The following is a 71,124-nucleotide window of genomic DNA, read 5'->3' on the forward strand; positions in this document are numbered from 1 at the left end:
CCCCTACACTGCACCCCACTTTCAATTTTTAGGAGCATTGTCATATCACACCTCCCCCTTTCCTCTGCCCTGAGCCCCTCCTCAGGGGACACAACAGTAAATAAGAAACGTTATTTTCACTGCTTATGGAAAAAAAACCTTCATTCCACCTGTGCAAAAGGATAACGAAGGGCTGCTCCCAGCACCTTGTCTCATGCTTCCCCCAAAGGCCAAAGAGAAGCAGTTGAGTGAAAGCTAGGAGCTGAGAAACTGCCACTACTGTTGGCCGCACTCCAAGGAAACCAGGTGGCCAATCTGCCATTACTGCGCACATCATTAGGTGCCCCACGGCACACATCAGCATCACTATGGTTTGTTGTAAACCATGCTCGCACTGCTATGGCATCTGCATGGGAAATCAGTGCAGAAAAAGGTGGGAACAGACTGCTTCGCACTGATCTCATGGGCAGGGACTAGACAAGCCTATGATGGGATGCTGACATCAACCCATAACCACCAGTTGCACAGTTTTGGTCACAGCGGGCACCCAGAGCAGAGACCAGAATACAAAGCTACACGGTGCATCGTGCTCCGAGTGGACGGCGGAGTCCCTGACGGGGGCAGGTAGTTCCGACTACATCCAAATCTTCCCCACGGCGAGCACGCGGACCTCTGGACTTTGCAGAACCGGTGACCAGAGACCGACCATCATAGAGTCGCCCTTATCTCCCAGTGTCCACATGGCCCGAGCATTAGCCGGGGATCATTCATCCAAGATCAGGTCCTGTGCTGAAACCAACAGGAGCGCGCCTTGCCCAGGCAAGCCCGAGAGCCTGGCGAGCGGGCAGCTCCCACGCGGCGGAGGGGAAGCCGGCGGGGCTGTGAGAGCAGCAGGGGCCAGGATCTCTGCGGCAGGTCTGCGCGCGCCCAATCCCAGCGCGGCGGCGCGCGCTGCCTTCCTCGATCCCTTTGGGCTGCGAGCTCCGGGCAGCCGCCACGCGCCTGCGCAATGTAAGCGCGCCCTTTCCCCGTCAAATCGGGCGGCCTCGTTCAACTTCCGGTTCGAGGAACGCACGCGCTTCCGGGTCCGGGCCATGGAGAGGTGAGCGCGGCAGCCTAGCGGGGCTCGGGACAGAGGCCGGCCTGGCCCGGCCCGGAGGGAGCCAAGGCCCGAGCCGGGACCCCCAAGTCTCCCCTCCCCCCCACCGGCTCCGCGGCCTGGCGCTCCCCTGAGGCGCTCGAGCGGCGGGAATAGGCTCTTGGGGCCCTTGCAGAGAGCCCCGCCCCCCTGCGGCTCTCTCGGGAGTGGCGGCAAATAGAGCCGGGGCCGGGCAGAGCGGTGAATGCGGGCGGGGGGGGGGATGTGACTAGGCCCGAGCGGAAAGGGCTGCTGTGCTCTTCTGCCTGCCCTCCCGCGTCACTCGGGCCGCAGGGCTTCTCCAAAAACAACCTAGCGTCCTGCAGCACCTTAGCGCCTGTCAAAACATGTGGGAGGTGTCATGAGCTATCGGGCGCACAGCTCAGTGGAGTTTAAGGGGTGGGTCTAGTTTTCAAATAGCACAGAGAAGGGAATGGGGGGGAGGAATTGACAATTAGAGTGTCCATGCTGCATGAAGCTGGTAAGAGTATTTAGTACTCATTTTAAGTAGCCTTTGTTTGGTTTTTATGTCATTAGGATGTGGAACGTGGTAAGAATCAAACTTGTAAATGAAAATAAGTTTTGTAGCTCTGCTCTTGAGCTGGCTTTTGAAATTGGTTTGAAATAATATGGTGACTTTGAGATCCATTAATGAGTGTCCAGGCAAGTTAGACTTAAACTACCTCTGACACTTCTTCACAGTAATTCTTGCTGCTGCCAGGCCAGTGGCTCCCGTCGAGCTAGAGCATGTCTTTTTGATGAGGAATAGCCAGTCTTGATTTTTAAATCTTCCATGGTGCAGATTCAACTATCTGTGGCTGTTTTGTGCACAAATCTCCTTGGTAAATTGTTCTGATGGTCACATACCACTCACTTTTTTTACCAATGGAGATATTTCTACTCTGAATTTGTCTTGTTTCAACTTCAAGTCTTTGCATCTTGTTACATGTTTTAATACAGCTAAATGCAATGTCTTATATTTAGGACCAAGGGTATAGGTCACACTAGAAAAATTGGGATTTGTGTTCTGGAAATCAGGGACTCTGAGAGGACTTAAGAATCATAAGTGATAATTAATTGAACATTTTAATGTGTTTTTAATGTATTTAAAAGGGCAAATGCAGTCCTTGTAGGGGGGATACCAAGTAGGAGCACAGAGGACATATTACCTCTGTATGGGTATGTCTAATCTACATCCCTCTGTCGAAAGAGGTATGTAATTTAGGCAAATCAAAAGTGCAAATGAAGTGGGAATTTAAATATCCTGCACTTCATTTGCATAATGGTGTCTGAGTGCTTTTTTGAAAAAGGGTTTTTTGAAAGTGAAAGCACCGTCTAGAGGCGGTTCTTTTGGGAGTGTGGGGGGAACCTTTTGAAAGAGCCTGTACTCCTCGTTCTCCCAGAGAAAAATCTAACACTGGAAGATTGGCAGGATTTGGAATTTCAGGCAAATATTCACTTTTGCCAGTCTAATTTTGACTATGGAAAAGGCTAGCATCTGATTTAAAATAACATTACGGAAAGGGTTCACGGCAGCTTAGGGCAGGTCTGCCCTACAAATTTATAATAGCACGCACTTCCTTCTAATTTTTTTCACGTATGTGTGGAATGAATTTTGTTATGTGCACTAGAATTGTTAAAATGCGTGTAATTAAGTAACTGTGTAACTGCTGAAAATTTCAGCGGTTACACACAAGGTTTGCAGACAGGCTGGAGTGGTCCCACCTTAAAAGGGGTAAGCAGTTAAACATTATGTTTAACAGTTAACCAACTGGTTAGGATTTTACATCCCTAGTCTAAAACAACTGAAGTTACCAAGTGTTCTGTCTGTAGCTTCTAATATGGAACATATTTACATAAGAAATAGATTAAACAAATCCTTTGCATAAATGTAGCATATTAAGGCTCTTGCACAACATTCTCAAAAGTATTCTGACTAATGGTTGTAGCTTCCACAGCATTATGAGAATCCAGTATTCCACAAGGCTTTTTTTTTTCAATAAAGGCTATTTCTGGATAGATATTAGTATTTGGTATTTCAGTTTTAAGTTTTTGTTGTTAGTTTCTTTTTTTAATTGGGTTTTGTATTTAGTACCATCCAGTTACTTGCTACACTTCTGATTCTTTTAGGAAACGTCATCTGAATGTGTTTAACTGTAGCAACTGTGTTCCTGTTTTGTAGGAATGAATTTGGAGAAATGTCATCCTCACCAGATATAGAGGTGACCAGGCCTGCTCGGAAACAGAGCTCTAAAAAAAGAGTTTCTAGTATCCTTTTTCTGTCAAGCTTTTTTTCTGTCCTGTTTTAAAAGGTATAAAAGTTGTGATTGCTTCATGCCACAGTTAACTTTTCTTGATTTGGGGTTCAGTAAATGAAGACTTTCCAAAAATTGAATTGTCAGTTGAAGAATATTGCAAAACTTATTCCTTTAATTTAATACACATTTGAAGTCACAAGTTACATTAATGTGTACTTTAAAAATTTGACACTGAGAGTAAAGGAGCCCAACATGTCTGCTGTTGCTGGTAGCTCTCTGACTACTACAGAATAAAACTAACAAGATGCTGACCCTTTTCACTATTCCAAAGAGCAGCAGGGAATTTGACAGGAATCATGTCAGTTCCATGCTGGTTTGCTTTTAGATTTGCCTTCATGCACTGGAATTATGTATTGAGTAGGAGGGAACCACAAAACAAATTGAGGAAATGGTTGAGGAGCAGAGAATACTTCTCCCTGTTCCCCTCCCCCAAGCAATTAGCAGACTTGTGTAATTAGAGAGCAGATATAGAAAGTTCTTTTTCTTTCAGTGAGGGATGAAATATCAGATAAAGCAGATATATTCTAGCCAAAGGCTGATGTACTAATACCTTCCTAGATCCCTTATGGTGAGTTTCCCTTCGTATGCATGCTCATCTTCACTATCCGCCTCTGTTTAGTAGGTTTAGCCTTAGTCCTCTAGCTATTAAATCTCAGGTAAATATTTCAGGCTTCTTTAACAGGAATTATCTCTTAGCCTTGGTAAATTTAGTGGACTAAGTGGACATTCCCTGTGATATCTTAAGGATTTCTTAAGATGCTGTGATGCATGGGTGGGGAACCTTTTTGGGGTTTTTCAGACCCTCAGAAAAATAGGTTGGGGGGCCACACGCGTGATAAGCAAAAACAAAAAACCCTCACATTGATATGGTCTCTGACTGAGAAGGAGAAAGCCACTCCCCATGTTCCCCTCCCACACCAGAACCTGTGGGGGCCCAGCCTAGTAAATAATGTATGCTCCAACCCGGTGGTGGAGTGGCAGGGGGACTGGAGCTTGGGGTACCCCTCTGGAAGGAGTTCCAAGTACTGCTTCCTGCATCTAGAAGAAAGGGGTTTTTCACTTGGTGGTGGCAGTCTATCTCCCAAGGCCAGGAAATCTGTGATCTTGGGAAGATTTTAAGCAGAAGCCTATAGTGGCAAGAATATTTTTAAGGTCTCTTGTGGGCCCCCACCTTCTGCACTCAGAGTGCCAGAGTGGGGAACAGTCTTGACAGATGCTATTAGCAGAGAGAGTTTATTTATATTGAAAATATAATACAATATAGTAGATCTGAGATGGAGTTTAGCGCACATTTTCTTAACCTGTCCGCCAGTTCTCACATCACTGGATGACAGTCTTGGAAATGGAATATCAAGAGGCCAGATGATTCCCCGAACTCCAGGATCATTGCTTCGCCAGTCTTGTAAGTTTTTCTTTCTTTCTTTCTTCTCCACTTCTGTGTGTCGTTAATTTCAGTTTGTGATTATACAAACACTAAACATGTTTTGTTTTCTGTATTTTTATTTCTGACTGTCCTATTTTATCTTAGACTTGGCTAGGTAGTAGTCATAGGCCATGTCTGTATTTATTGCGCTGAAGGTCAATCTTCTGGCATTTGATTTAGCAGTCTAGTAAAGACCTGTTAAATTGAACACTGAGGGTGCCCCCAGTCAGTGCCAGTACTCCTCAATTTGCAAGGAGTAAGGGAAGCCAATGGGTGCATTGGCTCCCGTTCACCTCCCGCTGTGGAGACAGTGCCAAGCTCAGCTTCAAGTCTGTTAACTCCAGCTATATTATTTACATATCTGGAGTCGTGTGCCTTAAGCTGTCCTTCCTGGTCTAATATTGCACTGGCCTTTAGGACAAAGACAGTGTGTTCTTTGTGTGTAGCCAAAGCCCAAATAATAATAAGGATAATGTTACCTGAATTTTGAGAGAGAAACAGTTCAGCTCTTTTCTTAGTTAACTGATATAAGTACATTTACAATCACAGTTACTGATTTTTGGCAACATAGCTCCATAGCCTTCAACTTTCTTTTTAGAAAAATATTATTTTGCTTTTCAGTTACTCCACAAACACGAGGTTCCACGAAGCAGCTAGATATGTCTACCATCTTTGGAACAGGAGGGAAATCGCCTCAATTTACACATACTCCTGGATTCTTTGGCACTTTGTCTATGGTATGAAGATTATTGGGCATATTGTTCTCCCTTCTTCGCTCATATGAATTTAATGAAAAGGTAGAAGTGCTTGCTGCATTTACATACATTTTGAAATAAGCAGGGTGGCTTGCTTTTAACCAAAATTACTTAAATCATCAAGTGGAAAGCCTCAAAATAGTCAATTTTAATCAACTTTTCCATTTGTATTCTCGAAATGATTGATATAAATCAAGTTTTAATGACTATAACTAAATAGAGCTTTTACGCTGGAGTTGGTACATCTCTCTGCTACCTAGGAGCAAAAATACCAATACCAATGTACATTTATTAGGCAGTTATATTGCTTAATATTTTCATTCATCTATTGTACATTTTTGAATGTTAGAAAATGGTATATTTCTTATTTATGAATATCTTTTTACTCATGATTTGTATCAAGCTGTGTTAGGATGGTAACTAGACTTTAAACAGACAACAGCATATTAAGAACAACCTTAAATGTTTTGGACACATACATTTCTCATCAAAACCTGTTTAATAAATAACACAGCTGAAAATATGAAAGGAACAGAGGGATTGACTGTAGTCAGTGAATTAGGCTGATTCTATCATGTCAGCCTGGAAAAACTTTCAGAATGTCCAACTGAAAGTGACTGAAGCATAAATTCTCACTTGCCAGTCTCTTAAAAATGAGACCGCAGTCTTCTAAATTATTTAGGCTGTTGTTCAAACCTAAAACTAGTAGTTCTCATCCCTCCTTCCTCATTTGGCTGGAAGGCAAAAAGTCAAAGATAGAAGAAAGGCAGGAGGAATGATGTGGGTGTGGAATTTGAAAAATGGATAGGAGAATAGCAAGGACTTATGTTCACATTTCAGGAGTTGATTAACATACTGCCACGAAGAGGATGATGTCTGATTTTCTGACCTCATTGGTTCAGTGAGAATATTCCTCATAGTCAGGGAAAAAAAGGCCTTAATGGCAAGTCGCTGCTACCTAGCATTTAGTGTTGATGATGGTAGCCATGGTGATGGTTATTAGAATGCTTGTGGTGACAGTTCCAGTCTTGGTCATTCTCAACCGTCTTGCTGCTGTGCTTATCTGGGTAAGTTACCACATGTTCCCCTAGAAATAATCAAAAAGAATGATTGCCATGTCTGTCAAACTTAAGTCTTTTCCTTAGTCCATGTTTCTACTAGAGCTGTCAAGTGATTAAAAAACTTAATCACAATCCTGCTGTTAAACAATAATAGAATACCATTCATTTAAATATTTTCGGATGTTTTCTACATTTTCAAATGTATTAATTTATAACCCAGAATACAAAGTATTCGGTGCTTGCTTAATATTTTTACAAATATTCTCACTGTAAAAATATTATTTTTCAATTCACCTAATACGAGAACAGTAGTGCAGTTTCTCTTTAGCATGAAAGTTGAACTTACAAATGTACAAAAAAAAGGAATTCAGTGTAAAACTTTAGAGGTTATATAGGTACACTCACTCCTACTACTAGGTCAGCCAGTTGCTCTGACAAACAAATTAGTTTACATTTGCAGGAGATGCTGCTGCCTTCTTCTTGTTTACGTTGTCACCTGAAAGAACAGGTGTTCACATGACACCATTAGCCAGCCTTGCAACGTATTTACGTGACAGACATACTAAAGATTCTGATATCCTTCATACTTTGATAACCATTCCAGAGGATTATGCAGTCTCCAGGCTGATTATGGTTCTGTTCTATAGTGATCCAAAGCAGTTTGCAACACAGTATGTTCATCTTAATCAATTCAGATGCCAAAGCAGAAAGTTGTCTTCCTTTTTTGGTGGTTCAGGTTTTGTAGTTTCTGCATCGGTGTTGCTCTTTTAAGGCTTTTGAAAGCATGTTCTACACCTCATTACTCTCAGATTTTAAGAAAACGTTCTTAAAATGAACAACATGGGCTGGGCCATCGTCCAAGGCTATTACATTGGAGACTATTACATGGCAGAATGTTGATAAAGCAGAGCAGTTCTTCCCAGTGGAGTTTAGAAACAAATTTAATCAACACTTAATTTTTTTTAACTAGCGTAGTCAGCATGCAAGTCTGTACTCTGGCATGGTGACCAAAGCATGAAGTGCCATAAGAATATTTAGCACAGTGGTCTCCAACCTTCTTAAGCACACAATCACTTTTTGAATTTAAATACAGTCCAGGGTCCACCTCAAACCCAAACACCTTTCCACCCTTTCTCCAAGGCCCTGCCCCTGCTCACTCCACCCTCCCTGCCTTCCCCATCCTTACTCACTTTTATCAGGCTGGGGGCTGAGGTGCAAAGGAGGGGGATGCGAACTCTGATCTTGGGCTAAAGGATTTGGAGTGTGGGAGGGGTTCCGAGCTGAGCCTGGGACAGGGAGTTGAGGTGCAGGAGGGGGTTCAGAGTACGGGCTCTGGAAGGGAGTTTCAGTGCAGGGGGACTCAGGGCTAAGGCAGAGGTTTGAGGTGTAGGAGGGGTTCAGGACTGGGGCCGGGGTTTGGAATGTAGGCTCCAGCTGGGCACCTCTTACCACAAGTGACTTCTGGGTGGTGGTGCAGAGGACTAAGGCAGGCTCACCCCTGCTCTGGCTATGCACCACTCCCCAAAGCAGCCAGCAAACTCCATCCCTGCCCTCCCTGCTCTGTGGAGATGGGGTACAGGGTAGGGAGAGGGGCACCCTGACATCAGCAACCCCTCTTCTTCTTCCTGTGCCCTGCACAGCAAGCAAGAGGCTCCCTGGGCTTGGGGGTCAGCTCTAAAGCAGAGGGCGGAAGCAACACCACAATACTTAGAGGAGCAGCTGAAGTGCCAGCACTTGACCTCTTCCTGGCCAAACCTGTCAGGATCACCTGTTGGAGGCTCCAAGATCTACCAGTAGATCAGGATCTACTGGTTGATGACCACTGATTTAGCATATCTGGCACACCTTGCAATGCCTGCTACCAAAGTGCCACGCAAACTCCTGTTCTCACTTTTAGGTGCTATTGTAAATAAGAAGCAGGCAGCACTATCTCCTGTAAATTGATTGTCTTAGTGATTAGCTGAACAAGAAGTAGGATAGAGTAGGCTTATAGGCTCTATTCTCAAGTTTTACATTGTTCTGTTTTTGAGAGCAATAGGCATGTTAACATGTACCCAAGTGCATGGTTAACCAATAAGCCTAGGCTCATTGAACAATCCATTAAGATCAACATACTGTATTGACTATAGTGAGAGACTCTGCCTTTCACTATCCAAGAAATTAAGGAACCACCTGATAAGTATCTTATACAAGAAACAGAAAAACATCAAGAATGACATCTCTAACTTGGAGATTCTCATCTCAAGACAAACATCCACACTGACTAACACCTTACTGATTCTTACCAACAACATACCACACTAATACCAACCCCGGAACCTTCCCTTGCAACCAACCCCGTTGCCAGCTTTGTCCACATAATCACTCTGTTGATACCATTATTGGACCTAACCAATTGAGTTAAAGATCAAGAACATATATTCCTGCTCATCCAGAAATATAATTATGCTATCATGTGCCAACAGTGTCCGTCTGCTATGTACATTGGACAAACGTCTCAGACACTTCGCCAAAGAATCAATGCCCACAAAACAGATATTAGACAGGATCACAAAGAAAAAACAGTTTCTTGCCATTTCAACCAGAAAGGGCATTGGCTCAACGACTTGATTACCTGCATCCTGCTTCAAAGACATTTTAACACCAGACTTGAAAGAGAATCCTCTGAACTGTCATTCGAGGCGTAAAGTTTCAAATTTAAGCATGGTCTAAACGAAGACGTTAACTACCTTACCCATTACAAAGATAGCTTCCCCAATTATCACCTCTAATATCATTAGCTCACAGACATTTACCTACTCTTCCCCCCCATCCCTCTTCTGTTCTGAAATTTGATTTGTCCTTTTCATGTGTTCTTTTTTTTTAATTGTATCCTTTGGTATATATGGTTGTGCCAATTTTCTTCCACTATTTGATCTGAGGAAGTGGGTCTGGCCCACGAAAGCTCATCACCTAATAAACCATCTTGTTAGTTTTTAAAGTGCTACATAGTCCTGTTTTTTGTTTCAGCTACACCACACTAACACAGCTACATTTCTATCACTATTCTAGTTTTTACACTTCCTTTTATTTTGTTGGTCTGTTCCTAAAACATACCCTTCATCTTCTTATCTCACCAGAAGCCTTGAAACTCCTAATGAACAGTTTTAATTCAGACAATCTCTGTTTTACGTCCCTTTCTAGCTCTGTTCTGTGACTTCTTTTTTCCAACAGCTATCTTAACTTGCTTGTAGTTTTAAATTATTCTGCCATTTTCCCACAACTTAGAACTTCAAACCAAGTTACAGTTTAACATAATAAGGCATAGGGAGGAGGATATGTGTATTAAGAATGAGTGTGAAATGTTACATCCTTCACATTAGATTAGAAAATCATGGTTAGTCACCCAAGGTGGATCCAAAGTTGAACCTTTTTTAAAGGTCAATCATAGTTTTTAGAGCTACTCTGCTTATCTTCCCTAAGAAGAAATAATTGAATGGAAAAGCTTGAAAACTCTTGGCAGTTTAAAATTGTTTTTTCTTTTCCCTGTGTTTAGTTGGATGACAGCAACTGGACAGCTGCACACTCACCTCAGCATACAGGAATGTTCACAAACCTGGATTTGTCCAATGTGACAGAGGATGTCACCATGAGTGCTGTTCTGTTGCGTGAGGATGATCCTGGAGAAGCTGGTGAGATGACCTTTTGTGCTTTCACAACAAAATAAAATGAAGCAATTATTATTTTTTGCAGTTCTTAGATGTATGTCCTGCTTTGGTGCTATAACGTTTTTCCAGAATATCCTTGCCTGATTTCCCCTCCTTTTCCTTCTTGCTGGCTGGAGAAGATGATACTCTGTGAACTTTCTAGTGACTGGAGTTGCCATCAGGAAACCTGTTAGTCATTACTGAGTGAAAAGAGAGTTCTGTGGAACATGGAGTCACATGTAGTCTGCCAATTCTACAGCTATAAGATGCAAAATAGTTGGGTTTTATTGAATTAGGCTCTTTTGGTGTATCTTTAAAACTTCCTTGTTCAACTATATCTGTAGCAAAATGTGATATAATTGCTGTGTGACTTCAGATCCATAACACTAAGAATCTACCTTTTATGTAGTCCACTTTTAGTTGTGGCGGTAAATTTGCATCGCAATGTGCAGGGTGCCCATAGTTCACATAATTGTCTGCATTGTTTTTTTGTTGACACCAAAGAAGATCTGCAAGTCAGATTTTATTGAAAAATAGTTTTGAAAAAGAGAAATTTAAATTAATCAGTCTTCAGGAAAATTTCTTGTGTGTTCAGTTTTTCACAAGTTATGGCATGCGATCATGACTCTTTCTTCTTTGTTTTCTAGCTACTATGAGTATGTACTCAGATTTTCTGCATTCATTTTTGAAGCACACTTCAACTACTGTTTTTGAACTTGTAGAAGAGTATGAGACTACTTGTAATAACCAGGTAAATTGTAAAGAATTTCAAGTTGTATTTCCTTTCTTAAGAGTTGTGTTGCTGAAACTAGGGATGTTTCCCCTTTCTGAACTAGTTGACCTCTCTGCTAGTCAACTTCTGAGACCCCTGTTAAGAGTTCAAAGGAGTTTTTGTTCATTTTCAACGAATGTACAAAGTCCTTCTCTTCTTAACACGAGAACCAAAAACAAAAGAAGCAGTTTCTTAGCTTACAACCCCAGGCCTTTTTAGCCATCATCAGACCCAAAAGTGCTCTATAGATCAGGGATGGGGAACTTTTTGGGGTTGAGGGCCACGGAGCCTCAGAAAAATCAGTTGGGGGCCGCACACAAGTGGAAGCTAAAAAAACCCAACCAAACCATCACTGGCATGGCTCCCGACTGAGAAGGAGAAAGGCACTGCCCACATTCCCCTCGCACACCAGAGCCTAGGAGGTCCCAAGCTAGTATATTTTGTGTGCTCCAGCCCTGTGAGAGGATGGCAGAGGGGCTGGAGCACGAGAGAGATCCCCATTGCTGGGGGGAGCCCTGAGCCTCGGGGGGGGGGGGGGGTCAGATCTAGGCAGCACCTGGGCCTTTGGTTCCCCACCCTTGCTCTAGATTTTCCCAGGGTCATAGAGTATTTGGACTAATAGGAGTGGAAGGGTCCTCAAGAAGTCTAGTCCAGTCCCCTGCACTCATGGCAAGATTATCTAGAGCAGCAGCTCAAACTGTGGGGTGGAACCCTGAAGTGTGATGTGACCCCACTTTAATAGGGTCTCCAGGGCTAGCATTAGACTTGCTGGGACCCAGGGCTGAAGCTGAGCTCCACCCCCACCCAGGGCAATAGGACTGGAGTTATATAGTAATTTTGTTGTCAGAAATGGATTTGTGGTGCAGTGAAGTTTGAGAACCATTATTTAAACCATATCTGAGAAGTGCTTGTCTGACCTGCACTTAAAAACCTCTAGTGATGGAAGTACCACAAATTTCTAGGCCAGTGTTTCTCAAATTGTGCTCTGCGGAAGCCCCAGGGCTCCGTGAGACATCTCCAGGGGCTCCGCGAGGTTGGCAAACTGGAAACATGGATAGGTACAACACATACAATCAGTGGACTGCTGGGGCTCCGCATAAATTTTTACGCATGTAAAGGGCTCCAGAGCCCAAAAAGTTTGAGACCACTGTTCTAGGCAGCGTATTCCAGTGCTTAACTGGACGTTTTTTTTTTCTTTGTCCAACATAATTGCTGCAAGTTAAGCCCTTTGCTTCCTATTTCATCCCTAAGGATTAAGGAGAATATTTTTTTCTCCCTTATCCTTGTGAACAGTTTTCAAGTAAATAAATGGTTAACATGTCCCCCCTCAGTCTTCTGAAGACTAAACAAACCCATTTTTTTTCAATTTGTCCTCATGTCATGTTTTCTGTTGCTCTTTTTCTGAACTTTTTCCAATTAGTCCACATTTTTCCTGAAGCGTGGCACCCAGAACTAGACATAACTCCAGTTGATACCTAATAAGCACAGAGTAGAGTGCTTATAATAATTATTTCTTGAGTCTTGCTTACAATACGCCTGGGTTACGTATACGCTACATGCTTCTTGTGCAAGAAGCCTTTTGTGCAAGAGTTTTTGCACAAAAAGTTCTTGTGTAAGAGCACGTCCACACCTCAAAGCACATCGCAAAAGCCACGTGCTTTTGCGCAAGAGAGTGTCCACATTGCATGGACGCTATTGTGCAAGAAAGCTCTGATGGCCTTTCACAGAATGGCCAACAGAGCACCTGTTGGGGACCAACCTGGCAGCACCCCAGCTGCTCTACCCCAGGTGTCCCCAAGTCAGCTGCTGCTGAAACTGATCAGCGGCTGATTCCAGGAAGCCCGGGGCAAAGCAGCTCTGCCTCGGGCTTCCTGTAGTCAGCCGCTGGTCAGTTTCAGCATCGGCTGAATCGGGGACACCTGGGGTACAATATGTACCAGTTCTGACTTACGTACAAATTCAACTTAAGAACAAACCTACAGAGCCTATCTTGTACGTAACCTGGGGACTGCCTGTATCCCTATAAATGTTTCTACACACACTTCACTCAAGATTGCTCTCTCACATCAGTTTGAATAAGGTTTTAACTTTACCTGTTGCCAGGTTTCACCCAATTCATAACATCTCACCACCCACTGATAGGGTGGTGAACTTTCTACCCCTACAGGCAGGACAATTCATTCCCTGCAAATGTCTTGACATTCCAGCCTGAGGACTTTTGCAGTTGGACTTCATGGCCTGTCTGGACGCTTTATAGTAATTTCTCCAACAGAGATTTAACTTTTACCTTTGCCCTTTCTGAGAATTCTCCAGATGGTGCTTTTTCCTTTTGTGAAGCCTCTAGGTCTTGTTTTCTTTTATTTGTTTTTATTTCTGCAAGCATTGTCATCATTGCTCAGTCTTAGTTCCACAGAAAGACCAGCTCACAGTTTCTCTTTGGAAAGTGGTAGAGTCTTACGCAGACACACAATCAGTATCCATGCAGCTGCAGCACTCTACTAGGAACTGCAGCAGAGAAAGCAACAGCATTTGGGCTGCTGCTCCCAGGAGCCAATTCCCCACACCGGCAGCTCCTCCCACATGTCTGTACCATCTGTAGCCCCATCCTAGTGACTGGAGCAGTCGCTAGGCTCACAAGCAGCTGTCTCTGGTTGTGCCAGTATGTTCTCAATTTGTGTGTTCTCTCTCATGCACACATCTGATCAATACAAAATGGAGCCTTCTCCCCACCCCATCCACCTGGTGCTAGTGTCTAGGCAGATTCTATTAGGTTTTGTTGTAGCTATCACCTCATAAGTGATTCACACCGCTCATAACAGAGTCTTAATATGTTTTTCCTGCAGTTGGTGAATCATGATGCTTAGAACTAACAAATTGCAATTGTTCAGGCAGTTAATAGGCTTAGACTATGTACACTCTACATTTGAGGTTGGTATAAGTTATATAGCTCAGGGGTATGAATAAGGGCCACCTTCTGAGGGATGTAAGTTACACCAGCGGTTTCCAACCTGTGGGCCGCTGACCCCTGGTGGTTCATGCCAGTACTGCATGGACCATTTAAAAATAAGGATTGGGCCCACAGTGGTGGGCCGGATCCTTATATTTCTCTTATTTTTTTTCCCCTCCGCCAGGGAGGAGGATCCGTAAAATTTTAATAGATTGAAAAGGGGTCCGTATACTCAAAAATGTTGGGAACCACTGAGTTACACAAACCTAATCGCCGCTATGGACATGCTATGTTGGTGGGAGGGCTTCTTCTGCCAATATAGCTGATGATGCTCATGGTGGCTGGAGTAACTAAGTAAAAGGGAGACCTCACCTGTTGATTTAGAGTATCTGCACTAATAATGCACCTGCAAGCTCTGTAATGTAGCTATAGCCTTAGCTTTTCTGCTTCCAACCAAAGACACACAAGATCTTAAACCAAGCACCAAGGCTGTAGGTTCCACATCCCTACATTAAAGCAATTTTCACATTATCCTGAATACTCAGGATAATGTGAAAATTGCTTTAATGTAGGAATGTGGAACCTACAGCCCACAGGCCTGTTTATTTTGATCCAGCCCCAGACTGAAAAAAGGTTCACCACCCCTGCTTCAGTGGCTTGAAACACAATAGAAAAAAATAATTTACTGTGTATAATTATTTAAATCAGGTGAATATGCTGGGGAAAATAGTTTACCGAGCAACTCCTGGACAGCAGAAGTTTTCAAAGACTGCTAGTGTTCTGTGGCTTCTCAAGCAAGAGATGGTAACCTGGAGACTACTGTCCTCACTTTACAGGTAATTTTTTTTGCCAACAAGTTGATCACTTAGATATACAAACTACTGGATTTATATTCTGCATGGAAAAATATGTACTCTAAGCAATGCTCTTTAATTATGCAGCATAAATGTGCATAAGACAAAATTGAGTTGTCATTGTGTAAGTATTTATTAAACCCCCATACTGAACAGATAAGTTAGTGGCTTTTTCATTTGATTTGTATTTATAGGGAAGATTTTACATTGGGAGAGGCACAATCTTAACTTCTTTCGTATTAACCATTAATAATATTTTGTACTTTTGTATCTAGAGATAGAATACAGTCTGTCCTAGAAGATGAAACAATGTTTGAAATTGCGGTAAGCTGTTTTTGTTTTTGGTTTGGGGTGGTTGTTTTTTCTTAAGGACAACTTGTAAACCTAGATATACTTGTCTTCAACCTAGACACCATTTAGAACATGAAAGTAAATGGAGTGTAAACAAAAATTAAACTGATTTGATTTTCATTGTCTAATAAATTTAGTTGAACTGCATAAATAATGAAAAGTGGACCAGATTAAATGTTTGTTTATTAATAAGATGGAAATAGGTTTTAAAATATGATTACATCTCTATAGCCACTCAAATAGGAAAAGTTTGTTCTAAGTAGCTATTTCTCCATTTCTTACAAGTTCCAGTGACATAGATAATGGTGTTCCTATGGGATAGTCAAGAGTTGAGAATTTTTTTCCATCTTCAAGTAATCTGAATGATCTAGGGGGCCTTGAAATGTTTAGCATCTTGTCATCTTAATTTTTCTTATAAATGCAGACTGAAGAATTTTGAAAAGTGTCCTTTATCTCGCTCTCTGCTTGTTGTTACAAAGCAATGTTTCCAGCCTATGCTAGTAGAGTATATTTAAAGAGATTAAAGACTAAGTGGAGTAACTTTTTCTTTTGTAAAATTCGTAGCTATAAATTATGTTTGTCATAAAATATCTCAAGCTAGTACTGCTTCAGTTGAGGAGATGTGTCCAATCCATATTTCCAAATGAAACTCCCATCAGAAATGGATCCTCTGCTCCATCTCATCCACCCCAAGAAATCCTCTGTATTTTAGCAAGAGCCTCTTTCATCCTAGTTTTGGTGAGGGTTTTATGTGAAGTTAGATCTCTGTGGCAAAGGCAGAACATTGTGCTGATCAGTTTTTAATTTTGTAGCTTATTTTGAGGGCACCTAGAACATTGAGTTAGTGTCCATTTTTAAAAAATTTTTGTATACATGTAAAATACATACTTGAGCAACCTAACTAGGATCCAAAGTATACCAGTATTTGCTACCATTATCTAATTTGTAACGTCACCTATGGACTGATTTGTTTATACGTAATTTTATTTTATGGTATATGAAAGTATATCCTTTTTTCTTGATATAATTCGGTATTTTTTAAATAAGCTACTGATATAAAACTTAGCAGGTCAGTGTATATTAACTTATTTCCTGTTTTTTTTCCCCCTTTAACATTCTGACATTTTTATTAAAAAATAGGTTCTAAATGCTAGTGAAAAGACAGCTGTAGGCATCTTGTTTCAGAGGGACTCACTGGTTCGACAAAGCCAGGTATGATTTATAGACCAAAAATTATGGGAATAGATAAGTTAGCGAGCTTTAAATACAGGCAGTCCCCGAGTTACGCGGATCCGACTTATGTTGGATCCGCAGTTACGAACGGGGCCCTCTCCCTGGTCTTCAGCAGACAAGGGAGAGGAAGCAAAGCGGCGGAGCACGCGGGCAGCGGACAGCTCAGACGCGTCTGGGCTGTCCGCTGCCCGCGTGTTCCGCCGCTTTGCTCTGCTTTGCTCCCCGTCCCCCTGGACAGCCCAGACGCGTGTCTGGGCTGTCTGCTGCCTGCGTGTTCCGCCGCTTTGCTCCCCGTCCCCCTGGTCTGTAGACCAGGGGGACGGGGAGCAAAGCAGAGCAAAGCCGCGTAGCCAGAGGGCAGCAGGACAGCCACGGCGCGTCTGGGCTGTCCCGCTGCCCCCGTGCTCCGCGGCTTTGCTCCAGACGCCTGTGGTACAGCAGCTGGGGCGCTGCCGGTTGGTCCTGTAGCACCGCTCTGGGCGCTACGGGACCAACCCGGCAGCACCCCAGCTGCTCTGCCCTAGGCGTCCTGATTCAGCCACTGCTGGTCAGTTTAAGCAGCGGCTGAATCAGAACGCCTGGGGCAGAGCAGCTTGGGTGCTGCTGGGTTGGTCCAGTAGCGCCGAGGAGCGGCGCTACTGGACCAACCCAGCAGCACCCCAGCTGCTCTGCCCCAGGCATCCCCAAGTCAGCTGCTGCTGAAACTGACCAGTGGCTGACTACAGGAAGCCCCTGCCCCGGGCTTCCTGGAATCAGCCGCTGATCAGTTTCAGCAGCAGCTGACTTGGGGATGCCTGGGGTTCTTAAGTTGAATCTGTATGTAAGTCAGAACTGGCATCCAGATTCAGCCGCTGTTGAAACTTATCAGTTTCAGCAGCGGCTGAATCTGGGCGCCAGTTCCGACTTACATACAGATTCAACTTAAGAACAAACCTACAGTCCCTATCTTGTACGTAACCCGGGGACTGCCTGTATTCATTATACTCTGTTAGAAACTATAACAAAAGCTATGTAGAATATTAAACTGCTTCTAGCACTGTATATTTCTCCAAAATGATTTTACTTAGTTATATAACCTCATTAGGGATTATATGCACAATTACATTTATGAAGGCAGAAATCTGTCTGTGTTTGCACTGATGGAGGCCAGATACATTCTTGAGGTTAATATGAAAAAGGCAAAAGATTAGGAATCTTGAAGCTACCTGTCTGGGGTATCCTTTACTAGCCAACATATGAAGCATGATAAGCTGCTAACCAGTGGAATTCTAACAAGAATGGCTAACAAAAGTGGATATTGGACACGCAATCGGTCGGGCTTAGTTACTTAGATGAGGAGTGGAATGATTTGGAGATGTGTATGTACAGCTCATGACTAGACTAGGATGGGGCTGGGAGATTGATGTTATATTTGTAATAGGTGTGTTTTTAAAAAAACAGCTTAAATTTATATTCCAGCTGGTGGTGGATTGGTTAGAGAGCATTGCCAAGGATGAAATTGGAGATTTCTCTGACAACATTGAGTTCTATGCAAAATCTGTATATTGGTGAGTTGTTGGATCATCATTAAGGATCATTCAGAAATTTTCTCTTGTATTCTGTATGCTGCATACTTCCTACGAGTTTTAAAAGCCATAATGGTTGATAGAACTGTTAAATTTACTCTTAGATTTTAAAAAACTGGTGACTCCATTCATTTTTTCTTTTCTTAATTCTTAGAGCTTTTTTAAAAATTAACGATTTTAAAACTTAAGGATGTTTTTGGTCAATCGTTGATTGAACCCCAAAAAAGAGAGGATTCAGTGTATTTCTTCACTCCCTGGTTTTAATTTACCCTTGCAAATAATTCACATCTCCTTATTTTTGTGAGCAACATATGTAACGGACAATAATCTTTTAGTTTACAGTGGCTAGGTTACTGACACCACTGTCTAATTTATGCAGTCACACCTGATTTTATTGCTGCCTTGTTCTTCTACATTTTGTCTATTCAGTTGTCAGAATTCTAGATTACAACTTTCTCTGCCAAGAAGTGTCAGTATAGTGTATACACTGTCTAGTGCAATCACTGTTTGAGGTCATTAGGTACTATCCTAATAGAAATCTACTATATATGTTAGAGTCGGTTGATCTGCAAGTCTGATGGTTCAGGAATGATTCCTGAATTATAAGAGCTAGGACCACCAAATTTAGTATGCATCTTCCTCTTACCATATATTAAAGCAAGGTCAGGGTTTGGTTGTGCCAAGACAATGGGATGTGCATGGAATGCAATTGTTTTTCAGATGGAAAAAAGGGTGTGAGCAGGGACAGTTATACTCATGAATGTCCACAGGGGTGCTGCAAGTGCTCCAGCCCCACAGAGTAACTGCTGGTTGGCAGCATGGCCCCTACCACCCTAGTCTACCCTGACAACTGCCAGATATTGACCTGGGCTGTTGTGGCATGCAGCCCCTGCCATCCCGGGCCAGCCCAAGGGAGAAGCTGGTGGCTAAGCCCACCTCCTGTTATGAGCCTCCCTTCCCCAGTCCCTGCCATGAGCCCCTCCTCAACTCCCAGGCCTGACTCCTGCACCTTCCCCCTCACACCACCAGCCCCCTTTCCTGAAGGACCCAAGCCAGGCTGGGTGAGTCTTAAATACATAGCAGATTAGAAGAGCATGTGTCTGTTCAAAACTTCTTCCTAAACAGTAAGAGCTAGGATCACCAAATTGGTATACAGCTTTCTCTTATTGTAATTTTAAAACAATGTAAGGGGTAGGTTGTGATGGGAAAACAGGATGTGCCTGAAATGGGATTGCTTCTCATAAAACTAAACAGAAGAGAGACAACCACCAAATCAAGTACCATCCTCAAAATTGGCATAACTGAGTGAATGTCGAAAAAGGGCTCGGGAAAGGTAGGGGCTCAAGGAAAGCATGCAAAGTGCCGCCTCTGCCCACTGGCCACAACAGCTCTGTTCTGGGCTGATGGAAAGCTGTCCCTTCCCTCCGCCCCCAGTCTGTGGCAGCTCCGTGCTGGGAATGTGGAAAGGGGTGTCTTACCCTCTTCCCCAGTTGTGTCTGTTCCATTCAGGAAGTGTGTGCCTCCCCCGTCAGCCATGGCACCCAACCCAGCACTGCCCTTGCTAGGGGACAAGGTCTTCCTTCCACACTCCCCATCCAGCCTAACCTGGGCCTGCTGCAACTGGGGGACATGCACTCCCTCCTTCCAACTGTGCTTGCTGGAGCTGCAGTGGCTATGGAGAGGCACTCCTCCTCTGCCCCAAGCTCATCTGCAGAGAGAGAGAACTGGGGTAGTTGTCTTTCCCCAGTCAGCCTGTATACTGAACCCACCCCAGAGCAATGATTTAAATGAAGCATGTACATTTTCTTTTCATTTTCCAAGAAAGAAAAATGAATTGTTAAGGACCCTAGCAACATCGATGACATGTTCTAGTCTTACCCCATATTCTTTATCAGATGCAGCAAGGGGGGGGGGGGGGGGAGCTGACTTAAAAGCCAGTTGCCCCCAGCACCATCTCTGTGGTGCTGCTTCCACCCTCCCATGCAGCTGCCTCTATCAGTTGGAACCTCCTGCAGACAGGAGCTGCTGCCATGAAGCAACCCCGTCTGCGGCCCGCCACCGTGACAGGGACTGCTTTGCCTCAGCAGCTCCTGTCCACGGGGGGGTCCATCCATCTGAGAGTCCATTTGTTCAAGAACTCCTCCTCCTTAACAATAAGAGATAGGACCACCAAATTTGGTATGCAGCTTCCTCTTACAACTTACAGCAAGGTCAGGGTTTGGTGTCAGGACAATGGGATGTGCCTGGAATTTGATTATTTTTCATCAAACAGAAAGGGGGGAGAGGTCTGGCAGGAGATATACTGCAGAATGGCCATTGGGTATCTGTATCAAGGGGCCAGAAATGGGGCCTGGAAAGCTATAACCCCATTGGGCCAGGAGGATGCAGAGGTGAAGAAAGGGACAGCTAGCTACTATGTATTTTAGAGAGGATGTGTGTCTGTGTCCCCCATAGCCATGTCCGCCAGCTGCAGCAGCCATGGAGGCACTTTTCACCTGTCCCCAAGCTGCTGTAGTGAGAGAGGGCTGGAGTTGTCCCCTCTTGCCAGGGCAGCCTGCATACTGAACCCTTCATCCTCAGCCCCACCCCAGAACAATGATTGTAATGAAGACAAACAAAACTTATATGAAAACAACTTTTAAAAATGAGTAGTCCTGTGGCACCTTAGAGACTGACTGACAATTTTTTATTTTATATATTTTGTTAGACTCTAAAGTGCCTCAGGACTACTCATTTTTAAAATTACAGACTAACGTGGCTATCCCTCTAACACTTATTTGATTTAAGGACCTGATTAGTGCCAGGTAAATTTTCTAATAACTAATGATAGGTAAGCCACCTGTAACAGGTTGGGACTCACTGCCATGGTGCCTACTGCTGGTCAATCTGGTGATTAGCTCTTCAAGTTCCAGAGCACCCTCTTCCTGCTGATTATTTGCATGCTGTTACTGTACTTTTCTTTTTCCCTGTTCTCCACCATGTTCTGCCCAGACCAGGATGTTGCTTGCTCTGAGTATTGCCCTATACATTGTCCAGGTTCTGGCATCCTCCCAGGGAACCCTGTTACCCCTAAGCCACCACTTGCCTTAATAACCCACTACCATTCATCATTTTGCCCCTTCTCTCAGGAGCAAGTGCATTCTGAACTGGCCACTTCATCATTGCTAAGTTGGGTTGGACCTGCTGCCTATTCCTGCCCTGGCTGCTTTTCTGCAGCCTAGTACCTCTTTGGACCCCTGTCACTAGGCCTTAGCCTGGGGTTTATTCAGGCCTGAGCTCCCCTGGATCACCTTTCTTTTCCCCAGCACTGCTCTATCCAAGGTACTCCCACTAGTAGTCAGCTAGGTCCCTCTCCCTCCGGAGCTGGAATGAGAGTGAATGCCTCCTGTCCAAGAGCCCTGATTGGCTGCCTCAAGCCCACTTGAGATTGGCTCCCAGCCACAGTGTGCCAGTGCAGGGCAAGCGCCCTATTGCACCATCATGCCATAGTAATTTTACAATTTAAGATGGATGAAATAGATCATGTCTGTGTTAATAAGGGGCAAGTAAAGGAACAGATCATTGTATTATTTCTCTTGCACCTTATTATTTCTTTGCTCAAGGCTTTGTCACTGTTACTGTGTCTCTAGTGCCTTGGCAACAATAATGTCATACTCATTCTCAACAATGGCATCAAGTCAGAAAATATCAAATCTCACTGGGGATTTTAAATCAGACTTGAAAAGTCAGTGATGAGTTCTGGAATCCTGAAGTGAACTTAGTGTGCTGACAGACTTTAGAATTTTAATATGCAGTCAGGTTTACAGTACTGAAATTACTCCATTATTTGGATGAATGAAACAAACCTAGGTGAGTTTGATCATGTATCCGTTAGGTGGTCTACTTCCAAGTTGTATTTGCCCAACAATATTATTGGCCTCAAGGGAAAACATAGAAATTGATAATCGAGAACCAATCTTGTGAAGAATCAGAGTATCCATTACTTAGTTCTGATGTACTATTTTGAAAATACATTTGATATCTTAAATGTCTCTTTTCAAAAGAACATTTTTCCTTGCTTTTAGGGAGAACACACTACATATTTTGAAGCAGCGACAGTTTAGCACGTACATTGGAAGTACTCGTCCACTGGTAACTGAACTAGTAAGTGAAATTTAAAATTAGGTTTGGCTTCACAGTGGGTGTCAATTGGATTTTTGGGGTAACTAGTTTTTTGGGTTTTTTTTAAGCTAAAAGTTCAGGAAAACTATCTTTTTAAAATGGGGAAAAACTCCTGTAATAGATTTTTTTTTCAGTGTTATGATGACAGCCCTGAAAACCTGGAGGAATTATGTATGCTGTCTAGGCAGCTGGCTTTTGTCCATTATGGTACTTCTTTAAGTGCCCTGAAATGTTAGTTGCTTCAAAACAAACACTATTTCTATGCAGAAGAGCAAATTATCTTGATTTGACTTGCCATTACATGTGAGAATCATAAATTAATAAAGGAAGATGGAATAGACAAAGGACAAGTGGCAGTAAAATAGCAAGTGCCTTTCTTATTCAATTTTTAAAGCCTCGTCTTAATGTGATAGTTGTCTTGGCCCCTTCACTTGAAACCTCACTTCTGAAAACCTTATAGGAATAATTTGAGAGACAAAGGAGACTACTTTGATGAACAGATGTGAGGATGATGTCACTGGAAGAGGGGAGCACAGTGGGGCATATGAAAGAGCGCCATGTCAAATTCAGTTTTGGGCTGTGGTGTAGAGACCTGAAAATAAGGCAAAAACATTTATTTGAATTGGATGTGCAGCACTATTTGTAACCTCTCTAAGGGTACACTTTTGCATAGCACTATCAATGATGAAACCCCAATCCTATGTGGAGCTCTTGCTGCTATTATACTATTATTATTTCTTGTATATTGAAAACCTAGGGAGGCCTGTCCAGAAAGAAAGAGCAATCACCTATATCTAATACAGAAGAAGAGTCAAGAAGCTTGAGTGTAGACTTTGAGAATTGTTCAGGAGGAGGTGGCTTGTGGCATTCAGGGTTTGTGTTTTGAAGATAGCAGAAAATAGGTTGGAATGGATCCATAAGAGTGAGACAGGAGGAAGTCAATGTAACCATTGTAGATGGCCTTCTAGGAGAACTCAAAAGTAAAGGGAAGAAAGGAAAAGGTCTGGTGAGGCATATTACAAAGGGTAAATGTGGTAAAAGGAGTGAGGAGGACAGGGTTTATGGGAAGGTGCAAGGATTGGAATTGATGAATGGGGATCTCTCAGGGTCAGTGACTGGGGAGGTAAAGAAGAGAGACCAGAAATGTAATGCTGGTTTTTATGCAGACTAGTTAGACTGTCAACATGGGAAAATGAATCAAATGATTTTACTATCATTCATAATTTTTGAGACCTGCATACAGAAGAAATGTCGGTGGTGCGTGGGATGGAGGACTCATCGTCTTTTTCTTGTAGGACCCAGATGCCCCCATAAGACAGAAAATGCCACTTGATGATTTGGATCGAGAAGATGATGCAAGGTTACTCAAGTACCTTTTCACTCTTATCAGAGCTGGGATGACAGATGAGGTAAGCCACAGAAACCTATAGTGTCCTTTCTTTTCCCTAGGACTTGTTCAAACACTTCTAAAACTGATTTAATTCAACCAGTACAAATTTCTGTATGAACACACTTATATCCATTTAGCTTTGATGGAATTGCAGGTGCTGATTGATGATAGCTTGCTGCTATCATGTTAGCTATACCACTATAAACAAGGGATGTTAAAAGTCAGTTAAATAGGAAACCGTGAAAATTTCAGCAGTTATGCTCTGTGGGCTCCACAGTATAAAGCTTAAATGAGCAAGCCAGCATTGGATGGGCTCCCAGGGAAGCAGCTTTCCTGCTGCAGTAAAGCTTCCTCCCCAGGAGCTGAACAGGCAAGGCCTGCCTGCTCTGCTCCCAGGGAAGAGGCTTCACTGCTGCAGTGAAGCTGCGTCCCTGGGAGTCAGCTGAGTATAACCAGCATCCTTAATGGATAAGCATCATCTTATTGGTTAAACAGTTAGTTGGTTGCACTCTAACAAATCCCTACTATAAATCAGGCTTTAACTGATGCAAGTGTCCACAAATAATGTTGCGTTTAGTGAACTAAATCAACTTAAAATCACACCTTTTAGTTAAACCATTGCAACTTTGAGTTGAGGGCAGGCATTGTGGTCCATAAATTAGACTTGGTGCTACAAGTCAGCATATGCATATGCTGCTCCATTTCCCTGCATCACTGCTGGTGAGTGGGAGGCGGGCCCTGCTGCAGGTGCTAGGTTTCCCCCCACCCTCCGCTAGTTACCCAGGCTGCCCGGAGGCTCTGGCCCCTTGTTCTCCCACACACTACATTGGAGGGGGCACATGCCCTGCACTTCCTTCACCACATGTGCATTGCCCCGGTAGCAATGTTTGGTACTCACATGGCTTAGTACTGACTGCTCAGTGCTATATGAAACAATTGGAACATCTGAAAGAGCTTGTAAATTGTGCCTTTCATGACCATTAAATTTTGTGCACCTCCTTTTTTCATATAAGCTGTACAAATTGGGGAAACAGCATAGTTCTTCTTGGGTTTCTGTTTAGTACTGAATTGCAAGGGTGCTTTTCTCTTTGCTGATGCCACCCTTTAATGATGGTTTTACATGGCTGCAGTAGACATTCAGAATGGCTTCCTTTCTTATGGCTGAGTTTGATTTGGAACTGTGAAAACAGCACCCAGATTTCCTGTTTTCTATGAGGAAAAGATGACACGGCTTCATTTCCTGTTTTCTCCTTTTCTGTTGCTTTTTATGGCTTGCCAGGGACTTCAGCAATGAAATCTCTCAGGAGAACTCATAAATAGGAATGAATAGAATTAGGAATTCGTGCTTTTGACCAGCACAAAAGAGGCTACTCTTCTACTTATTCCTTTGGCTGAATGTAGCTCTGCTTTTTCTTGATACCTTACATAATTTGTGGTTTAAATCCATTGCCCACCAATTTAAGAGGAATTACCACACTGTCACTGCAAGGTCAGCCTGCTGTGAGCATGTGCTGTGCTCTCAATTCAGAAGCACCCTTTCAGGTTCTTTCTTGGGTAGAAACTCCCCATTGTGCCAGTGGTTTTTGTTCTCAATTAAATATTTGTATTATGGTAACATCTGAAAGTCTTCATGCTGGGTGGTGATGGGGGACTGAATGCTAGGCATGGTGCCTATGCCTAATGAGGGAAAAGAAGTCCCTACTCCAAAGATCTTATAACCTTAGGAACAAAGGAATATAGTCACTTGTTAAAGATGAAAGTAGCATCCCACTGTGCCACCTAGCTATAATTTTTTATTCTCTTTCCTATTCATCGTCATTCCCAACAGTGACAAGTGACTGCAGATTCTGCATCTTGAACAGACTTGACTTAAAGCATGACCATTTAACAGTCGGCCTCATTGCTTTGGCAGTTTTGTCAATCATGGAATTGATACATCAGTTAGATAACCCATGAGATGGATAACCATCAACAGTGTGTGCTTGTTTACGGTCGTCTGAAGCCTATTTTTTCCCCTAAACCTTTTACTCCTGCTATATATTCATATAACTAGGACAGGTACCAAAATTGGCTTTGGGGAAAACAGACTTCTTGAGTAAAACTATTCATGGCAGTATATAGCCTGATGTGTATTGCCAGCACGAAGGATGGAATTTTTCAAAGCACCGGAGAGTTAGGTATCTAATTGTGATGGAATGACCCTGGAATGCAGCCTGGGATTGTGGGACAACTGTACCCATGAACTTTCAAGCCCGGGGCGCTCTCTCAGTGCCTTGCTAATGACCAGCAGCAACCCCTCCAGATGCTATTATTGCTCAGCACAACTGCATGTAGAAACCTCACACCCAGCTAGATTGCATGAATGTTCCCAGAGCCACTCATGAGTCACAAAGAGAGAGACACCAGCCAGATCCCTCCAGGACGTACCTCAGGAATAAACCATCTAATGTATTAATTGGTTCACCACTTCATCAATGGAAAGTGGATTTACACCACACTTTGTAAACCCTCAGAGCAAATTTACTAAACACTTCAGAAGAACTCACTTATAAATTTGTTTTACTGTTTATATTTGTTGATAGGCAAATAGTGATTACCAAAAGAAAAGAAAATATAAACACAGTTTAAACTTTCAACCCTATTAGACTGGCAGTAAACTAGTTCAAGCATTTTTTTTTCCTGCTCCATGGAATATTGCAGTCCATAGTACACAGATTTAACTTTTGAACCCTGGGCCAGACCCCTCAGTTGGAACCTTCAATCTTTTCAATGTCCAGGTTGCTTGCAGTATAAGTGGGTGAAGGAGAGAGACTATGGGTGATTTGGTTAGGAACTATGCAGGGGGGCACCAGCCATCTGACTGCCCCCCCACATAACTCCCCTCCCCACCCTAGTCACCTGGGGGAGGGCTGAGACATCACCACCTGAGCCCCAAACCCTATCCCTTCCCTGCCTCCTTCACACCCTTGCTCTGCTCCCATCCCACCTCTTCCCCCAGTGATGTAGCCCATGGCACTAATGGGGGTCTGGTGCCCACAAAAGGGACTTCCCCCTGTCACCCACAGTGGCAGCGGGAGGTGAAGTGATACAGCTCCATTCCCTAGATGCCAACCACATTGCTCTGTGTCCTGTTGGTGAGTGCAGGGGATGATTCCATCCCTCCCCCGAGTGACATGCTGGTCAACCAGAAGTGGAGCCATATTACTATGCTTCCTCCCATGGCCACCGGTGTTTGGGTGGACCTCTGCTCTGGGCACTAGGCCCCTGGACTGGCCAGAGGCTCTGGTCCCTTGCCCTTCTGCCTATGATGTGGCAGGAGGGGCATGTGGCCCTTCTGACTGCCCCCCATGTGTTGCCAGTGAGAGGCAAAGCGTAGACCCCTGTGTTTGGTTTTTATACCCTTAGTTCATGTGCTTGGAAAATACAAGCCTAGGCATGTCTGGAAGCATTGCTGAATCTTCAAAGTTGAGTAACTCCCCTGGCATGGCCTCATGCATGCAAGTCATTTAATTGTAGCTCCCTTGCTGACCAGTGGGTTCAAAAGCACCCAGCTAGGTGCTGTTACCTCCCTAGTCATTGTCTCTGCAGGGCTTTGCATGTCTGCAATGCTCCCAGACATGTCTGGGCTTGTATTTTCTAAGCACACGAACTAAGTTTTAACATCTCCAAAGCCCATAGCATATTTTAGCGAAAACCATACAACACAATACTTATTTCATATTCATGAATGAGTCCTATTTAGATACAAAAATGACTCTAAACAGATCCTTTAGGGAGGGTGGGAAATGGAGCTCCTCTTCTCGCACGCACACACACACACACACACACACACACACACACCCAACCCCTCCCCTCCTGATTCGTACGGGAACATTGCTAGCTATCCCCCGCGTGCTTCACTCTGGCTGGGGAATGCAGGAGCAGGCCCAGGTTCCTCTACCCCCTATCAGGGAACATACATCTCGCTCCTGGCTGTGCCTTCTGAAGCTGCAGCAGCCATAGAGAGGTGCTTTTTCACCTGGCCTCAAGTTGCTACAGTGAGAGAGGACTGGGGTAGTTGTCTCTTCCTGGGGCACCCTGCATACTGAACCCCTCATCCCTAGCCCCACCATTTCATTTCCAAAACTCAGAAATTAATTGAGTTAAGGACCTGAGCAACGCAGGGTAAATCTTAGTAAACTATAGAAGACTTGATCTTAAACAGCTATAGTTAAAAATGAAGGATATAAAACAGTCAGCAAAGATGAAAATACCTACTGAAAAGTTACACATTCACTGGAGAATAAAACCAATGAAAAATAAAACCTATACTTTTTAGACACTTTGAATTTCAGTTTAGACTTGCCAAAACCTAAGCACATCAGTGTGCGCAAAGAAACACTTTTGTTAATTAACCATGTTCTAACATCTGTGTGTTGCTATGGGAGAGAACACACATTCTTTTGCCCTGTTCAGAATGTTCTTCATTATTTTACAGGCACAACGTCTGTGCAAACGATGTGGTCAGGCCTGGAGAGCTGCAACTCTTGAAGGATGGAAACTGTATCATGATCCGAATGTAAATGGAGGTACTGTACTTAGATTAAAATTTCTCTGAAGCAAACATAGAAGACCTAGGACTTTCTTCTTGTCTGGGTCTGTCTAAAGGAAACTGGGCTCTTAGCTGTCATTTTCAGGTCCTTTTATGTTTTGAAAACACTTTCACAGGTTTGGTACAGCAGAATCTTCTATGTCTTTAGATATGACAGCTTATGAATATTTTCAAATTAACCATTTTTAAAGAAAGTTGAAAGTGTTTCAACCAAATCCTGCTAATACATTAAAAATTACTTTATTGATATGCATGCACATATGTATGTAGTCAGTCAGGATACTGCCAAGGTGTCCTTACAGGTGTCTGGCTCTGTCAGTGATAGTAACCAAACAGCTGCTTGTGTGTGTGCTCAATGATGATGTGTGCTGTGTCGACTTGTGCACTTAATCTCCACAGCACACCCCAAGAGAGCCCCCAAAGACCACAAATCAGATAAGGATCGAAGGTGCCCAGCCGGGTTTATTGTTAAGTGAAGTACAGTCATAGTTGTCAGTAAAGTCTACTGAATCACTATGCATATGTAATTCATAACCATGGAATGATTCAATTAGTGGGACATTTCAACTGTCCCCTAGGTCATCCCAAAGACACCACTTTGTATATAAAGTACAAACAAGATACACATCACTCCTGATGTGTCAGGTTACCACCCTCTGATGCTACTTAGATACCACCCATCATCTTGCATCTTACGGTTTGATTAGATCATTTTTATCCATCATGCTGTCATTTTAGACCTTTTCCTGAGCCTGTCTATCTTTGGGGAGTGTGGGTACCAAAGTCTTTTTTTAATGAGCTGGTGTTGCCATGTGCTTTCAACTTATGACTAGTACCAATTACTGTTCTACACCTGGGCCTATTACCAATTAGTGTTTCATGCCAAGTTCTCTTAGCAGGGGCCTGCCTCTTGCCCACAGCTTAGCTTTGCTTCATGTTAACCATGTTTGTCTGTCTTTAGTGAGGCCTCAGTGCTCTAACCAGGGCTGTGCTACATGGGCTTATGTTTTAGGTCTTCATCTTACTACAACATATGCACTCCTACATTTTTTTAAAACTTACTAACTGGGGAAAAAATATGTAAGGTTTCCAGACAGTCCCCTCACTGCTGCTTTTAATCTTTCATCACATGCTTTTGTGCTGTCTAACTCAGGGGTGGGCAATAATTTTTGATGGGAGGGCCATTCCAAGATTTTGGAAAGTGGTCGAGGGCTGCACTTTTCCATGATATTAATGGAGGAGATGCAGGGTCTAGAATGGAGGTTGGATGCAGAAGGGAGCTTGGGGTAAAGGACTGGGGTGCAGGAGGGAGACGAGTCTGGGAGGGAGTTGAGATGAAGCAGGCGGTTGTGACCTAGGGCAGGGGATTGGAATGTAGGGTTTTGGGGTGTGACCTAGGGTAGGAGGTGTTTGTGGTCTGGAGATTGGGGTGCCAGATCTGGGACGGGCTATCAGTGTTAGAGGGGGACAGAGTTTGGGTATGTTGAGTTGGGGGGAGGCGGCGGCAGAGTTGGGTCAGGAAAGGGCTGGGGTGTCAGAAGCAGGCTGTGGCCAAGAGACTTACTTGCCAGCTGCCAAACTAGCCTGCCTGCCGAGCTTAAAATGTTTCCTAGCTAGCTTGCCTGCCTGGCCATGTGCTTCATGAATAACTGAACCCAGGAGGGGGGGCATGATTCTTCTTAGCTGCCTGTTATTCTAACAAGCAGCTCCCGTTGGCTGGTTTCTCCCAGTCACCCGCCAATGGGAATGAGCTGGGGGTGGGTGGCTCCTAAAACTTCCCCTGTCCCCTCCAGTTTTAAAACAGAAGCCGAGCTCTGCAGCCACATTCCTGCACAGCGTGCTGGGCTGTGGGGCCAGCTGGGGAACCTGCCTGGGGGCTCCCTGCTGCCTCCATGAGCCAGATCCAGCCCCTGGGCCGTATTTTGCCCAAGCCTGGTCTAACTTATCCCAGCTGTCCATGCAGTATGCCCCTGGATCTCACCAAAGCAGGACTCCAGCTCTTAACAAATTGATGATAAAGGTTTGGTGGTAAGAATTTCCCCTTTCTGGTTTAATGGTGATGATGTATAACAGGGGAATGGAGGAAAGGGAATGCTTTGAGCCACATGGAAAACTTTTAAGTTCCCTGCCTTCTCTTCTGTATGCTCAGTGCCTTGCAGAGTTGAACTCAGTATGACCCCAGCCCAGTGTAAAAATTAAGTACACGCTTAAGGTGCTTTGCTGAATTGGAGCCAGAGTGCCCAAGAACTTACAGGATTTGATCCTGCATCTGGATCTCTTGTCCCTCTTATTCTCCTCTGTCCCACCAGTGTAATGCCCCTATATATATTTCATCTTACCTACCCTGTAGTCTTCCCCTCACATATCCACTTTCCATGATGAGTGAGCACAACTCCGTATACCAGCTGGAGTCCTGCTTTGACATATTTCTTTTTAGTTGGGTATTCCTCAGTGCATGTCCGTCCCTACCTCTGGTTCAGCCCAGCACCTGGAGTAAAAAGGTCTGTTTATGTTCATTATGTTTTTGTTTAAGACCAAAACTGCAGCTAAACTTTTGAAGTACTGTAATTTTATAACATGTTTATAACACTTTGCAGACAAATAACCTGGACTGAGAAGTAGTACGCAGAATCTCATGAGTATCTCAATGTTAGGGGAAGTTCAAGAGGGCTTGAAAATTGTATTTAGAACATGGAGTGGTCTTCAGTCTCTGATTATACCTACATATCTGCGTGCAATTGAATCATGGTGTTGCTTGTGATTATAAGGGGAAGGGTTCACAGTGTGGGGGGGCTCTCTTGTGGTTGATGTCTTATGTTCTTAAAAGCCCATGCTTCAGTTCAGCTGTCTCCTGCAGAGCTCAGGAAGGGATTCTACCTCATTTGTATTCTTAGAAGGGTTTTTATCTCCCTCTTCTGAATTATCAGGGATGACCACAGCTGGAGATGGGACATAGGCTAGGGCTCTGAGATGGCACCAATCATTCCCTCAGTCAGATCCTTGACTGGCTAGCCCCAGCTCACATGCTTGGGGTCTAGCTTGATTGTCATAAGTTGGAAAAAAGGGGGAGAATTCTTTCCCAAGTCAGGTTGGAAGTGTCTGGGTGTGTGTATGGGGGGAGGGGTTTGCTTTCCTCTGACAAATGAGAATCACTTGCCAGTATTATATGGGTACATCTCATTTAATAATTTCCTTGCCACTGTAGGAACCTTGGACATGGGTGCACCTCAGTCCCTCCTATTCTTTGTCTGAGACACACACAGTAGTGTAGTCTTCTGTGGGCTGTAATACCTTGGTCCAGTTTCAGTTGTTGTTGTGTTTAGTGTGCGTGTAATGAGTGGTGTTGGTAGCCTGTGATGTATACTGGAAGTCAGACTAACAATCTGTTAGTTCCTTCTGGCCTTAAACTCTGATTCTATGAAACTTCAAATGCTTTTTAAATTACTCTTTGCATATAGGAACAGAGTTGGAACCAGTGGAAGGCAATCCATATAGATGCATTTGGAAAACCAGTTGTTGGCGAATGGCAGAAGATGTAAGAAATATTAAGTTGCTTGATATTGTTAATGAGTAAACCTTTTTTTCCATCAATTCAACTGATGCTGGCACTCACTTTTGCACAATTGAATGTACTACCCTGTGTGCTAATGGCTGAGGGATTTGTTCTCAATGATTCTGGGGGTTCTTAAAGGTGTAATATATTTGCATATCCTAATTAATCTGTGAAACTAGCACCATGATTGAGGCAAATGGCTTTGGAAACGTCTAAATAGGAGGAGACTTTATTTTAGGAATGAAAGTAAAACACTAGATATTAGCTAAGCCAAATAACAAGGATTGTTGACCTTCATTCTTCTTAGCATAAAATGATGCACCTGGGGATCAGGAAAAATCTTACCTTTGTCTATCTCAATATAGTATGCCTAATAGGCATTTTGAGGGTTGGAGGTACAAGTCCTTCCTTGAAACAGCTGGCCACTGGCAACTGTAAATTTGTGTGTGGCTAGTTTACCAACTATTCTTGGAAGCTGCAGAATTGATCCTGTTGTAATGGATTGGTGTCTAGTAAAAATTCATGTGATTAAGAGATTGAATATGAACTCAAATGGAGGTGATTTTTTAATGTATGTTTTAGGATCAGTTCAGCAGATACGAAAAAGCAATCTATGCAACACTCAGTGGAAACCTCAAACAGGTATGTGATGCTTCATATAACAAGTATTACAGGGGCAGTCCCCGGGTTATGTCAGTCTGACTTATGTCGGATCCCTAGTTACGAACGGGGCAAGGGGGGCCGGCGCAGCTACTGCGGGGTGCCTCCTCCACTGTCGCCGCCTCTCGCGGTGCGGGGGGCGCTTCCCCCCCAGCAGACCAGGGAGACACGGAGCTAGCGCCCGCCCCCCCCCCCCCCCCCCCCCCCCCCCCCGGGAGACGCAGAGCGGCTTTTCTTGCCGCGGAGGACGCTGGCGGCGGGACCGCCGAGACACGCCGCCACCGCCCGCGTCCTCCATGCCGAGAAAAGCTGCTCTGCGTCTCCCTGGTCTGCTGGGGGGGGGGGCGGGGGGCGCAGCTAGTGCGCCCCCCAGCAGACCAGGCTTTTCTCCGTGGCGAGAAAAGCCTGGTCTGCGGAGGGGGGGGGTGCACTAGCTGCACACCCCCCCCCCCCAGCAGACCAGGGAGACGCGGAGCTAGCGCCCCCTCCCAGCAGACCAGGCTTTTCTTGCCGTGGAGGACGCGGGCGGCGGGACCGCGGCGCGTCTCGGCGGTTCCGCCGCCCGCGTCCTCTGCGGCAAGTCACCAGCAGCTTGTCAGGTGGACTGCTTAAAGGTTCGGGGGCAGCCCACCATGCAGAATGTCCCACATGGTTCAATGCTTTTTATGGAGAGTTTTGAAATTGTGGAGTTTTGTTCTGAATAGGAACAAAATGTTTGAGAGCCCCTGTTGTTTAACCTTACTAAATAAATAAACACAATTAAAATCAAATAATCAAAAGGTTGGCTAACAAATCTGAAACCTCCTCCAGTAAAATTGCTTTTTAGCAGAAAGCTGGTTCATCCACTTTTTCAAGTAATTCCTGTACGAGAGAGCACATACTTAAAAAAAATATAAATGAATAAAATAACCGCGTTTTCCTTGTGCTTTTACCTCAGTACCTAATATGCTGTCAAAATCACAGAATCCATCCATAAGTATCTCTGTATGAAAACACACAAGAGAAATGGGCTTTCATTTTTGCATTAAAGTCATGTACATAGTTAATATGATCCTATATAAATTACTTTGCATCATCTCTTTACATTTGATGGATCCCTTTAAAAAAAAAAAAGGAAAGAAAGGAAAAAGAAAACTGGCAATTTGACACCTCTTTATACTTGGAGTTTGAAGGCGACAGTGGGGGAGGCACCCCGTACTAGCTGCTTCCCCCAGCAGACCAGGGAGACATGAAGCTAGCGACCCCACCTCCTCCTCCCCCCAGCAGACCAGGGAGACGCGGAGCAGCTTTTCTCAGCAGACACCTCAGCTTGAGAATAAAGGACTGAGGGAAGTGAGGTGTGGGAGAATAAAACTGAGCTCTGGAGAAATGTTTAGTTAGAGTTTTCCCCTACAATATGTACTAGTTCCGACTTACTTACAAATTCAACTTAAGAACAAACCTACAGTCCCTATCTTGTACGTAACCCGGGGACTGCCTGTACTTCTCTTGATAAAAATGCATTTCTCGTAGAAGAGAGCAGAATGCTAACTAGCTAGCATAATCACCTGTGTAATGTTGTTTGTAAAACCTAGTAAGTAAGAAAATAGTAAATGACACCATGATAGATACCTTTACATCGTTGTCATATCTAAAGCAAGCAGAGTAGAACTTTATAGCTGTCTGTGGCTTTTGTTAGCTAGCAAAAAACAAACAATCTGTCAGTAGGAACAATCTTGATCTTCCTGTTTTAGTCGGTCCAAATTTCTAGTATTGCCTCGGTCTTCACTCTTTGTATAATAGAGCAGGGATGTTCAATAAAATTGAAAAGCATGAAATTTAAAACTGATAACTACACTGTTAAAAAGTTTCTCCTTTTTATGTGGAACTCACTGCCCTGCTGATGCCAAGAAGTTAGCATGATTCAGAAAAGGATTGTGCATAAAGGCTGGGATTTTTAAATGAGCCTGGGGGATTTAGTGTATAAATTCCCCTGACTATCTGATTTGGGTACCTTGTTCCTTTAGGTCCTTTTGAAAATCTGTGTAATATAGATTTAGAACTTCCAGAGGTAGAATTCTAAGGATTAAAAAGCTAAATCTGTTTTTTTTTTTTTTTTTTTTTTTTTTGTGTTTTTTTTTTTTTTTTTAAATCTTTCAAAATGTAATGTTTCTGGGCATAATAAAACCAACATGTAACTTAATGGGGTAGGTTATTGCACAATATCTTGTGCCTTGATCTGAAGCACGGGAAGTCATTATTCGAGACAGATTACTGAATGTATATGGACCGTAGATTGGATTCCATAGGGCTTTTGCATCATCTGATATTTCTTCAGATCTGTTAATGCAAACTTTTTTGCATTTTTTGCAAGCTTCTCCCCGTTTGTGATACCTGGGAAGATACAGTCTGGGCATGTTTCCGAGTCATGGTGGATACACTTGTAGAGCAGGAAATACATACATCAGTAATGACCACAGAGGAACTGGAAGAGCTCCCTAGAGAATATTTAGAAACAAAGTAAGTGTTTAGTACTATTGTGCACTTTGACTGCATAATAGTCACCGGTGATCTGCAGTCATTCACATTAATTGTTTCTGTACCTTCATTTTTCTCCTATTTTAAAGCTGGACTTTAGAAAAAGTTTTTGAAGAACTCCAGGCTACAGACAAAAAGGTAAATACTTCATACAGAATTTCCATTCAATATTTGTGTGTGGGGGGGGGGGGGGGGGTCTTCCTGGGAACTGCTTTTTAATCAAATATTTAACAGGATGACCTCAAATATGCACAGGGACTGAAAAAATCAATGGCAAACTTTTTTTAAAGACATTTGACTTTAATTTCCTTCTGAAAGATTCTGTTATAGATTTCAAAGCATTTTATTGCCCTCATAGTGGATTTTTTTAATGCAAATTAAGTAAGTTACAAATTCTTTCCCTGTCCGACACACCCAGCCTCTTTGACAATGAAAGGAATACAAGCAACCTGAAAGCCTGACACATTCAAAAAATGCAGTGTACTTGATCCCAACATCCTCAAGATGTTCCTTCAAGAGGTTTTAGCTTTGGTATACTATGCAAAGTATGAATTTGAACAATGTAAGATTTTATTCAAATAAGTAGGTCATATTAATTCTACCTTTTAATATCCAGGGTATATATTACATATTTTGTTCAAGAATAGACTGAAGACCTATTTATTTTCCTTTGTTAAATATTTATTTGGACATGTTAACATTGTGTATACAAATGGAGTTTATAGTAATGTTGCTAATTTAAAGGCTAAAATACAGATAAATATGATTTAACAAGCATCCCCTCACATATACATGTACACCCTCTACCTAGTTATCCCCATAATGTCAAATTCTTGTTTTAAGACTTTTACAATTGCATCTCTAGTGTGTTCCATGCATTAATTACTCAAGGCACACAGGCTTTTCTTTGTGTGTCTTTGTGCTTCATTTTCTTGTCTGTCACTCCAGTCATTTTGTGAATTCTATGTTCTGTTACCTTGAGAATTGTATACATCTCCATCATGCTCTTTTATTCTCTCAAGAACGCAAATGAAGGGGGTTTTTTCCACTAAAAGCATTAATTTCTTAGGTGTCCTTTTCTTCCCCTCCCCTAATTCTTCCATACTGCTTCTTGCTATGTGGCACCCATGGTATCTGATAGAGTATATACCTTGAGTACTGCTCTTTGCACAATACCCTATTCTCAGCATAGTTATTTGATTCAGGCTGGCCCTCATCAGAGAGGTACTCTATTCTTTTAAGGTTATGGTGCTGATGGTTTTCATAGGAAATGTGAATTGTTTTTCAGAGAGTTTTAGAGGAGAATCAAGAACACTATCATGTGATTCAGAAGTTCATTATTTTAGGAGATGTGGATGGTAAGTTTTGTCTTGTGACTTTTTCAAAGGTCAAGTCATTTTATTTAATGTTAATTTTATGGGAATTTATAAGTTAAAATGTTTTTTCTAACTCCTAACCATGCAAACTCAATCTGAAATCAGGCTGATTTCATTACGGATTATGTGATGCCAACAAAAAAGTTTCTATAACCAGAACTTTAGCGCTGCCTCCTTGACTAGTATTGACTTCAACAGTCCTAGCAGAAAAGTAAAAAGTAATCAAATGTAATTTATTAAGAAAAGCCTGCAGATGCATCAGAATACATCTGGGAAGAAAACTGGTGAAATAAAATGTTGTCATTATTCAGAGTGGAGCAGCTTGAGAGCTATGATTTAGTACAATTGATATAGTCTTGATAGAACATTCTAGCTGTCGTGCTTATTTTTCTGCTGTATTTTACAAATACATTGTTTTGAAAGTATTTCTCAGCTGTTGTCTTCTCCCCTTGCTGTAAAGCTAATATGGACGTGTATTTGTGGCTACAGGTTTGATGGATGAATTTAACAAATGGCTTTCCAAAGACAGAAGTGTGCTCCCCGGGCACCTCCTTCGGTTCATGACGCATCTTATTTTGTTTTTCCGCACTCTGGGACTGCAGACAAAAGTAAATTTAATTTGTTTTATTCTGCCTCTTGCCATACAACCTATGCTCATGAATTAAAATATATTATAAACACACACACAAAAATATAACTTACAAATTATGGCAAATTGCTACTAAGTTGCCTGGCAGTGACTTGTATAAATCGACTAGTTGTTAATCCTAGAATCCCAAAGTAACAAAACAAGTAAAGCAGTACAGAAAGACAGCCAAATACCAAATAAAATTAACACATCTTATGGTGCTTGCCAAAGTTTTATCCATGGAGAACAAATGCCAATCATAGGAGCCATTTACTGATCAAGATCCTACTGCCAAACTCACAGTTCTAGGTGTTAGCATCATGAGCATCTCAGCTATGAGTATAAGGCAAGAAGAGGTGTCTCGGATAAAACCCTGATAGTCTGATACCTGGCTAGTATGATGACTGACAGCTGGAGTTGAACCTGATGCTGTGGATGTATAAGAGTCTGCTTAACAGTAAGCTGCTTCTTTCTGCACCAGGTGACACTTTCACGTATTCTTCAGGCATAGCCCTAAGTATAGCACATCTGTCACCTAGCCTCTAGGTGACAAAAATGTGAACTGACTAAGAAAAAAGCAGTTCTATCCTCTAGGATCATAGAAATGTAGAGCTGGGAGGGACTGTCATCCAGAACAGATCCTTATTTTGAGGCAGGAACAAGTAAACATAGATAACATAGCTTGTCCATCCTGTTCTTAAAAATCTCCAGTGATGGGTGTAGTAAGATAAAGGCCTGAAACAAAAGCCCATGTAGCACAGACCTGATTTGAGGTCTAGCTAACAATGGACTAAACTTGACTAATACAAGCTTAGCTTTGCTTTATAAGGGGCAGTCCCCTTTTTACCGAACTTGGCATGAACAGGGTTGAGAATGCAAAACACTAATTGGTGATAGGCCCAGGGATAAAACAGTAATTGGTACTGGTCATAAGTTGAAAGCACATGGTACCACCGTTCATTTAAAAAAGACCCTGGTACCCAAACTCCCCACAGATACAGACTCAGGTGTAGGAAAGAGTATAAAATGACAGCATGATGGAGAGATGATATAACCAAGCCATGAGTTATAGTAGGATGATGGGTGGTATCTAAGTAGTGTTGGAGCATGGCAACTTGACACATCAGGAATGATGTGTAACTTGTTTATACCTGTACATAAAGTGGTGTCTTGGGGAAGGAGGAGGAATGGTCTTTGTCCAGCCAGGGGGCAGTGGGAGTCTCCCACTGGTTGAGCTGAGTCCATTGTTACAGGTACATAAATGTAGTGATTCAATAGAGTCTAACGACTATTACTGTACTTCACTTAACAATAAAGCTGGCTGGGCACCTTCGGTCCTTATCTGATTTGTGGTCTTTGGGGGCTCTCTTGGGGTTGCTGTGCAGACTAATTGTGTAAGTCAGCACGGCACATATCATGAGCACACATGCAAAGCAGCCTTCTGGTTATCCTCATCAACAGAGCCAGATGCCTGTCAGGACATCACGACAGTAAATCCTAATTTACTACATCAGTGACCGTACTACAATGGGGAATCCCTTGAATGCCTAATCTACAATTGAACTACACTTATAGTTAGGAAGTTTTTCCCAGTACGTAACCTAAATCTCCCTTGTTGCAGAGTTAGGCCCCCCACCCCTTTTTTGTTGTCCTATCTTCAGTGGACATAGACAGTCACAGATTATAAAAAAAAAAATGAATTACTTCTGCCTACAAATGTAGAACCACAGTCTGCAAACTATTTTGGCAAAAGACAGCTAATTAGCCTTATTAATGGATGTAGGTGTCAATCAATCCCATTCTTCTAAATGTTTTCGTATGGTTATAATTATCCCTTTCATCTTGTCAGGATTTCAGCCAAAGCCAGTTTGCTTTCAAGCTAAGGGTTTCTCAGCCAGTGATACCTGGAACACTCTTCAGCCATATCTGAGATATGATAGGCAGGAGAATGAGCAGAACATGTTGATGCAAAAAATATATTGCCAGGGACAGAAGTAGCCTGTTCCTTCAATTTGTGGTTATGTGGACAACAAATATTTTCACTAGCCCAGGAACTATATGGTGTAATGGCTGAGCACTAAAATCCCCAGAGCATTTTCAAAACTTCACTGGAACCAGCAGCTTCCAAGAATAGACCATGGAAATGGGTCCAACATGTGCACTGAATAAACTATTGAAGCTGTGATATTCATCTAGCTCTGTCTGATCTAACCATGGCAATCTTATGAGTGCAATGGAACAAAATAGCCAAAAGAGATGCATAATTGTTTTAGCTATGATATTTTACATATTCAAATCTATTTTTCCCATTAAGGAGGAAGTCTCTGTTGAAATCTTGAAGTCCTACATTCAGGTAAGCTTTTAAAAATATAAGGTTTCTTTTCTGCTCCACTCTGGTGGGAGGTGGGGGAATAAAAAGACACTTTGAAGTTACCATAGTACATTTTAATGCAATGAATGGAAGCGCTTCAGGAGAGCTAAGAAAAGTATTAATTGATGCATCCTACTGGATGCATAGGAACTGACTTGCACATATCGGAGCTTATCTTAGCAATGTCTATGAGAACCAATTTGACAGATTCCTGCCTGTAAACCAAGATTTCGCAGAATCTTGATAAATCTTGTTTTTTAGAAATTTGTGTTCAGCATTCTGATAGTCGTCATGATGGCGTGTGTGTGTGTGTGTGTTTGTTTCTATATGTAAAAATATAAATAGGGAATATAGCATGGGTTCTGTACAGAAACATATTAATTACAATTTTATTTAATACTTATTTGTATTCTGTAGCGGTTGATAAGTGAGAAACATACAGATCTAATAGCATTTTATGTCAGCCACTTGCCTCAGGAACTGGCTGTTGCTCAGTACGCTGTATTTTTGGAAGATGTCACTGAAACTGAGCAACGTCACCACTGCCTGGAACTAGCAAAGGAAGCAGGTGAGAAGCTGCTGTTAGTCTTATAAAGCCTTTTCTGCCTGCAATGTTACCTTTGAGAAACATTAGTTTCATTATTGCTAATTCCAGCTACACAAATGTTTTTACTATTTTTGGTTACATGACATTTACTTTTTTGTGAACTGTTACATTTTTAATACTGACCTGTTTCAGGAAGATCAGTGTATCTTTAAAACTGTTTTCTGGAACTGGAATTTTCTTTCTATATTAATCTATTAACATGCAGCCACTTCCGAACCGCCAGGCAGGAAATAAATGCCATGTTATCTGTCTCTGAGCTTTGTATCCTTATTTTTGCAATGAGTTGGCCAGGGCTTTCCAGATTCCTACCCATGCTTGAATTAAATAACATGTAGTGGAGACTCTTGTCATACCCATGTAGTGACTTAAGATTTGTCAGAGCTGTTACGCTCACTGTCCTCCTCCCCTCCTTACAGTGCTGCTTTGTGCTCGTCCATTGTGATTGTAAAAGTAACTTAATACCTTTCCCAATAACGAACTTCAACTAAATGGCCAGCTTTGCTTCTTGCCTGAGTGGGTCCCTTCTGTCACATTCAAATTTGACTCTTGTTCTTGGGAAAAGCCTTTACTATGGGGCTGTCTAACCTGTTGGTCAGTGCAGCTTCTGTCCCTTCTGCCTCCCTTTTTGTTTCTTCTAAAACAGTGCATTTAGAAAGCAAGACAATATGGTAATAAGTATATTTTCTGTATATTCATAATTGGAATGGTGTCTGTTTTGTTTAGCATGTTTTATTCATCTTCCAGAGATCACTTAGCTAAGATAACCTCTTTTCTCAAACGAGTTACTGATATGAAAGCCCTGCTACAATGTTTCCTTAATCTTTAGACCTTGTTAAATTGGTTGTCTCCTTTACTCCAGGATTCTGGGAATAGGTGGGTCTTAAAATATATGCCATTGTATCAGTCCTAGTACACAGACTGGAAAGTATACTTAAACTTCAGTTGTTTTACTGTCCCTTCCTACTGCTCATGATTTTTTTTCTTTAAAAACTCAAATATTATTCTTGATGATGGTGAGTTTCACATTTCAGAATTATGTGGATCAGCCTTGCAGTGAACACAGTAATATAAGAATGATTAATCCTAAAATAAAATGATCAATAAACTTCCTATAAAAATCCTCTATTTTCCCATCTGATTACATATTGGTACATAATTTTATCTTCAACTTAGGTCTGGATGTTGCAACCATAACAAAATCTGTTGTTGAAAACATCCGCAAGAAAGATACTGGCGAGTTCACTCACCATGACCTTGCACTAGATACTGGCACAACAGAGGTAAATGACTATGTACAGATTCCAGTGTGCAGTATTCAGGAATTAGATTCTCTTTCCAATAGCATCTGTATTTCTGTTTTCAAGCAAATACAGAAAGCATATTAAAGAGAGTGACGTTTACCTTGGGAGTTGGGAGGTGGGCAAAAAGGTGAAAAAAGTGAATTCATATTATGGATTTGGTCTTTGTATCTCTTGCTCTTTCGTGACTACTGTATATTAGATGTACCTACTCTTCAGACAGTAAATAGTAAGTGGAGATGAAGTTGCTAACATACTTCTGGCAAGGATGTGAATGTGGTGAAGAACAGGATGATGTAACTAACTTATACATTTGGAAAACTAAATCTTCACCCTTGTGCATTTATTCTGTCCGTTTTCTCCATCTCATGAACAAGTTTTTGATCTGACCAACACTTTAGCACATGACTGACTGGCATAGCTAAATTAAGGTGAAAAATGAAAACTTGGGTTATGCTCTTAGGTTCCTTGTTAACATCACTCAACAGCAGCTAAACAGTACTTTGGTGACCATGATATTGTAGTTAACCCTGAACATTATTTCCCGAAGTATGGTATGTGAAGCAACTGGCCAAGTAAAGCTGGAGACACCATTTTGCAAATATGTAGTAGTTCAATCTGTCCAGCAACCTGTTAACTTTTTAAAGTAGAGGACAAGGTTTTGAAGAACAAATCAGCAGCTTGTCCAGTGGATAGTAATTATCTGAAGTTTTGACTGGAATACATTTTGATAGAACTAGGCTACCAAAGTATTTTTCTCAAATTTTTGGTAGTAAAACTGTGGCTAAAGCAGTCTACCATAAATGTCTTAGAATGCTGTGTGGAGACATCTCGGTAGGACACTAATTACATACACTGGGTTCTGGCCATTAAATATGTATGTAACATTTTGCTGTTTCCCTGAAAAAGATCTTAAGACTAATAAATGTGCTTTTACAGGAAGATCGCTTGAAGATTGATGTGATTGACTGGCTGGTATTTGATCCTGCACAGAGGGCTGAAGCACTTAAGCAAAGCAATGCTATAATGAGGAAGTTCTTGGGTACTATCACTTTACAGATTGTATTTCTTACAGATTTAAATATGCTGTTCATGGTATCATTGACAATCTTGGCAATCTAAAAACATTAGATTTGGGCTAAAATCATATATTTCATTAATGAGCATGACTAAACCAGTGAAGAGTGCCAAGTATTCTCCATTTTGAAGTTATAACAAAATTGTATCATAACAAGTTTCACCAGCATTAACCAATTTTGTAATAACATTGTAAGTACTGAAACTTTAAATCATTTTATCACAGCGTCCAAGAAACATGAAGCAGCAAAAGATGTGTTTGTGAAGATTCCACAAGATTCCATAGCAGAAATATATAATCAGTGGGAGGAACAAGGAATGGATAGTTCACTTCCAGCTGAAGATGACAATGCTATAAGAGAACATTTATGTATCAGAGCATACCTGGTAAGAATCAAATGCATTAAATGTTGACTACTTGAAATCACTTGTAACTCATTTTTGTGTCTTGCATTAGGATTGGAAATGGCTTTAGAGATATGCTTATTTGAGGGAAAATATCCTATCCTGTTGTGTGCACTGTAGTTGAAATGGTACATAGTGGTGGTATGTTTGCTTTGAACCATTGACAAATGTTGATTCTGGAGTACCTTTCGAGAAGCAAGACAAGCCAATTTTTTCTATTATAAAAGCATAACTAGATCAATGTAACTGAACAATTCAAAGATAAAAGTCTGAGTATCAGTCTTTAATAACACATGGGTCTTTTTCAATGCAATTTAGGAAGCCCATGAAACATTCAATGAGTGGTTTAAACACATGAACTCCGCTCCACAGAAGCCTACTTTGCTGCCACAAGCAAGCTTCACTGAGAAAGTGGCCCATGAACATAAAGAGAAGAAGTATGAGGTATACAGAATGCATAGATGTTAGTCTCAAAGTTTGTTGAGAAAGTATTTTGAAATGAGAAATTACCACACAAATGCTCTACATTCTAATAGTCCCTGTTTTGGAGGGACAGTCCACTTTTAATACAATAGAAATGTACTAGTTCATAATCTATTTTGTGAATTATTGAATTTTGACTACTGAAAATAAATTTTTTAAAAATAGCAAGGCTACTGCTTTACAAAGTGCTCAAATATTTTATAACTGTTTTAATCTTTATTAGGAAGAACTATATATATACTAGTAAATACTCTGTTGTATAATTTTGTAAAAATATTCAATCTTAGTAATATGAGGACATTCTGCTAATCGATCTTCACCGGGAAGTGAAAGAATATGCTGTTTTGTTTGGTGATCTATTGCATTTTACTGCCCTCTTATAAAAGATGTTGCAAGCTTTATTCTCACCAAAAGATCCTCCTTATAGACTTCAGATGTTGGCAGGTACTAAACATATTGTAGGTAGTTTCATTGAAAAATTAAATCTTGTTCTAGAGATACTGTAAAATAAGTTGTCATAATATAGGTTTAAACTCTGTGGTCTGGCAACATCTGTGATCCAGCAGGCCGGTAGCCTTGGAGGCTGGGTGTGAAGCCTGGTCACCAAAACCAGGAGCACAGCTGCTATGGGCCAGTGGCTTGGAAGGAAGGGAGAACCCTGATCTTCCTTGGTCTGGCAAATTCCCTTGTTTAGAACTGGTCAGGTCCCAAAGGTGATGAACCAGAGATGTCCAACCTGTATTATCATCTTCCTTTAATGGCTACATCTGCTTTGAAACTATCTGTTTAACTCTATGTAGGTAAATAAGTGTGTATGACAATATCTGTTAATAGCTGGCATTTCAGCCAGCAACTAAAATTTAAGATTATTTTTTTATTTAGAATTAGATTTTAAAATCTCAGTTCTGTTAAAATAGGACTTATACATTCTGTTTACTCTGTTTTTCTCCTTTAGATGGATTATGGTATTTGGAAAGGTCTCTTGGATGCTGTAACAGCTGATGTGAAAGAGAAAATGTACAATGTCTTGCTATTTGTTGATGGAGGATGGATGGTTGATGTCAGAGAGGTAAAATGCACTTTTGTACCCTGGAATAGGCCTCCAAAAAGCTGTTTCTACCCAACAATAGGGGAGTTCCTAGTTCTACTTTTCTTTGATGATCCGTTACAGTTCACTCTGGTGATTTGACTGTCACCATGAATGGATTTTTCCCATGGGTGAGATTATATGAGAATTGCCGTACCCAATCAAACCAGCGGTGATCTGTCAGAGATAGGACTCTAGTATAGTTTAGTGCCAGATGAGAAGATATAAAAAACCATGTAAGACTAGTGTCTGACTTCTGCTTGGCTTGAGATCAGAATATGAATTTGCAGGACAAATCTGCCTGAAACGTTTACACAGTGCATTTAGTATGGTTGGAAAACGTGAACTGCTGTAACTGGACACAGGCAAAATGGTTGCCAACTGCTTTAGTCCACAATCTGACCACACATGGGGGGGGGGGGGGGGAAATACCCTGATTATTAAAACTAATTTCCTTTTCGTTTTCTTCAAAACTCGTAAATGTTACAGCTGCTTCCAGTCTATTTAGCTGCATGATCTTTTCCCTCTGACTGTTAGGGTACGTCTAGACTACATGCCTCTGTCGCCAGAGTCATGTAGATTAGGCTACCAGACATAGGGAAATGAAGCAGCGATTTAAATAATCGCCGCTTCATTTAAATTTACATGGCTGCCGCGCTGAGCCGACAAACAGCTGATCAGCTGTTTGTCGGCTCAGCGTGATAGTCTGGACGCGCGGGTGTCGACATCAAAGGTATTTGTCGACCACCCAGATAAACCTCCTGGGATGAGGTTTATCTGGGTGGTCGACAAATACCTTTGATGTCGACACCCACACGTCCAAACTATCGCACTGAGCCGACAAACAGCTGATCAGCTGTTTGTCGGCTCAGCACGGCAGCCATGTAAATTTAAATGAAGCGGCGATTATTTAAATCGCTGCTTCATTTCCCTATGTCTGGTAGCCTAATCTACATGCCTCTGGCGACAGAGGCATGTAGTCTAGACGTACCCTTAGAATTGAGCTGAAGTACTGTTATTTTGTGGACAATATAATAAAACCTAGTAAAGGAATATTCTTGCAACTAATACATGCTTTTCTATTATAAGGATGCTGAAGATGACCCTGAACGAACACATCAGATGATCTTGCTGCGAAAACTGTGCCTACCTATGATTTGCTTTCTCCTTCATACAGTTTTACACAGCACCAGACAGTACCAGGAGTGCCTGAGACTAGCTGATGTGGTTGCTTCAGAGCGACACAAACTCTACGTGGTGAGTGACTGAGCTAGACTTCAAAATCATTAGATTAAAAATGCAAATCAATAAAAGAAATGAACAATTAAGTTTAAAATTACAGTGTTTGTAAATGAAGTCAAGAAGTTAGTTAGAAAAGCAAACACTGGGTCGCCTGTTTAATCCTGTTAGTTGCAGCAGCAAAGGATTTCCTGACCGTTATACTTTTATGCTGATTTGAGATTAGTATTTAACTTCAGTTTTTTGGTATGTTTCCTTTCAAAATTGATAAAGGCCAGGCGAATCACACTAAGAAATTCTATATATGAATATTTCTTTCTTCTGAATGGTTTCATTGTGGTTTTGGTATTGATTGATTGATTGATTGCCCTGTCATTACATTTCATTGCTGGTACAGATCTTGCTGATACAGTCTACCAGAGCTTTTAAAACTATATTTTCTTTGTTTTGAGTCCTTACGACTCGGAAAATAAATTTCTCTCCAGCACAAGTGGTATTAACTTTGAAGCCTGTGTTAGTATTGCCTATTTTTCTAATGAGAACATCAAGCTGTTCTAGGTTAGTGGGTGGGTTTTGAGGTTGGTTGGTTAGTTGTGTGCTGTCAGTCTTTTTCAATCTAACTCCAGATCATGGAGTTCTTTATTCTAACCTATTTGTAGATCAAGTGTCGAGTAGCGTACTAAACCACTGTTTATTTGCAAATCTGTCTCATCTGTAAAGAGGACATGATTTCTTGTATATATCTTTCACTTTCAGGTGTTTTCTAAAGAAGAACTCAGAAAGCTCTTACAGAAGCTGAGGGAGTCTTCTCTAATGCTTTTGGACCAGGGTCTTGATCCTCTGGGTTATGAAATTCAATCGTAGCTCCACCATTCTAGGTATTGATAGGAACTTTTGAATGGCATTATGAAAGAGAAGTCATAAATCCTGTTTTGTTTGAAAAGTACATAAATGTTGGTTTGTAATATCTTTTTGTAGAATTAAACTCAGATTTAATATTTGTATTTAAAAATGCTGACTAAACACTTGATGTAAACTGATATACAGTCTTTCTTTAATGTTTTTTCCAATAAAATTATTTTGCAAGTAGAAAGCCTGTTTGTTGATTCCAGCCTAAAAATGTACATTAGGGCCCCAATCCTGTCCCAGGTATGTGAACAGACTCCTGCACTTGCTTAATCAGGCAAATTCCACAAGAGCCACTTGCAGACTGGAACAGTCCACCACCAGCAGATTAATGTTCAGAAGCCACAATCCCTCCATTGAGGAAAAAGGCCATGCTGGTTATAAAACTGACGTAGTTTAGAAAGGACGTGAAACCCCAGCTATAAACATAGTACATGTATAAAACAAATGGAATAATGAAGAAATTGATGGTAATGGATATAAATCAAAAACCAGGAATTGTAGAAAATCGATAGAGAAGCAAAGGAGCACAAGGAGAAATCTATGTCCAGCAGAACTAAGGACAGTAAGGAGTTTTTTAAATACCTTGGAAACAAAAAGTACAGGCAGTCCCCGAGTTACGCGGATCTGACTTACGTCGGATCCGCAGTTACGAACGGGGATTTTCTCGCCCCGGAGGACTGGAGCGGCGGGACGCCTGGTCCCGCCGCCCGCCTCCTCTGAGGTGAGAAAAGCTGCTCCCCGTCTCCCTGGTCTGCTGGGGGAGCCAGCAGACCAGGGAGACAGGGAGCAAAGCAGCGGAGGACCCAGGCCGGACCTGCGGTGCTGATCTGGAAGCGCTGCGGTCCGGCCCGGGTCCTCTGCCGCTTTGCTCCGTGTCTCCCTGGTCTGCTGGGGGGGGACGCAGCTAGAGCCGCCCCCCCCCCCCCCCCCTCCCCCCCCCCAAGCATACCAGGGAGACATGGAGCAAAGCCCGGGCCTGTGGTAGAGCAGGTGGGGCGCTGCCGGTTGGTCCCGCAGCACCGCTCCTTGGTGCTACTGAATCAACCCGGCAGTACCCCAGCTGCTCTGCCCCAGGAGTCCTGATTCAGCTGCTGCTGATCAGTTTCAGTAGCGGCTGAATCAGGACGCCTGGGGCAGAGCAGCTGGGGTGCTGCTGGGTTGGTCCAGTAGCGCCGAGGAGCGGCCGCGCTACTGGACTAACCCAGCAGCACCTGAGCTGCTCTGCCCCAGGCATCCCCAAGTCAGCTGCTGCTGAAACTGACCAGCGGCTGACTACAGGAAGCCCGAGGCAGAGTTGCTCTGCCCCAGGCTTCCTGGAATCAGCTGCTGATCAGTTTCAGCAGCAGCTGACTTGGGGACGCCTGGGGTTCTTAAGTTGAATCTGTATGTAAGTCGGAACTGGTGTCCAGATTCAGCCGCTGTTGAAACTGATCAGTTTCAGCAGCGGCTGAATCTGGATGCCAGTTCCGACTTACATACAGATTCAACTTAAGAACAAACCTACAGTCCCTATCTTGTACGTAACCCGGGGACTGCCTGTATCTCAACTAATGGTACTTGTCCATTATTAGACAGAAAAGGTAGAATTATCAGTAATGATGTAGAATGGGCAGAAGTATTCAATAAATATTTCTGTTCTGCATTTGGGGATAAGATAGCTCATCATATGGTCATAACTTTCTGTTCCACTAGTCTCTGGAGAATATTAAACTGTCAAGTTAAACATTATTAAATCAGCAGGTCCAGATAAATTACCTCGAAGAGTTTTAAAAGGAGTTGGTTGAGGAGCCTGCAGACTATTCATGTTGATTTTTCAGTAAGGGTATGTCTACACTGCACACTTATTTTGAAATAAGCTATTCCAGAAGAAATACTCCAAAAGAGCTTATTTCGAAGTAACATAGCTACACTACAGGGAGGCCTCAAAATTAGTCCAACGCTGGCTTTCCTAATGTGGATGTGCTACCTCGATTTAGAGCCCCAGGAGGCACTGGGGAGTAATTTGTCTGAATGGCCCCAGGGAGGAGCTATTTTGAAATAGTAGTATGGAAGCTCCACTACTGCTGCTATTTCAGAATAGGTGGTGTTCCTCATGTAATGAGGTTTACAGATGTTACATTCAAAACAGAAGGCTTTATTGTATTTCAAAATAACAGTTGCTGTGTAGATGCACCCTAAGGCTACGTCTACACTGGCCCCTTTTCCGAAAGGGGCATGCTAATTTTACGGGTCGTAATAGGGAAATCCGCGGGGGATTTAAATATCCCCCGCGGCATTTAAATAAAAATGTCCGCCGCTTTTTTCCGGCTTTTAGAAAAGCCGGAAAAGAGCGTCTACACTGGCCCCGATCCTCCGGAAAAAAGCCCTTTGAAGTAGGAATAAGAGATCTCCAGAAAAGGGCTTTTTTCCGGAGGATCGGGGCCAGTGTAGACGCTCTTTTCCGGCTTTTCTAAAAGCCGGAAAAAAGCGGCGGACATTTTTATTTAAATGCCGCGGGGGATATTTAAATCCCCCGCGGATTTCCCTATTACGACCTGTAAAATTAGCATGCCCGTTTCGGAAAAGGGGCCAGTGTAGACGTAGCCCAAGTGTTGGCACTGGGGAAGTTCCCAAAGACTAGAAGAAAGCTAATGATCTGCCATTTTTAATATAGGGAAAATGGGATGACCCAGGTAATAATAGGCATGTCAGCCTGACGTCAATTCTGGGCGAGATAATCGAGTGGAAAATAGAGGATTCAAGAAAGGATTAAAGAGGAGTAATGTAATTAATGCATATTCAGATGAGTTTATGGAGAACAGATCCTGCCAACTAACTTGATATCTTTCTTCGAAGAGATTACATGTTTGGTTGATAAAAGTAATACCACTGATGTAGTATACTTATATTTGTATAAGGCATTTGACTTGGTACCACATGAGAGTTTCATTTAGAAAAACGTAGAACAATAACATTAATGTGGCACCATTTAAACAGATTAAAAACTATAATGTAATTGTAAATGGGGAGTTTTCATCAAACAGATGTATTTCCAGTTGGGCCTTTCAGGGATTGGTCCTTGGCCCTATGCTATTTAATGGGTTTTTTTTAATCGATGAGCTGGAAGAAAATACGAAATACTCAATGAAAGTTTGCACATGATATACAGCAGGGAGTAGTAAATAATGAAGTCAGTGGTTCAGAGTAATCTGTACTGCTTGGTAAACTGGGTGCAGACAAATAATATGCATTTTAATAGGGTTAAATGAATATATCTAGTAGCAGAGAATGCAGGTCAGCTGGATTGTGAATTCTATGTTGGGAAACAGTGACTGAAAAAATATTGTGGGTTGATGTAGATAATCAGCTGAATGTGAGCTGTGAGTGATACTACAAGTTGGACCTCTCTGATCCAGCACCTTCAGGACCTGACTGGTTCTGAAAGAGGGAAGATCCCCGCTAACAGACCCCCAGTCCGCTGCCTCTCCTTGCTGCCAGCCCTAACCATCCCCACTTCTGGGCTGTCACGCTGGCCCCAGCCCCACTGCCAGATGTGGGAGTCCTGATTTTTAGAGGTACAACTTGTATAACTAAAACGGCTAATGTAATCCTTGGATGCTTAAAGGGGACTTGTGAGCAAGTGATTTCCTTTAGCTCTCTATTTACAATGCATTCACTGCTGGAATACTGCTTCAGTTCAGGTGCCCACAATTTAGGAGGAACATTGATACATTGGAGAGGGTTCAGGGAAGAGCTATGACAAGGGTTAAAGGATTAGAACGTATGCCTTAAAGGAACAGAGTGTAGGCCTGAAGTATCTCCATGGGGAGCAAATAGTTGTTGGGCTCTGCAATCCAAAAGAATGGTATAGAACATAACCCAACAGCTAGAAAGTCAAAGATAGATTCATTCAGATGGAAACGAATGAGGCAGGGAGCCAGCAGCAGCCAGGCTCTGAGCCATAGAGACGGCCTCAGTGTGGGGTTGAGGACGGGAGCACACAGGGCAGAGGGCTGCTCAAGGTAGGCTAAAGCAAACCTAAAATGTAACTGATTAACTTGGATTTTATATCCTGGATTTTATCCCATCTTGCCAGGGCCAGGCCCCCACTAATCTAGGCCCTACAGGGCCCTCCACGGCATGGGGTCTGGGACAGTTGGACAAACCATTCATAGGACAGGATGGCTCTGCCTGCCAGTTGCTCGCCCCTTGACCCTCCCTCTCACAGCATTTATGGGGGTATGTGACCCTCTTTGGGGCCTTCCATGTTGCCTCTGTCTGCATCCAAGAGTGCTAACAACCTGATGGATGTGCCTGCCTCTCCCCTCACAGCACACACCACCCCAGTGTAGGCTTCTTTAGCAGCATTCCTGGTGCAAGCTCCTACTCAGGAAATAAGCAGAGCAGTGACATGGTCCTGCATACACAGTTTTGCTGTGCATTATGTAATTACCCAGCAGGCCAGAGGTGATGCAGCCTGTGGTATAGCAGTGCTGCAGTCAATGGATATATCTGTACTTTGATCCTGAAAGTTAGGCTTGGGAATCACCTGTTTGGAAATGACCTGAACAAGCATTTGGAGCAGAAAAAATGGTTCTTTACCTTCTAATAATTGTTCTTCAAGATGTTTGTCCATTCCAGTACCACCCACCTACCACTCTGTTGGAGTAGCTGGCAAGAAGAAACTGAGAGGTGGTGAGTCAGCAGGGCCCTATTGTGAGGGATACTGCGAGGGGGGGAAATCTTCCGGGTGCAATGCATGAGCACAGGCCCCCTGAGAGGGGGGGAGGAAAGGGGATCACAACTGCCCCAGGATACAGAGCTCCCAGCAGCAGCAGCAGCAGCCTGGATGCTTTAAATCGCTACTGGAATGCCATGCTCCAGGCAGCACTGCAGGCTGCCTAGTCCCACCCCTTCCAGGGGCATGGAGCATGTTTCCTACACATGCATACTTTGCCCAGGGGCCTGCCCACTGCATGTGTGGGAATGGACATGAATAACATCTGAAAGAACAGCAGTTATGAGAGGTGACTAATCATTTTTCTCAGCAGCAGTAATCAAGTCTCAAAGGAAGGACTGTTAAGTATTAATTTTGAGAATGTTTGAAGTTGTTTTCCACATTGGCAATGTATTGGATGGTTCTGTTCAAAAGGTTGCTTATTTGGCCTCTTTAGAAACAGTACTTTAATGGACAAAAGAACTGTCTTCTATAGACAAGGAAACTAAAAACTTGTCTCTGTCAGTGAGATTATACAATGTTTAGGGAAATGAAACCCTGCCTCAGCTCTCCATCACTGGGCTGTTGAGACAGATGCAGCTGCCTCCTGTCCCTCGGGAAGATTTTGTTCCTCTGTTTCCCCACCAGGAAATGATTTTGCTACAGGGCGATTGTGTCCAACACACTAGCTCCTACCCACATGTAGCTACTTGGCCGGTTGAGTGTGTCTAGTTCATTGTAGCAGAAGCCATTATGGGGGCTAGTGCTTCAGAACTGATTGGACACCTGGTATCTGGGCTAGTGGGCTAAGATCCCTTCTCTGCAGGGCTGTTATTACTCTGGGCCCCTTCTGGCTGTTACAATAATTGCAGACGGGGGTTAGGAGGGATTATGCTGTAGGTTAAATTTTTTTCATCTGGTGCCAGGGCTAGAAGGGACCCTCCCTTTGGGTCATGGAGTACAGGCCCCTGTGGTTGCAGGCAACACTGTGGTGTGGTCCTGTTCCTAAACCGGCCAAGCCTCCTCCTACCCCGAGAGTGTTATTAACGGTGACTGACTAATCCGGGCCAAAGCGCCGCTGGGAGGCTGCTGGGGACCCTCACTCCTCGGAGGTTCAGAAACCTCATTCCCAGCGGCGGGAAAATCCCCCACAGGCCAGTTCGCGGCGATCCCAGCCTAGGCCAACGCAGCCCCGTGTCTCCGCGGGCTGGCTCCCGCCAGGGGGAGCAAGTTGCGCGCCCGCAGCGGCCTGTGGTGGGGGGCGGGCTTCGCCAGGCAGTCCCCCCCCCCCCCCCCTCGGGCTCCGCCTCCCGTGTGGCGCGGCGGTGGGCGGGGGAAGGCGGCGGCCGCTGCCCGCCCGGGAGCGCTGGCTGCGGGCGGGCTGCTGCCTGCGCCCTACTCGCTGGCCGGGCGGCCGGCCCCGCTGCGCGCGGAGGAGCCGGGGGCGGCGGCCGGGCTGGCGGGCGCCATGGGGCCGGGGCCGGGCTGGCTGGCGGCCGGGCTGCTGGTGAACCTGGGCGCCTCCATCTGCATCGTGTTCCTGAACAAGTGGCTCTACGTGCGGCTCGGCTTCCCCAACCTGAGCCTCACGCTGGTGCACTTCGCCGCCACCTGGCTCGGCCTCGGCCTGTGCCAGGCGCTGCGCGTCTTCGCCCCCAAGCGCCTGCGGCCCCGCCAGGTGCTGCCCCTGGCGCTCAGCTTCTGCGGCTTCGTGGTGTTCACCAACCTGTCCCTGCAGAGCAACACCATCGGCACCTACCAGCTGGCCAAGGCCATGACCACGCCGGCCATCGTGGCCATCCAGAGCCTCTTCTACGGCAAGAGCTTCCCGCTGCGCATCAAGCTCACCCTGGTGAGCCGGAGTCCCCCTCCGGCCTGTCTGCCTTGGCCGCTGCGGGGCGGATCGGGGCGCCCCCTCCCCCCAGCAGGGGAGGCAGCTTCCTGTCCCCTCTCCCTCTTACCCCTTTCCAAAGGGTTATTTCCCCCTTTCCAGCAACGTCGCCGCCTTCCCTTTAGAGCTCACTGATGAGTAAATCTGTCAGCTGAGTCACCAGGATTTCCATGCTTCTCTGGCTCCTTAGACAACAGGGCGGACTGCTGCCCTCACGGGGTTAATGCCCATTGGCCTGCTGCTGTGTGTTGGTGCGTGGTGTAGCCGGGCTCGCGTGGACTGTGGCGAAACGTCTCAACGAGCCAGGAATAAGCAAAAAGGCACTATCGCCAAATGCTGCCACCTCATCTCTGAGCACTAGGGGCCTCGATGGAATCTTGTGGATCAGTGTCAGGGCCTTGTGTTTGATTTTTTTTCATATCAACATGAGATTGTAGCAGTGTTATATCGGGCTTCGATCTTATTATCTAGTGCTGGTGAAGGTCTTATGAAATATACTTTACAATCTGGTTACAGAGCTTGAGTAACTCCAGCTAAAAGGATGAGGCTGTGCCTGCAGATCTTTCCACAACATTGGAGGAGAACAAGTGTTGATCCACTGAGTTCCATGTGCAGCAAATGTAATAACCAATATTTTCTTTCCTTACAGATTCCCATAACTTTAGGTGTATTCCTAAATTCCTATTATGATGTGAAGTTTAACTTCCCTGGAATGGTGTTTGCTACCCTTGGTGTTCTAGTTACATCCCTTTATCAAGTGGTTAGTAATTTACTCTTCTCTACGTGCATATTTCATAACAAATATAACGTTTTGATACTTTGTTTCAAATTTCAGTAAAGAATGGAGGCAGACTGGGTGGTCTGGGATTGGTATGTCTTAGGTTAGTCATGGTCTATAGTAGGAGGGAAGAAATTTCTGGTAGTTCACAGCTCTTTAGCCAAAAAAAGCATAAAAAGGTAATAGTAGTTGGAAGCTGAAGCTCGACTAATTCAGACTTGATTTTTAATGTGTACATTTGTAACAATGAGGGTAATAACAGTTGGCACAATGTGCTTAGGAACACGGTTCATTCTCTGTCTCGTGAAGTCTTTTTAAATCAAAACTGGTATCTTTCTAAAAAGATAAACTACAGCTCAAACTGAAGTTTTGGGCTTATGGTAGAAAACACTAGGTGAGGTTCTGTTGACTGTCACACTAGATTACAATGGTGGGCTTTTTTTTGGCCTTAAAAATCTATGAAAAAGGAGGAGAACAGATATCTATCAGGGATGATATTACAGATGGTGTTTGGTCCTGCCGTGAAGGCAAGGGACTGGACTTGATGGCCTCTTGAGGTCCCTTCCAGTTCTAGTATTCTATGAGAAATAGGCAAAGTTACTTTCTTAAAAAGCCCTTACATAGAATTAAGCATAATCATAGTTATATTTTAATATAAAATAGAGGTTATTTCACTCTAGTAAGTTGTGTCTCATAAATTTACTGACAGTAAATGCTCTTTTTTAAATAGTGGCTTTATTATAATTAAATGCAGTAAAATATCAGTGCTTTGAAAATAATTTGTCTAAAGAGCTTTTTGTTTATAATCATGTTACTAATCATAGATGCTAAGAAAACAACAATTAAATTATACATACTCAAAATTTCAGTTATAATCAATATCAAAATCAAGTTTAGTATGCAAGGAAGGAAAAACCTGGAATTCTAAAAATATTCATGCTTAGCATATGTATCATAATGTCAACTCAGATGGGTGCATAGAGAAAGTAACTGTGGTAAGGTTGGTACAAACTAAAATTTCATACAGATAATAACTTTACACTGTTCTATGTACTTACATTCCTGTGTATACAGTATAATAATTATATTCAATTTGATTTATTTTGTAACTGTTAGAAATGCAAAAGTAATCAGTTTTTTAGTAAGAGTGCTGTGACAGTTTGGTATATTTATGCCTGATTTGTGAGGTGAAACTTAGGGTATCCAAAGACAAATCAGACTTCTGCAAGAGGCAAAGTAATTTGGAAGGATTGAAGGCTGGTGTAAAGAGTTGCCTAAAATATGCTGTTCAAATGTTGCATGCTTTCACACAATTTGTGGAAACTGCATGCAAGTAACTTGATGCATCCAGCTATGACTTTAATAATTGTACTCGGGCACCCGATAGAAGTAGGAAGGTGATGAGAGAAGTTTTTTCTGTAATAATTGCTTGCTCTTATTCCGGGAAGGTACTGATCCCTAGGCTAGATCCAGAACTGGTGTGAGAGAGAAAAAACTGGCTCCTTTCAAACCCACCTATTTATCTGTCCTTACTCGAGTGGCAGATTTAGAATATGGGAGAAGACAAAGAATAGAAAGAAGATTAAGGGAGAAAGATTCAAGTATTAACTACCAGACCTTGTCATGAAAAAGCTCTTTCAGCAAATTCTATTCCTTCCTCTTATATCTGCAGCCAGTGGCTTACCACTGTCTACTCCAAACGGGGGGAAGACTAACACACGTGATTAAAATATTTGGTTTTCAGTAAATGGAAGTGGAAAATAGAACAGTCATTCTATTTTATTATGTAGTGCTGGCTATATGAGATCCTTATTAGTAACCAAATTGCTTTGAGATGAGGATTTACTTTTCCTCATGTTTAACAACTTTATCTCTTGGTTTTAGTGGGTAGGAGCCAAGCAGCATGAGTTGCAAGTAAACTCTATGCAGTTGCTGTACTATCAGGCACCAATGTCCTCTGCCATGTTGTTGTGTATCGTTCCCTTCTTTGAGCCGGTATTTGGAGAAGGGGGGATATTTGGACCCTGGACATTTTCTGCTGTGGTAAGATTGTCTATTTTATTTTTTTTAATTTAACACCAATGACCTTTTTACTTAATATATCAGCTTCAAATACAGTCATTGACAGTGAATGCGATGGAGGCTGTGAGGAAAAGAGAATCCCTCCCCATTTCCCTTTATTGTTTGAGAGCGAAGTAATGTCTGGTCTACATTTAGGTCAAGATACAGTAAACTTCCGATAATCTGACACCTTTAGAACCCAGGAGGTGCCAGATTATCAGATATGCCGGACTATCAGAAGGGGGGGCTATATGGGGTCTGGAGTGGGTGGGAGGGGATGCCACCCCAGACACCTCATAGCCCCCCCCTTACGATAGTCCGGCTCTGCCCCAGGCGTCCCTGATTCAGCTGCTGCTGGTGAGTTTCAGCAGCAGCTGAATCGGGGATGCCTGCAATAGAGCAGCTTGGGTGCTGCCGGGTTGGTCCCGCAGCGCCGAGGGGCGGCGCTATGGCACCAACCCAGCAGCACTCCAGCTGCTCTTGGGGACGCCTGGGACAGAGTAGCTGGGGTACTGCCCGGTTGGTCCCGTAGCGCTGCCCCTCGGGGCTGCGGGACCAACCCGGCAGCACCCCAGCTGCTCTTGGGGACGCCTGGGGCAGAGCAGCTGGAGTGCTGCCGGGTTGGTCCCGCAGCGCTGCCCCTCGGGGCTGCGGGACCAACCCGGCAGCACCCCAGCTGCTCTTGGGGACGCCTGGGGCAGAGCAGCTGGAGTGCTGCCGGGTTGGTCCCGCAGCGCCAAAGGACGGCGCTGCGGGACCAACCCGGCAGGACCCCAGCTGCTCTGCCCCAGGGGTCCCCGATTCAGCTGCTGCTGAAACAGATCAGAGGCTGATTCCAGGAAGCCCGGGGCAGAGCTGCTCTGCCCGGGGCTTCCTGGAATCAGCTGCTGATCTGTTTCAGCAGCGGCTGACTTGGGGACCCCTGGGGCAGAGCAGCTGGGGTGCTGCCGGGTTAGTCCCGCAGTGCTGAGGGGTGGCGCTACGAGACCAACCCGGCAGCACCCCAGGTGCTTTGCCCCAGGAGTCCGGATTCAGCCTGCTGGTGAAACTGACGCTGCTGGTCAGTTTCAGCAGCGGCTGAATCCCAACGCCTGGGGCAAAGCAGCTGGGGTGCTGCGGGGTTGGTCCCGTAGCGCCGCCCCTCGGCACTGCGGGACCAATCCGGCAGCGCCCCAGCTGCTCTGCCCCAAGGGTCCCCAAGTCAGCTGCTGCTGAAAGAGATCAGCAGCTGATTCCAGGAAGCCCCGGGCAGAGCAGCTCTGCCCTGGGCTTCCTGGAATCAGCCGCTGATCTGTTTCAGCAGCGGCTGAATCGGGGACCCTGGGGCAGAGCAGGTGGGGTCCTGCCGGGTTGGTCCTGCAGCACCGTCCTTTGGCGCTGCGGGACCAACCCGGCAGCACTCCAGCTGCTCTGCCCCAGGCGTCCCCAAGAGCAGCTGGGGTGTGCCGGGTTGGTCCCGCAGCTCCGAGGGGCAGGGCTACGAGACCAACCCGGCAGCACCCCAGCTGCTCTGCTCCCGGCTTCCCCGATTCAGCTGCTGGTCAGTTTCAGCAGCAGCTGAATGGGGAAGCCTGTCCGGCTGCCCCAGCACTTCCGGGTTCCTGATGGTGCCGGACCATCAGGAGTCCTGGAGCATTGGATGCCGGACTAATGGAGTTTTACTGTAGCAATAGCATGCAGGGGTGTGAAAATCTCCTGAGTCCTGTAGCTACACCAGCTTTTTTCAAACCTGGGTCATGGGACCACCAAGATAGCTGCTGGTGGTCCCACAATGCTTTGTTTACTTAATGTGTCAGTAGCCATGGAGCCTTTCAGCTCCCGTTAATGGCCTGAAAGAGCAAACTGCAGCCAATGGGAGCTGCGAGGCTCCGTGGCTACAGACACATTAAGTAATCAAAGGAGCATGGGCCTGCCAGCATCTTACCGTGGCAGCCCCGCGACCCGAGTTTGAAAAACACTTAGCTACACCATCCTAAAATCAGCATAAATATAGCTAGATTGGGAGAGACTTCTTCCCTGGACCTAGTTGTAAGGAAGGCGGAATATCAAAAGATCCTGTGTCTGTGCTATCAGATTATGTCACTGCAGTCTCTGTAGTGAGACGTGGCCTAAGAATTTTCTCCTCTTCTTGTTTCTTGTTCCCTTTTTAGTAACAGGGAAAAAGTAGACAGTGGCTCCCTCTAAAGTTCAGTAATAAGCAACTTATTCAACTGTTTAGGAAGCTTTTAGTTGCCGTGTAAATATTAGAGAAACAAAAATCAGTACAACAGTGAACTTTTGTTTAGAGACATGACAAAGCAATGTAGTCATCACTTCCCTCTTTTACAGGGTGTTACTTTTATAGTGAGCATCATTACAACATCCAGTACAGTAAACTTCCGATAATCCCGCATCTTTAGGACCCAGGGGGTGCCGGATTATCAAATATGCCGGACTATTGGAACGGCAGGGGCATGGGGGTCTGGGGGTAGATGGGGAGAGGGGGAGGGGGCGGTGGCGGCACTGCGGAACCAACCCGGCAGCACCCCAGCTGCTCTGCCTCAGGCGTCCCCAAGTCAGCCACTGCTGAAACTGTCCAGCGACTGACTTGGGGAACCCCAGGGCAGAGCAGCTGGAGTGCTGCCAGGTTGGTCCTGAAGCGCTGAGCGGCGGCACTGCGGGACCAACCCGGTAGCACCCCAGCTGCTCTGCCCCGGGGGTCCCCAAGTCAGCAGCTGCTGAAACTGATGTGGCTGACTCGGAGAAGCCCTGGGCAGAGCAGCTCCAATTGTCTGGCTGCCTGGAGCACTTCCGGGTTCCAGGTGGTGCCGGATTATCAGGAGTGCCGGACCACTGGATGCTGGACAACTGGAGTTTTTCTGTACATGTCATTTCCGAAAACAAGGTGTTCTGTGCCACCTTAAAGACTAACACATTTTTTGGGGCAAAAGCTTATGCCCCAATAAATCTAAATCTTTAAGGTGCACAGGACTCCTTGCTGTTTTTGCAGATTGAGATTAATACAGCTACCTCTCTGAGACATGTCGTTTCCAGTGATTTTATTCAGTGAAAGACAGTTGTGCTGGTTATTTTCAGGCAAATGTGTTTTGATTATAAAGTAAATGCTGACCAAATATCTAAGTGTCTATTTGCATTCTGTGTATTTTGTTGGGTACATAATTGTCATGGTAATATTAACACACGATTCTACCATATTTTGTGAACCATTCCTCTAGAGTTGGACTGTTTTTCTTTTTGCAATAAGTGTGAAGTGATTTGCTTTGTATAACAAGTGTCAGTTTATTTTTAAAGCACATTAAACAAAAGCTAAAAATAAATTGATATGAAAAAGATCCTAATAAACAAAAGAAATGAACCTTTTTGTTCCTACACCTACCCAGAGCTCTTATGAAATCCAGAAGCTTGTCCTAGCTTTTTAAAGTAAAAATATTTAAATGCGCCCCTAGATCCAGCAGTCCTCTTCCACTGGGGAAAAGATACAAATGCTCTCACCTCTTTCTGACTTCACTTCCGTGGGGAGGAGTGCAGGCAGCAGTTACTGGGAGGACTTAGTCTCCTTCTTCATCTTCGTGATGTCCCTAAGAGGACAAGGGCTCAAATATATCTCATCGATTAAATACCATCATGTAAGGCTTGGAGGTACCTTTAATTTAGAAAGTACCTGTTACCTAGTTAGAGATATGCCAGCCAGTGACTGATGCAAGTTCTCTCTCTACTATTGGTACTGAAATCAGTGACTGGAATAATGAACAATTAGAACAAATGGGGCAGATATTTAATAAATAATTCCTTCCATAATCTTCATGGAGTTTTGCATCTAAAAGCTATGATCTTTTAATTAGGTTTGTGGAGCACCCTTTTTTGTGAGTGAGCAGTTTAATTTCTGGGGCCATTATCTTAGACACAGCAAGTGAAGGTGAAATTTTGTAGCAAAATTTACCTTTTGCATGTTCTGAAATACTTAAATCACCAGTATCTGTGTAAAATTAGAACTCACATTTGCATTTTTTGTTGTTGTTCTTAGTTTTCTCTCATCTCTTGTTTGTTTGATATTTTACTGATTTGCATTTGACAATTTGGGGATGTAACTAGAGGTGGTAGAAATATATTAGATTACTGACTGTGTCCATTAATCTACAGCTAATGGTGCTGCTGTCTGGTATAATAGCCTTTATGGTAAACTTATCCATTTACTGGATTATTGGAAACACATCACCTGTCACGTATCCTTTTTATTATTGGCCAGTCTCCTTGTTTTCAGATGAATGGCAATATTCAGTCAGGTATATTTCACAATGAAAAAAGCTGGAGAAATAGGCTGGTAATTCACCTGCTTTACTGTAAATCTTAAAACTGAAAAAGCACAATTCAGTCTCTCATTGTTCTTTCTTACATTTTGTACAGATGTTCTGTTTAATTTTATACTTTATGTCTATTAGAACAATACTAAAACATTTACACACTATTTTGTGACTATAGTAAAAGTGTGAAGTGATTTGCTTGTATAGCAAGTGTCAGTTTATTTTAAACCATATTCCACAAAAGGTGTTCCATAAATTCAAGTCGTTAATTTTAATTGCACAAGTTATGTGAATAGAAATTGTGAAAAACTGTAGCTCGTTTTGGAGTTAGAGATATGAACACTTAAGAGATTAACTATTTGTTTTTTATATTTTACATTTTGTTATGCTCCTTAACAGAGATATGTAGGTATAATATGTTTGGACACTTCAAGTTCTGCATCACTCTTTTGGGAGGGTACCTGTTGTTTAAAGATCCACTGACACTTAATCAAGTCTTTGGGATTCTATGTACTTTGTTAGGCATTTTAGCTTATACCCATTTCAAACTTAGTGAGCAGGAAGCAAGTAAGAGTAAACTGGTGCAACGTCCATAAATCAAGATATTCTGGAGATAATACAGCATCAGAGAGAAGGAAAACAAATATTAAATATGCACTGATTGCAGACTGGGTAAAATAGCTGACATAAAATCTGTATTAGTACTGCCACCTAATCACCATGCTGAAATAAAATTAATCATTACATAAGACATATTTGCCATCTTACTCCATCCTATATTTACGTAGTAACATTTTTAAAAAATTAAGTAGCCTGTGTTAGGAATGTTCAAATGAATGTATTTAGGTAAATGTGCAGTCGCTGAAATCTTCAGCATTTACACATTTATACACCAGGGAGATGGCTCCTCAGGAGCCGCCTGTTTCCTATGTCCCCTTCCATCCCCCACCTGTGCTGCTGCCTCTGTATCTGCTGCCTGTGTGTGGGGCGAAACTGCCTAAATAACTTTCTGCTGAAGGGATCAGATAAAATTATTAATGAAGTGGAGACTCAGGCAACAAATTTGTCTAGTTATAAAAACCAAATGCCCCAAACTTTGGGAACACTTGAAACCTGCTCTGAATTTAGCAGCTCAAGTTCATCTCTAGTTCTACCAAGATATTCAGTAAGTCACTAAACGTTCTGTTTCTGCTTCATGATTTTCCAGTGTCAAAAATGGACTTTCACAAGAACTTCTGAACCATTGTGGGCTTTGTAAACCTACGTAGTTTGCTTTTAATTGACAAAGGAAAATGGTTTTGCAAGTAAGACACAAAAGCACCCACCTGTTTAGGTATCTGTGGCCAATGAGAGCTATGATTGCCCTGTACCTGTAGAGGTACAGGTAAACATAGCAGCAGCAGCAGCCCATCAGGGACTAACCCTTGTAGGCCACTGATTTTTTTTATTGCCTCCTAGTGATGTGGGAGGTGACCCTCCTGTTTGAGCCTTTCCTTTTCGTGCCCCTCATGCTGTATATCCCTGAAAGGGCAAGGTACATCCTATGTTTGCAGGTTTCGTTGTTACTGTTTGCATAGGGAAAGGCCAATGGATTGCTAGGAAATTTAAACTGTCATGCTATCCATAATAGAAAGACAAATCTCTTCAGAGAAATCTGTAGCAGATCTTTGGACGAGCAGAGGTTCCTCTGTAAATTTTGAGTGCTTTGAAGATTACCTTGGGCCAGCACTGTGCATAGTTTTTTGGCTATTTAGAAAGGAAGTTTTGAGGGCCATACTGTAGAAAATGGAAAATTGTCAAGTTTCCTTGCTTTCAGAAAATGTGGTAGATAGGGATGTAATAGTATGATCAAGTAATTGATTAACCCCATGTTTCTCAAACTGGGGGTCCTGACACCCCCTCCCGGGGGGTCACGAGCAACTTAGGGGTGGGTCGCGAGCAACTTAGAGGGGAGTTGCAGTATCACAAAGTTTGAGAACCCCTGGATTAACCAATAAGTAAAGCTTGTAGGTTAATACTGTAGAATACATGCATTCCCCCTTTGCCAGTACATTTTTAAGGAGGCTGTCCAACAGCCTGGCTCAGTCCCAGTTTGCTCTGCGTATGGGACCTACCCCGATGCAGCTCTGCATTTAAAGTGTATTAGGAGCTGGGTGGATGGGCAGGCAGCCCGCCTCAGTCCTGGCTTGCACTGAGTCTGGGAGCTCAGACCTCCCACCCCGGACAGTTGCTGTTGCCACCCCGTGCTGCTGCCTCTGAATAAGAGACTGCAGTGTGGGGTGGCAGGCAGCCAGTCTGTGTGGGGGGCTGGTTTTAAAACTGTCTCTCCTTGTGGGATGTGAAGGACTAGTCGCTCCTTCTCCCCTTGGCCTCTATCAGAAAGAGGCAGTGGGGAAGGGGGAGGAAGAAGGGGTACTTCAAAGCGACAGCGCCGAGTGGAGCCTGGAGCCAAACCCAGGCTCCACGCGGTGCTGTCACTTTGAATGCTGCCTGCAGCCTGGGGCCAGCTGGGGTGTCCTCAGGCTGCTAGTGGCATTTTGAAGTGGCAGCTCCGCATGGAGCTCAGGATCAGCTGGGGACCCCGGCTTTGAAACACTGCATGCAGCACAAGGTCAGCAGGGGAGTCCCCAGCTGATCCTGGATTCTGTGCAATGTTGCCGCTTTGAAACCCCGCAGAGAGCTCAGGGTCAGCCAGAGTCTCCAGCTGACGCTGGGATCCATGGGGCACTTTCGCCTTTGAAGTGTAGCAACAGGTACAGGGCTGTTGCTACACTGCGAAGGCGCCCTATCGACTAATCGATGCAAAACACATTGACTATTCGATTAGTCAGTTATTCGCCATTTAACATCCTTATCACAGACCAGCTCCCGCCTGGCACCCCGTGCTGCTGCCTCAGAGAGAGACAGCAGCACAAGGTAGCAGGGAGCTCCTCAGGAGCCGGAGTGTACTGGCTGCCAGCCCCACCCTTTAGGACTATACAATAGTCAACTAACCAATAAGAATTCAGGAGGTTAATCGACTATTCAATTAACTGATATTTAACATCCCTAGTGGCAGAAACACGTTTGTCAGATTGGCAAGTGATTAGAATTTATTTGCACTCCTTCACTGGTATTTTGTTTTGTTTTCATTTATGTATAGTAGCTTTAAAGAGGAAAATCATATGAACTGAAATGTGTTTGGGTTTTACAGCCACCCACAGCTGTAAATGATTGGATAGATTATCTAAGCTTCTTTACAATATAAATGATCAGAAATCTTTAAGCTATGATAATGTGTAAGAAGCAATCTCAATCAAGTAATTTTTACAGTTTGGTCTGTTTTCAGGCTTGTAAATTCAGATATTGGAGTTCGATTTTCAAATAATTACTCTATTGTTTCAGTGTTATAAACAGCTTACATCGGGGTGGCCAACCCGTTACAAAGAGCCAAAATAGTGGTGGATACAGCACAAAGAGCTGAGGAAAAGAAGTTGTTGAGCAAAAAAACCAATCAAACAAAAAAAAAAAAACCGCTGCCCTTTTAAGGGCCGCATGTGGCCCACGCAGGCTTCCATCAGCCGCAGCATCAGATCTCGCTGCCCCACAGCGCTGTGATCAGACAAGGAAAAAAGGTCAGAGCAGGGAAACGTGGAATAGCCGCGGGTGTGGGAGCCGCAATTTTTCCTTTGAAGAGCCGCATGCGGCTCAGAAGCCGCGGGTTGGCCACCCCTGGTTTACATCTTTACCATCAGTAAAGGCATTATACAGGTGTAAGGGAAATTTATATAAATTTTTATATATCTATAATGTATTAGAATTTAAAGACAAATATGTGCAGAACAGTGCAGTCTTTAGGTGCATATTCTTCAGTGAATGTACTGAGAAAACAGTTTGCATTGATTTGTGCTGTGCACAAGCTGTTCTAAAATGTAAATACACCACAAGAACATTGTATGATGGTGGAAATGATTTTCACCATAGCAGCTGATCTTCAAAATGGCAAAAAACAAAATTAAGAAAGTAATTTAAAAGCATTGACAACTGAAAAGGCTACACTATAAATATAGTCTGTGGCTGGAAAATGTGTGTGTCCTATTGATGACAGGAAGTGACTGGATTTTTTTCATATTTAGCAGTTCTACTTTGGGTTTTACCTAGTATGACTGATGAATAAAATAATTCTTGAACTTCTCTCTTGTCTTTGTCATACATTTCAAAATATTAAACAGGGACGATGTGTAATCATGAGCTAAGTAGATTGCTTGATACATAGTTGGAGAGGAAAACAGAATTTAGTTATGTGACCTGTACTGTACCCCTCGGTACTGTTAGATTTTTGAGAAGAGGTATATCTGGATTTTTTTAATTGGCTGCATTTTTAATAAAAAGTCCAAAGCAATCTAAGACCAGCACCATTTATGATTTTATAAACTTAATATACATGCTAGAGGGTCACACACTTTGTTGTTTCTGAAGAGTAATCTTGCTGCATTCCAGAGGATCCTTGGATCCATTCCTCCACTCCCAGACTTCCTTTGTACTACTTTCCCAACCTCCTATTCACACAGGGACTTGTTGCTACCCCACCCTTACATAAAGGGATTTCTGCAACCCCATTAACCTCTTCTCCCTCCATTCCTCTTTTCTCACATAAAGGTCCTTCATTCTCCAATATATGTCAGGGCTCCGCTCTCCATGTCCCCGGCCTCATATCATTGTTGCCTACTTTCTTTCCCTGTGTTAGATGCTCTGTGCTCTCGTCCCTCTTCTAACATTCCATTGTCCTGCTTTGTCGTCCCCCATTCCAGGGATATCATGTCCCTCATCCTCCCTGTCACCCTTCCATTATTTCTTTGTAGGAGATAAATAATTCCCGGTCTCCATCTTTTGAACTGGAGTGGGAAGGTGGGCAGAGTTGATGTGGCAGATGTGATATGCCGGAAGGCCCAAACCAGAAGAGTTCTATCCACTGATGTCTAGATACGGCATTCCTGACATTTTGGAATTGACTGGCCACAGCATTTAAAAATTCTTGTATTGATTCCAAACAAAGAACGGCTGTTGTATGGAATGTGGGGCCTCATTTCATTAAACCAATAATGATTATGACCTCGGATGAGGTACAGGAGAAAAATGCCTTAGCTTCTCTATCTGTACAATGGAGAGAACAATACAGATAGAGAATTTGTGCAATGCTTTAAAATTGACTGGTGAAAAATGTAGGGGTGTTAGATATTGTGTAATTGAATGGTCATGTAACCGCATGAAATCTTAGTGTATCAGAGGCAGTAGTGTGGGGTGCCAAGTGGAAACCGGTTTGCCAGGGGAGCCAGTTCAAAAACCAGCTCCCCGCGCAAACCGGCTGCCTGCTGCTCCATGGTGCTGCCTCTGATACAGAGACAGTAGTGTGGGGTGGCAGCAGCTACTGTTTGCGGTGAGCCCTGGCCACCATGGACAGAGGCTGCTTTGCAGCAGCCTCCCATTCCCTCCCCTCCCCAGTGCTGCTGCCTGTCATAAGACAGCAGCGTGCAGGGGGAGCTGGTGCTTGGGAAGAACTAGCTTTTAAGCTGGCTCCCCCCCAGCACCAGCTACTCCCTCCCCTCCCCGCCTCTGTAGGAGGCAGCAATGTAGAGGCAGGTGAGTCTGCTGAGCCAGCACATGAGAGAAGCCTGCTTGAAAGCCAGCTTCCTGCAGGAATCAGCTCCAGTCTGCTTCCCTCACTCTCTGCGCTGCTGCCTCTGTCAAAGGCAGCAGCACAGGATGTGAGAGCAGGAGGATCCGGTGCTTGTGGGGAGCCTGCTTAAAACCAGCTTCTTGCAGGCACCAGCTCCTGCTCTCCCCGCCCCCGCTGCCTCTGATGCAGTGTGTGTAGTGAACAAGATCAACCAGTAAGCCCAGGCGTATCGTGTATGTGACTACACATTGACATCCCTAGAAAACTGCTATGTAAGGGCTGGACATTGTGAAACACTACTATATTCAAATCAAACCAAGTAAAATTGCACTATTAGGATCCAGTCCCGTTACCCGCATACAATCTCCTTTGAGGTCCCTGGGATACTCACAGAACTAAAGTAAACAGGATTAGCCTGCAAACTAATTACAGGAGTGGGAGAGGCAGATACAGAAAAATTCCCAGAAAATACAGGTCTTTGTTCTTTTTTCTACAGTTTAACCATTGAGATTTTGTGGAACTGGCATGTTTCCTCATTAGAAGAAGAGACCGTGCGTACATGCACACAAACATTTATGATGAAAGTTCTTTGTTCTGACAGTAAAATGTGTAGCCAAACTGCAATCCTGAGGGGAGAACAATAATACTAAACATCTTTGACGCACATTCTGAAAGCATTTCTTACAGATTAATGATCTTTCTGCCAAATACTGGTTCATTTGGAAAGTAGCTGGGTTTTAATATTTTATTCCTACTAATTGCCTGCATTTAAGATTCTAAGTCATCTTAGTTTTCATTAACAGAAAACCAGGGAATTCGATTTTTTTCTAATATACATGGTTTCCTTTTTTGTGTTAATTGGTCAGCTTCAATCTCTGGTATCCCTTTGTGACAAAACCAAGCAAGCCTAGCTTTTGAGATGACTTATTGTCCCTCCAGTTATAACCTCAGCCCTCCAGCTAGATTGGTAGTCCTTTTCCCTTTCAGAGCGCTACAAAGTCTAATGTTTCAGGAGATCAGTTACCCTAGCCTGAGGGCATGAGAACCCTGGCCTCCTTGCGTGTGGCCCTTTGACAGGGTGCTTCAGCCCTGGTACAGAAGTGGTTAATCCTTGTCTTTGCTGGCCATGCTGCAGCTGGAGACAGTATGTAAAAGGCAGCAGAGCAGCTCATTCTGGACTGACTGTTGGTGGGGAAGGAGATGTGCTCCTGACTTAGGATGGCCTGCATGCCAAGACCCAGAGGCCAGTGAGATGGAGATGGACCCTGACAGACAGGCTTGAGACTGCCGAGAAGGGAGAGACTGTGGAGACCAAGGATGTGTCTAGACTTCATTGCTCTTTCGAAAGAGGGATGTAAATGAGCCCAATCGAAGTGCAAATGAAGGGTGGATTTAAATATCCCACGCTTCATTTGCATATTCACGTCAGATTGCTGTTTCAAAAAAGGGTATTTCAAAAGTGAAACCACAGTCTAGATGCGGTTCTTTCGGGGAAAAAACCCTATTTTTGAAAGAACCCGTACTCCCCATTTTTTCAGGAGCATGGGTTCTTTCGAAAAAGGAGATTTTTTTTGAAAGAACCACATCTAGACTGCGATTTCACTTTCGAAATTCCCTTTTTTGAAACAGCTATCTGACGTAAATATGCAAATGAAGCGTGGGATATTTAAATCTGTGCTCCATTTGCACTTTCGATCAGACTCATTTACATCCCTTTCGAAAGAGCAGTGTAGTCTAGACGAACACCAAGAGACAGAAAATTGTAAAGAATAGGGTACGAAGTGACCCAGGCAAAATTTGTGGAGAAGCAGTTGTAGAACCATAAATGGGCTCAGCGTGTTTCAGTGGGATCCTTGCCAAGCTGGAGGCAGGCAACTCCACTACCACCAGGGCTCTGGGCTGCGAACTAGAGGAGAGGGCGGGCCTGGGACCCCATGTCCTGATACTACTCTGGACCCCACCATGCTACTGACTCTGGCCACTAGGCTGCATTGTCCTGATAGTTAAGAGCTGCGTTACTGACTTTGGACTTACTGCTCTGCTACTAAGAGCTGGGCTGCTGACCAAGGCCACAGAGCCGCACCCTAGAGACTCAACAGTGGGGCTGTAACACATCTCTCCCCCTGCCCTCAATGGGCGATGGGTGTAACAGCTCCATGACAGGCCCAGTTGCACACTGAAGGAGCCCCATTGGTAGAGGAATCCAGGCCCACCCACTCCGAGTTCCACATAAAAATGACAGTCATGAGTCTCCCACCCTTTGCTGCTGGCCTGCTTCCCACTGTGCTATTCCTGGAGTCTGTTCCACTGGTTCACCCCTGGGCTACGTCTACACTGGCCCCAAATTCCGGAAAAGGGATGCAAAGCAGGTAAGTCAGAAAAGGAAATCCGCGGGGGATTTAAATATCCCCCGCAGATTTAAATATCCCCTGCGGATTTAAATAAACATGTCCGCCGCTTTTTTTCCGGCTTGGGGAAAGCCGGGAAAAAAGCATCTAGACTGGCACGATCCTCCGGAATAAAGCCCTTTTCCGGAAGTTCTCTTATTCCTACTTTCAGGTAGGAATAAGAGATCCTCCGGAAAAGGGCTTTATTCCGGAGGATCGTGCCAGTCTAGACGCTTTTTTCCGGCTTTTCCCCAAGCCGGAAAAAAAGCGGCGGACATGTTTATTTAAATCCGCGGGGGATATTTAAATCCCCCGCGGATTTCCTTTTCTGACTTACCTGCTTTGCATCCCTTTTCCGGAATTTGGGGCCAGTGTAGACATAGCCCTAAGGTCTTTCCTCCCATGGTCCTTGTTTCAGGGGTACCTTTTCATAGTTTGTTACTGAGAGCCCCATCTCTCACTGGGTTCCCTGGTACTCACTGGCCTATATTCTGAATAGTGACCAAATAAGTGTGAAAATTTGGGTCACTTTTTTATTGTTTGTAGGGGAAGGGCATATAGTTGCCTGTGTAAGACAAAACCTGTAATAATGGGATGTCCAGTTGCCTAATTCCCAACTGTGTGGTTTGCTTCTTTAAGGCAGGAGTTTCCTTTAACTCTTCTCTGGCGCTGTGGTTCTGTCAGCTACCGTGGCCCCCAGTTCTCCTCTGTGGAGGAGATGGGGAGGCTGTGGCTTAGACTGGCTGCAGAGCTTTGCCTACAGCTGGGCCCTTTCTCCCTGCTAGTCCTGCAGCTTTTTGAAAATTCAACAGATCAGCTCTCTCCTGCTCATGTCTCCTCTGAAGGAGGGGGCGGTGTATATGCAGGTTTCCTGTCCCAATGCTTACTACAGTTGGCGGGGAGAAGGGAACTTTGCCCCAGTCACTGTGCAAGGCTCCTGATCCTGGGCCCTTAAAGATGCAGTAACAGGGTTCCTTCTATATGCCATTTATTCACTGGGACTGTTTCTTCTCACTCATAGTTCCTTGGTCTTTCAATATCAGACCAGCCCAGGCTCTTAAGGATCATGCTATGAGCTAACAGGTAGGTAATACTATCCTTTACAAGGGCTGTTCACTCCGTCACAGTGCACCATCATCACTGTAGCTATTTTGTGTATGCCAGAGTCTTTTAATGTAAATATTACTACTCAGCATTACTAGGGCCCTTCCAAATTCACAGACCATTTTGGTCAATTTCATTGTCATAGGATTTTAAAAGTAGCAAATGTCATTATTTCAACTATTTATTTTTGAAATTTCCCAGTATTGTAACTGTGTGGGTCCTGCCCAAAAATGAGTCGGGGCGGGGGGGGGGGGGTGTCACAAAGTTATTGTAGGGGGGAGTTGCAGTATGGCTACTCTTACTGCTAGTGCTGCCACTGCTTTCAGAGAGGGAGAGCAGCAGCTGCTGGCCAAGAGCCCAGCTCTGAAGACAGAGCCACTGCTAACAGCAGTGCAGAAGGAAGGATGACATGGTATCCTTTAGCCACCCTTACTTCTGTGCTGCTGCCTGCAAAGCTGAGCCCTCAATCAGCAGCCACTTCTGCGCAACTGTCTTCAGAATTAAGGATGGCAATACTGCAACTCCCTTGAAACTTCCTTTTGGATCAGGACCCCCCATTTGAAAAACATTGGCTTCCCTTGTTAAATGTATGTACTACAGGGGGAAAACACCCAAGAGAGAAGATTTCAGAGGGGAGACCAGATTTTATGGTCCGTAACCTGTTTTTCATGGCTATTAATGCTTAGTAGAGCTCTAAGCATTACTAAAATATCCCATTAGAAATACTGAGCAATCCTGTGGAACCTTAGAGTCTAACAAACATATAATGAACTCTTGTGGCAGAAGTCACTTCGTCAAATGAAGTAAGGGTTTTACCATGAAAGCTCATTATACGATACATTTGTTAGTCTTTAAGATGCTACAGGTCTGCTCATTGTTTTTAAATTTACTAACTAACGTGGCTACCCCTCTGAGATTTTTTTACCACTAAAAATATATCATTAATGAATATAGACGTTTATCATACTGGTAATGTATTTGTTCAACACATTCACTAGCCATTTTTCTTGAAGTTGAGAGAGCAGCAAACAGTTAATTTGTATTCTTTAAAGATCTGTGTGACCAGGGAAAGAAGGCATTGGTTGGTATCCCCATTACATGCAGATCTTATTTTCTACAGATGATTCCTGAAGCAATGACCAATCATACTTGCTTGTTTATTTTCTGAAGGTGATAAAGCTGTGTTGAGGAGATGGGCCATGGCCTCGGACCTTGTGAGAGAGAGCCAAAGCCTCCCCATAGTAATCGTCTCCCTCAAAATTGTCCCATTATTGCTACCACCAGGGCAGCTCCAGTGGGAGTTTATATGCTAGCATTTAAACCACTCAGCTTCTCTTGCCATGCTCAGAGCAGGTCCAGACTACTCTGGTTAAAAGTTCAACGGGGGAAGGCAACTTGTCTACTCTAGCATTGTCCCTATTGGGGCTATTGGTAGGAAGCTTTAGGAAAATAAGTCTAATGCAGACGAGATCTCCAATTTCCCCCAAAGAAATAAGAATTATTCCTTCACCTTTATACTCAGACTCACCTTATATTCAGACATTTGAGACATTTTTTTTTATAGTAAATGGGAAACATTGAAATAATTTTGACAATCCTTAGGCATGTTTGGCAGCATTTGTATTTGCTGATCTTGTAGGACTTAATATACTATGGCAGGCGTTGAAAGGACTGTGCTGAGGGAGCTTTTTCCGCTGATGCTGAACAGTTCCTTGTCAGCCTGGAGACTGAAGGAATGTACTTTGCTGCTGTTCCCTGTATGAAAAGGGGGTTTGTCTTCCTGGAAGTCTACCTTCAAAACAGAGCTTCCATTCAG

At 43.6% G+C, this 71,124-nt stretch overlaps 2 protein-coding genes across 7 annotated transcripts; both read left to right on the forward strand.

The window, feature by feature from the left end:
• Window positions 1-735: 735 nt before the first annotated feature.
• NUP107 (nucleoporin 107) lies at window positions 736-46,618 on the forward strand. Of its 6 annotated transcripts, none has more exons than XM_075931457.2 (28): window positions 736-1,081; window positions 3,300-3,385; window positions 4,748-4,837; window positions 5,480-5,595; window positions 10,210-10,345; window positions 11,008-11,111; window positions 14,788-14,915; window positions 15,209-15,257; window positions 16,425-16,496; window positions 17,976-18,064; window positions 22,147-22,225; window positions 23,539-23,652; window positions 28,111-28,201; window positions 31,683-31,759; window positions 32,360-32,419; window positions 34,791-34,936; window positions 35,044-35,092; window positions 36,243-36,312; window positions 36,820-36,938; window positions 39,273-39,311; window positions 39,747-39,897; window positions 41,110-41,216; window positions 42,174-42,276; window positions 42,538-42,698; window positions 43,035-43,160; window positions 44,155-44,268; window positions 45,376-45,543; window positions 46,282-46,618. In XM_075931457.2, the coding sequence occupies exons 1-28, from the start codon at window positions 1,074-1,076 to the stop codon at window positions 46,387-46,389; spliced, it is 2,760 nt and encodes a 919-aa protein (XP_075787572.2). In that variant the 5' UTR covers window positions 736-1,073; the 3' UTR covers window positions 46,390-46,618. The 6 variants fall into 6 exon arrangements, with proteins under 6 accessions (XP_075787572.2, XP_006121646.3, XP_089635898.1 ...); XM_006121584.5 differs by lacking the exon at window positions 736-1,081 and adding an exon at window positions 1,325-1,516; XM_089779772.1 differs by lacking the exon at window positions 736-1,081 and adding an exon at window positions 1,575-1,598.
• Window positions 46,619-52,450: 5,832 nt separating this feature from the next.
• Window positions 52,451-64,335, forward strand: SLC35E3 (solute carrier family 35 member E3). The gene is made up of 5 exons (XM_025183887.3): window positions 52,451-52,982; window positions 53,671-53,781; window positions 55,684-55,842; window positions 60,001-60,083; window positions 60,571-64,335. Exons 1-5 carry the CDS (start codon window positions 52,599-52,601, stop codon window positions 60,755-60,757), a joined length of 924 nt encoding a protein of 307 aa, XP_025039672.3. The 5' UTR covers window positions 52,451-52,598; the 3' UTR covers window positions 60,758-64,335.
• Window positions 64,336-71,124: the final 6,789 nt, after the last annotated feature.

Source organism: Pelodiscus sinensis, chromosome 1, assembly GCF_052426305.1.
Source record: "Pelodiscus sinensis isolate ZL-2025 chromosome 1, ASM5242630v1, whole genome shotgun sequence".
Taxonomy (NCBI): domain Eukaryota; kingdom Metazoa; phylum Chordata; order Testudines; family Trionychidae; genus Pelodiscus; species Pelodiscus sinensis.

Excerpts from the sequence above, each read along its gene's own strand:
- SLC35E3 (XM_025183887.3), top strand. The coding sequence starts at position 52,599 with ATGGGGCCGGGGCCGGGCTGGCTGGCGGCCGGGCTGCTGGTGAACCTG. Across the intron at positions 53,782-55,683 it reads TTACATCCCTTTATCAAGTG|TGGGTAGGAGCCAAGCAGCA; the intron begins GTTAGTAATTTA and ends TCTTGGTTTTAG. Across the intron at positions 60,084-60,570 it reads GGAAACACATCACCTGTCAC|GTATAATATGTTTGGACACT; the intron begins GTATCCTTTTTA and ends AGAGATATGTAG.
- NUP107 (XM_006121584.5), top strand. The coding sequence starts at position 1,479 with ATGAGCTATCGGGCGCACAGCTCAGTGGAGTTTAAGGG. Across the intron at positions 11,112-14,787 it reads AGACTACTTGTAATAACCAG|GTGAATATGCTGGGGAAAAT; the intron begins GTAAATTGTAAA and ends TATTTAAATCAG. Across the intron at positions 32,420-34,790 it reads TCAGTGGAAACCTCAAACAG|CTTCTCCCCGTTTGTGATAC; the intron begins GTATGTGATGCT and ends ATTTTTTGCAAG.